General features: G+C 48.3%; 1 protein-coding gene across 1 annotated transcript; it reads left to right on the plus strand.

Moving 5' to 3' along the window:
• Nucleotides 1–13,894: 13,894 nt before the first annotated feature.
• Nucleotides 13,895–38,958, plus strand: LOC138674871 (olfactory receptor 11L1-like). Its single transcript, XM_069762692.1, has 2 exons — nucleotides 13,895–14,106; nucleotides 38,250–38,958. The coding sequence occupies exons 1-2, from the start codon at nucleotides 13,895–13,897 to the stop codon at nucleotides 38,956–38,958; spliced, it is 921 nt and encodes a 306-aa protein (XP_069618793.1).
• Nucleotides 38,959–72,089: the final 33,131 nt, after the last annotated feature.

Below are 72,089 nucleotides of genomic sequence, written 5' to 3' on the forward strand. Positions count from 1 at the left end.
AAGACCTGTTTCAGAGCGCTCAGAAACAGCGGAGCACTCTGCACCACATGATCGCCACGCTCCCACAGCGGCGTAGCCCATTCCAACGCCCTGTTCGACAATGGAGACAGAATAAATCCCACCTTAGCCCGCTCTGTGGGAAAACGTGTAGCCAGGAGCTCGAGGTGAATAGAGCACTGACTCACAAATCCCCTACAAAACTTGCTATCACCAGAAAATTTTTCTGGCAGCGGGAGGCGAGATAATGTCGGAACAGGGGTGGCAATGGACATAGTAGCTGCAGCCATGCTGGCAGCCTGTACAGCTACTGCAGTAACATCCACAGCTGAGGTCGCGCTCTCGAGAGCCGCCAACCTACACTCCAGCTGCTGGATATGCCGCAGAGATTGCTGATTGTCTGTCATCACTAGCCAGACCCTGGCGCTAGTGTAATGTTAGGACTGGCGGAACGCACCAAGAGAGATGATATAGATGCGTTCGCAGTCCGGGGTCCACCGTGCAGGTGAAACCTGCTGCTAGGAAATGACAGACAATATGGCGGTATTCAAAAGTATACACGCGTGGGTTAAACCTCACCCAGCGTGAAGAAAGCGATCCTGTTGCGTCACAGGACCGCGGTACCGCACATAGAGCGCGAGCAAGTGGTCAGCGAATTAAACCCCAACAGGGATTGTAGTCCGATTAGACCCTTGCTGGCACTACACCGCTACTGGGTGTGAAAGGAATTATATAATAAAGGCACCGAAGTGCAAACTGTGCCGTGCTGGCAGGCACCACTAAGCACCCAGACGTGGGTCAGGAAGCGCACACTGGCGCGTGGCACCGCACTGGCGGTCACAGCAGTAGACGCTGACACGTGTGTGACACGTTGAGTGATAAGTCGGGCGCTAGATAGCAGCCATACTCCATACGCGAACAATCATACAATAGGGTAGGGGTATTTAAAGAACGACTTGCACTCACAACAAACACACGTATTAAATTGTACACTAGCGCATGGCTGTGCGGTCATGCGCAGTTTACATAGTAACATAGTAACATAGTAACATAGTTAGTAAGGCCGAAAAAAGACATTTGTCCATCCAGTTCAGCCTATATTCCATCATAATAAATCCCCAGATCTACGTCCTTGTACAGAACCTAATAATTGTATGATACAATATTGTTCTGCTCCAGGAAGACATCCAGGCCTCTCTTGAACCCCTCGACTGAGTTCGCCATCACCACCTCCTCAGGCAAGCAATTCCAGATTCTCACTGCCCTAACAGTAAAGAATCCTCTTCTATGTTGGTGGAAAAACCTTCTCTCCTCCAGACGCAAAGAATGCCCCCTTGTGCCCGTCACCTTCCTTGGTATAAACAGATCCTCAGCGAGATATTTGTATTGTCCCCTTATATACTTATACATGGTTATTAGATCGCCCCTCAGTCGTCTTTTTTCTAGACTAAATAATCCTAATTTCGCTAATCTATCTGGGTATTGTAGTTCTCCCATCCCCTTTATTAATTTTGTTGCCCTCCTTTGTACTCTCTCTAGTTCCATTATATCCTTCCTGAGCACCGGTGCCCAAAACTGGACACAGTACTCCATGTGCGGTCTAACTAGGGATTTGTACAGAGGCAGTATAATGCTCTCATCATGTGTATCCAGACCTCTTTTAATGCACCCCATGATCCTGTTTGCCTTGGCAGCTGCTGCCTGGCACTGGCTGCTCCAGGTAAGTTTATCATTAACTAGGATCCCCAAGTCCTTCTCCCTGTCAGATTTACCCAGTGGTTTCCCGTTCAGTGTGTAATGGTGATATTGATTCCCTCTTCCCATGTGCATAACCTTACATTTATCATTGTTAAACCTCATCTGCCACCTTTCAGCCCAAGTTTCCAACTTATCCAGATCCATCTGTAGCAGAATACTATCTTCTCTTGTATTAACTGCTTTACATAGTTTTGTATCATCTGCAAATATCGATATTTTACTGTGTAAACCTTCTACCAGATCATTAATGAATATGTTGAAGAGAACAGGTCCCAATACTGACCCCTGCGGTACCCCACTGGTCACAGCGACCCAGTTAGAGACTATACCATTTATAACCACCCTCTGCTTTCTATCACTAAGCCAGTTACTAACCCATTTACACACATTTTCCCCCAGACCAAGCATTCTCATTTTGTGTACCAACCTCTTGTGCGGCACGGTATCAAACGCTTTGGAAAAATCGAGATATACCACGTCCAATGACTCACCGTGGTCCAGCCTATAGCTTACCTCTTCATAAAAACTGATTAGATTGGTTTGACAGGAGCGATTTCTCATAAACCCATGCTGATATGGAGTTAAACAGTTATTCTCATTGAGATAATCCAGAATAACATCCCTCAGAAACCCTTCAAATATTTTACCAACAATAGAGGTTAGACTTACTGGCCTATAATTTCCAGGTTCACTTTTAGAGCCCTTTTTGAATATTGGCACCACATTTGCTATGCGCCAGTCCTGCGGAACAGACCCTGTCGCTATAGAGTCCCTAAAAATAAGAAATAATGGTTTATCTATTACATTACTTAGTTCTCTTAGTACTCGTGGGTGTATGCCATCCGGACCCGGAGATTTATCTATTTTAATCTTATTTAGCCGGTTTCGCACCTCTTCTTGGGTTAGATTGGTGACCCTTAATATAGGGTTTTCATTGTTTCTTGGGATTTCACCTAGCATTTCATTTTCCACCGTGAATACCGTGGAGAAGAAGGTGTTTAATATGTTAGCTTTTTCCTCGTCATCTACAACCATTCTTTCCTCACTATTTTTTAAGGGGCCTACATTTTCAGTTTTTATTCTTTTACTATTGATATAGTTGAAGAACAGTTTGGGATTAGTTTTACTCTCCTTAGCAATGTGCTTCTCTGTTTCCTTTTTGGCAGCTTTAATTAGTTTTTTAGATAAAGTATTTTTCTCCCTATAGTTTTTTAGAGCTTCAATGGTGCCATCCTGCTTTAGTAGTGCAAATGCTTTCTTTTTACTGTTAATTGCCTGTCTTACTTCTTTGTTTAGCCACATTGGGTTTTTCCTATTTCTAGTCCTTTTATTCCCACAAGGTATAAACCGCTTACACTGCCTATTTAGGATGTTCTTAAACATTTCCCATTTATTATCTGTATTCTCATTTCTGAGGATATTGTCCCAGTCTACCAGATTAAGGGCATCTCTAAGCTGTTCAAACTTTGCCTTCCTAAAGTTCAGTGTTTTTGTGACTCCCTGACAAGTCCCCCTAGTGAAAGACAGGTGAAACTGCACAATATTGTGGTCGCTATTTCCTAAATGCCCAACCACCTGCAGATTTGTTATTCTGTCAGGTCTATTAGATAGTATTAGGTCTAAAAGTGCTGCTCCTCTGGTTGGATTCTGCACCAATTGTGAAAGATAATTTTTCTTGGTTATTAGCAGAAACCTGTTGCCTTTATGGGTTTCACAGGTTTCTGTTTCCCAGTTAATATCCGGGTAGTTAAAGTCCCCCATAACCAGGACCTCATTATGGGTTACAGCTTCATCTATCTGCTTTAGAAGTAGACTTTCCATGCTTTCTGTTATATTTGGGGGTTTGTAACAGACCCCAATGAGAATTTTGTTACCATTTTTCCCTCCATGAATTTCAACCCATATGGACTCGACATCCTCATTCCCTTCGCTAATATCCTCCCTTAAAGTGGACTTTAGACAAGACTTTACATAGAGACAAACCCCTCCTCCTCTCCAATTTTTACGATCCTTTCTAAACAGACTGTAACCCTGTAAGTTAACTGCCCAGTCATAGCGTTCATCTAACCATGTCTCGGTTATTCCCACTATGTCAAAGTTACCTGTAGATATTTCTGCTTCTAGTTCTTCCATCTTGTTTGTCAGGCTTCTGGCGTTTGCGAGCATGCAGTTTAGAGGATTTTGTTTTGTTCCAATCTCCTCACTGTGGATTGTTTTAGAAATGTTCTTACCTCCCTTCTGAGTATGTTTTCCTGGGTCGTCTTTGTTCGAGTCTAATGTTTTTCTTCCCGTCCCCTCTTCTTCTAGTTTAACGCCCTCCTGATGAGTGTAGCGAGTCTTCTGGCGAATGTGTGTTTCCCAGGTTTGTTGAGGTGTAGTCCGTCTCTGGCGAGGAGTCCATCATACCAGTAATTCACACCGTGGTCCAGGAATCCAAATCCTTGTTGTCTGCACCATCGTCTTAGCCAGTTGTTTGCATCAAGGATCCTGTTCCATCTCCTGGTGCCATGCCCATCTACTGGAAGGATAGAAGAAAAAACTACCTGTGCATCCAGTTCCTTTACTTTCTTCCCCAACTCTTCAAAGTCCTTGCAGATTGTCGGTAGGTCCTTCCTTGCCGTGTCATTGGTGCCAACATGTATCAGAAGAAATGGGTGGACGTCCTTGGAGCTGAAGAGCTTTGGTATCCTATCGGTCACATCCTTGATCATCGCACCTGGAAGGCAGCATACTTCTCTTGCAGTTATGTCCGGTCTGCAGATGGCTGCTTCTGTGCCTCTCAGTAGTGAGTCTCCCACCACCACCACTCTTCGTTGCTTCTTGGCTGTACTTTTTGCTGTCACTTGTTGCTGTGTGCCCTTTTCTTTTTTGCTTGCTGGTATTGCTTCATTCTTAGGTGTGCCATCTTCATCCTCTACAAAGATTTGATATCGGTTCTTCAGTTGTGTGGTTGGTGATTTCTCCATGGTCTTCTTGCTTCTTTTGGTCACATGCTTCCACTCATCTGCTTTTGGAGGTTCTCTGACACTTTTTGCACCTTCTGTGACCAGTAGAGATGCTTCTGTTCTGTCTAGAAAGTCTTCATTCTCTTTGATGAGTTTCAAAGTTGCTATTCTTTCTTCCAGACCCCGCACCTTTTCTTCTAAAAGGGCCACTAGTTTATATAGTTGCAGGACAGGAAGCGGCCACAGAAACTTTGCCCTTCCAAGACCTGCCAAGAGGACCAATAGAATGCGCTGCAGAGTCTGAGCACATGACCCTCGATCTCCAACGGGAGATCTTGCCATGGGCATGCTCAGTGTGCGCAGACAAGGACTTAGTCCCAGAGAAGTCTACTCGCTGCTGACCAGTATAGGCTTTACAGGCAGAAGCTGGAGAAGCAGCAGTAACTCTTCTCACAGAGTCAGACTGAGCGAGACGCTGGGATTGACGTCCCTGCTGAGCAGGCTCCACTGCGGCTGGAGGAGAATGGGAGACCGCAGCGGAGATGGATCGAGATTCCCCCTATGCAGCAGAGGAAACTCGACTCCTAACAGTTTACTTACCAAAGTGCAAACGTTGTTTCAAATAATATATTTACCTATCTTCGTTGCTCCAATCATAAAGAATTCAACATGTACACCCGCCACCTGAATACAGCGGCCAATTGTACGGGCCTGTTGGTCGTGACTCTGCCTGGGTTTTCTGATCACATCCAATTTTGTAAAGGCCTTTTTTTAATTGTTTTTTACTCTTCATTTTTTAAGAGAAAAAAAACTACATAATCCTGAGTTTTACTCAAGTTTATTTGTGATTCGACATTGGCAGCTAATGAGAGATGTGTGTCACTTACAGTCGACCTTTGAAGAATCAACCAAATTGGTCAATAAAATTTATCTTTGAAAGAAGCTTCATTATCAGGCAAGAGGAGAAGGAGAAAGAACATCAATTTCCATCTGTTCAGCATCACCCTGCTTTTGTTTGGGACTCTGAAAGTCCATTTCACTTGCATTGTGGTTATGATAATTAAACTATTAGGCCCATGGTGGGCATGCAACACTGTACGCTGCATCACTTTTGGATGGACAGGATGTTAGGAGTCGAGTTCCTGCCGCTGCACAGGGGGAATCTCGAGCCGCGTCTGCTGCTGTCTCCCATTCTGCATCAGCTGCAGTGGAGCCTGCTCAGCGGAGACGTCGGTCCCAGTGTCTCACTCAGCCTGATACTGTGCAAAGGGTTACTGCTGCCTTTTCAGGCTCTGCTATTGTACCCTGCACTGGTCTACGGCGAGCAGGCTTTCTGGGACTAAGTCCTGCTTAGCACACACTGAGCATGCCCAGGGTAAGATCTCTCAGTGGAGGACTAGTGTCACATGCTCAGGTACTGTAGCGACTTCCATTGGTCATCCAGGAAGGCCCTGTACCTGATCAAGTTCTGTGGCAGCCTTCCATTGGTCCTTCTTGGAAGGTCCTGTACATGCTGCAGCTATAAAAGTTTTGCATGGCCGCACGGCCATGCGCTAGTATCACCTCATGTCATGAGCTTGTTATTTGTGGTCGCGCCTGTATGTGTGTGTTCAGGGACCCGGCTGAAATAAGCCCCTAGAACACCGGCTCCTCCGGTGAGGACTGTTTGTATGCTTTTCTGGGTGCGTGACCACTGACTGCCTCCAGCTCAGCAGTTAGCTGTGTTCCCCTGTTACGCTAACAGGGCACAGCATCTTATTTCTAGCGACTCTGTGGAGTTATCAGAGTTCGCTTATACCGCCATATAGCGCCGCCATTTGCCAGCAGCAGGTTCCTCTCCTTCACGGTGGACCCCGGGTTGCGAACGCACCTATTTATACATATATATATATATACTCGGTGCATTCCGCCAACCCTAACATAATACTAGCACCAGGGTCTGGCTAGTAAATGGCGGACAAACAGCAATCCTTGCGGTACATCCAGCAGCTGGAGGGTAGGTTGGCGGCTCTCGAACTAAAGATCGCAAATTTTGACTCATCAGACCAAAGCACAGATTTCCACTGGTCTAATGTTCATTCCTTGTGTTCTTTAGCCCAAACAAGTCTCTTCTGCTTGTTTCCTGTCCTTAGCAGTGGTTTCCTAGCAGCTATTTTACCATGAAGGCCTGCTGCACTAAGTCTCCTCTTAACAGAGATGTGTCTGCTGCTAGAACTCTGTGTGGCATTGGCCTGGTCTCTAATCTGAGCTGCTGTTACCCTGCGATTTCTGAGACTGGTGACTCGGATAAACATCCTCAGAAGCAGAGGTGACTCTTGGTCTTCCTTTCCTGGGCGGTCCTCATGTGAGCCAGTTTGTTTGTAGCGCTTGATGGTTTTTGCCACTGCACTTGGGGACACTTTCAAAGTTTTCCCAATTTTTTGGACTGACTGACCTTCATTTCTTAAAGTAATGATGGCCACTGTTTTTTTTTTACTTAACTGCTTTTTTCTTGCCATAATACAAAATCTAAAAGTCTATTCAGTAGGACTATCAGCTGTGTATCCACCAGACTTCTGCACAACACAACTGATGGCCCCAACCTCATTTATAAGGCAAGAAATCCCACTTATTAAACCTGACAGGGCACCCCTGTGAAGTGAAAACCATTCCCGGTGACTACCTCTTGAAGCTTATCAAGAGAATGCCAAGAGTGTGCAAAGCAGTCATCAAAGCAAAAGGTGGCTACTTTGAAGAACCTAGAATATAAGACATAATTTCAGTTGTTTCAACTTTTTTGTTAAGTATATAATTCCACGTGTTAATTCATAGTTTTGATGCCTTCAGTGTGAATGTACAATTTTCGTCTGTACTGTACATATATACATGATAAAGTCACAATAGTGCATAATCATTACATAATAATAATACATATGTGAACAATGTGGAGAATGTGTCTTCAAAAAAGACATCCTTTTCTTTATCGGGGCAGCAAAACGATCCCATTGAGCTCCAAGTCGGCTGCAGATCAACCCATATGGATGGAATCGTGCAAATGGTATGGATTAAACATAAGTCACTGAAAAAAGACAAACAATGGTTAAAATCAAAATAAAATACAAAATGGTGGATTTATATGATTCATATATAGGAGAGGATATCTTGGCTGCCAGAGGAACATCTGATGTAGCCATGTTGAAGACCCTACCAATACATTTCTTGGCACACCACGGGTCCGATCCCAGTGTTTTGAAGGTGAGGGGTATTGATAGGATCCATGGTGGCATTAGGGGTGGGAATTTGAATCAACTACTGGGGCAATGTGAATGTAGGTGGATCGTTACACTTGATACGATAACACCTAAAGGGCTCAATGAAAAATTGAGCTTCTCCCCTTTCCTATAACCCACTTGACTCAAAGTGAACCATCCTTAGGATCTAAAATTCTAAAAATCTAATGACCCCTTTCCCCTCCCTTCTTCTTTTCCCCTCTCTTTTTCCGAATTTCTGATGTATAGCCACCACTCCTTCGTTCTCTGTGTGGAATGTATATAGATACATACATCTCTGTTCATTTTTCAAGATGTCTTACATTATTATGCGACTCCCTCTCCGTTCCTCTCCTATATATGAATCATATAAATCCACCATTTTGTATTTTATTTTGATTTTAACAATTGTTTTTCTTTTTTCAGTGACTTATGTTTAATCCATACCATTTGCACGATTCCATCCATATGGGTTGATCTGCGGCCGTTTTGGAACTCAATGTGATCGTTTTGCTGCCCCGATAAAGAAAAGGATGTCTTTTTTCAAGACACATTCTCCACATTGTTCACATATGTATTATTATTATTATGTAATAATTATGCACTATTGTCACTTTATCATGTATATATGTATATATCGTTTTTATTAAGTTTATATGTTTTTTTATGTTATACACAGCTTCAGTAATCACTTATTGATTACTGATTTAATCACATGTTGTTACATACCATTCATAATCAATCACAGGATGAGGGTAGCGATCCGGTCATTGCTTTATCTATTTGTTCTCCTACATATAATGGCCGCACTCATGGTCTCCATAAAGATGGCCACCGACAGTGCGCGCGTGCGCGTTGGGTCCCGGATTGATTCCTCCCCCTCCGCGACTATCTTCATTTGCCGTGCACGCATGTCCCTTGACATCAGACGGCGGAGTACCGCCTACATGCGAGCACAGTTCTGACGGCTGCGCGGTGGGTGGAACAGGGCCCCATTCGCGCGTGCGCCAGGAGTCGGGTGAAGTTCCGGTATGTGAGGTATTTATACCAGTGGGATCAATCAATGGCTAATACCCCCTTTTGAGAAAGCTAGGCGGAGAAACGCGTGTCAAGGGGCTGCTGAGAGCCGTACGTTTACATTATGGGTAAGCTTATGGGAATCACTGTCTGATTAATGAATTGGTAACACTGATGGAGTGTTAAAGCACTATACGTTGGCATTTGCACTTTATATTTACTTATGATTCCCATGCATTTCCCTGTGAATGTATTAGCTTCCCTGTAGGCTACTCAGCTTACCGGCATGTTTCCTTCTTGATTTCCTTCTATATTTGCTATGACAGCAGTTTACTGGATTTATGTGTTTTTTGTGTTTTCGTGGATATGACTTTTCGTAATAATAAAGTATTATTTTATTTTATTATGTTTTGTGGGACTGATTCACTCCTTTCTCTGGTTTTATATGTTTATTTGAGTTGTTCTTATAACCAGAGACATCTGGTCCTCTCGACCCCATTCTTTTGATGTGCTTATCGATTATTGTTTGGCCAGTGTCTCACTCAGCCTGATACTGTGCAAAGGTTTACTGCTGCCTTTTCAGGCTCTGCTATTGTACCCTGCACTGGTCTGCGGCGAGCAGGCTTTCTGGGACTAAGTCCTGCTTTGCACACACTGAGCATGCCCAGGGTAAGATCTCTCAGTGGAGGACTAGTGTCACATGCTCAGGTACTGCAGCGACTTCCATTGGTCCTCCAGGAAGGCCCTGTACCTGATCAAGTTCTGTGGCAGCCTTCCATTGGTCCTTTTTGGAAGGTCCTGTACATGTTGCAGCTATAAAAGGTTTGCATGGCCATGCACTAGTATCACCTCATGTCATGAGCTTGTTAATTGTGGTTGCGCCTGTATGTGTGTGTTCAGGGACCCGGCTGAAATAAGCCCCTAGAATACCGGCACCTCCGGTGAGGAGTATTGCATGAATGTATTCAGGGACCGGGCTGAAATAAGCCCCTAGAATACCGGCACCTCCGGTGAGGAGTATTGCATGAATGTATACAGGGACCCGGCTGAAATAAGCCCCTAGAATACCAGCACCTCCGGTGAGGACTGTTTGTATGCTTTTCTGGGTGCGTTACCACTGACTGCCTCCAGCTCAGCAGTTAGCTGTGTTCCCCTGTGACGCTAACAGGGCACAGTATCTTATTTCTAGCGACTCTGTGGAGGTAACAGAGTTCGCTTATACGGCCATATAGCACCATCATTTGCCAGCAGCAGGTTCCTCTTCTGCACGGTGGACCCCGGGTTGCGAACGCACCTATTTATACATATATATACTCGGTGCGTTCCGCTAACCCTTACAAAGGATGCTTTTTTAACATGCTGCTAAGCGATGACTATTGTTTAGCCAACTGTTAGACCCTTGCTAAAGCAAAATGGGAGACTTTTTCCCAGCTTCAGAAATAAAGTCTAAATTGGTTTTCTGCCAGAATAAGTTCGGTTACCTGCTCTTCAAAATGATCAGTGAGCAAATGACTGCCACCGCATGACTTACCATCAGAGCCCTCTGAGATCCACGCAGGCACACCTTTGTCAGTGTTAGGACTATGACAATTGCTCGAGGCAGCAGCAAAAAGACCTATAATATGTAACATATGATGGAGTAGATGTTTTTTTCTACCATTGTTACAACCAAGTGCTCATCAGAAAACACCGAGGCATCATTTGAACAGTCAGGTTAAATCGCATCTTTTTTATGCAGATACTCAGAGCCCTGATTCCATAGATTTATGGGTCAACAAATTGGATTAGTGGCAAGAACTGGCCTAGAATGCTTTAGGAATACTGCTTTGCCCAAGCTCCAGAGTTCTACCAGAGAGGGTATTCAGTGTGAATGGGTAGATTCGTCACACCAAAGTGGAGAAGGATACCTGCCTCATTCTGGAAAACCTAAAATTTGTCCAAAGTGCTAGACTGTACTACTGATGCTTGGAAACACACTCTCATGTTTTCGTAGCATCAGGAAACAACTCTGAATACAGGGATATTTTTTTACAGGCTTGATGACAAGCCAGAACTTCTTCACAATTAAAACATTGTTTTGTCTACAGAAAAAAGGGATAATTTTCAGATGGCTTGATAAAAAACTTTTATAATTGCTTATGTTTTTTTTTTTTATGTGGCCATCACATTCAAAACAGTACAGTACATCTTTTTTATCTCCTTATTAGAAGGATTATTTTTGGATGGTTTCGAAAAAAATATCTATTCTTCTTTAAGTTAACTACAAACTCTTTATGCCCTACGAAACAGGGAAAATTCTTGCACTCAACTGTCTGAAAATGCCCAATTTCTTCTATTTGCTCCACCAAAACAGACACAAATGCATGCACCTGCACTCTTAAAACTGATAATTTTTAGACTTTTTATACACCATTTGATGTTGCAGTGTGTTGTGAAATAAGTGGTTAGCTCTGGTTAACATTCGTTTGTCCCCAGCCTGTTAGGATGAAGTATTTTCAACATTAAAAAGGCTGCGTTCACATTACACAGTTCCAAATACTCTCAATTGACTCCAATATGAACTTACTAGTGTTCTACACATATTTTCCACACATTTAAAGACAATTTATTTTAAGTTATTGGCTCAGATATATTTGCCACAAATGTAATTTTTGGGTGTAAATTCTGCAAAGTTGTAAAATTTGAATTTCGAAACATTTGCTTACCTCTAATAACCAGTATAGCCTGCCCATTTACATGTCTCTATCTCATAAATAGTATTTCATTTTTAAAAAATAATTGTGAAATTAAACATTTATTCCTTCATCTCAAGAAGTTATAATAAGAATAATTATTTTTTGTCTTGTTTTTGCCTCTCTTGTTTCTGAGTGTAATCTCTGCCATACACAAGAGCATTAAACCTATTCCCCATGGCATTTGCTTGTAAACTATAAAGCACATTAATATTCACCCCTTCTTGTTCTTTGTTTACAGTTACTACCATGTCTGTTCATTACATAAACCTCAATTTTCAGCAGGTCAGTTTTATAACTGATTATTCTTGTTCTTATTCGTGAAGTCATTTTAGTCTTATTTTTAGATTTTGTTTGTACTGTTTTTTGCTCCTATGCATACTTTGTGTTCTCTAATCTTACAACTGTGTGTTTCTCTTCCCACTGCCTCTCTGATATTAACAGGAGGCATAGACTATTATCTTCATGTTGATTTTTCAATTTATGTGTTTTTCTTTGCTTGGTCAAGAAACACAGACTATTGTTTGTATGTTACAGCATATTGTGCTGTTATCATGGATGAAAGGGACGCAGGGTAACTGAACAATATTTTGGTAATATGTTGATTACACATTGTACTAGGTCAGATAGTTTGTTGATCTGCAAAACAGAAGAACAAAAGATGTAGATTAATTAAATACTTCAAGAATGATAGCTAAACTCATCCCACCTCTCCCTGATCGGTGAATGATGACTTGAGCCAGAGAGGGATTTCTATTGTTCTGCAAGAAAAATAGCATTGAATTGACAGAACAACAGCCAGGGCACCATAACTCCATAATAAATGAACACTCTACCAGGACAACAAGGCTCCGTCAAGAAGGATACATATTTGACATTATACAGGATGTCAGCTTAGGGGACCATGAATCCAACTGAAAGAATACAGATCTGCTCCAGTGACCATTACAGAACCCATGGATATGTTTGGTGAAGACAAGATTGCGACCCACTGGTCACCTGGCTCAATGAGACATTCGGAGAAGCCAGATTGTGACCATCCAGTCACATGACCACATGCGTCATTTGGGTATTAGCTTCCTAAGTGTGTTATAACCTCTTCTCTGTGAGTTCCCATCAAAAGTAAGGTGCTACTGGTGGGGGTAGTCGGCCCTAAAATCCCCAGAGTCGCAGCTGCTTTAATCCCGGCAAGTCAGTGGAATAGTGAGACTCTGTAATGTTGCATCATCTTGGATATTTTGCTTTGACTGTTGTATATGTTATTGTCTGTTCGGTTCAATAAAATATTGCCACACTGTTTTACCCTCACACTGTGTTGCTTGAGTAGTATTATGCCCATGGGGAAAAGGAGAGCAGTCATTTAGTGCTGCATGCGGACTCCACCAGTGGATGAGGGCAACCACTAACCACCATGTCTCCACACATGAGGAAAGTAAAATGCGTCCTTCCCGTTATGCAAAACTGAAAAAGAATGATAAAATGAAAAGAGTCATGTCAAAATTAGTTACAAATTTCCTCGTCAGTGGACCTGGCCCAGACTTCTGCCTGTGTGCCCCGATCTCTAGACAAACCCTAAATTTACCAGCCTTAGCATCAATATTACACTGATATAATTGCTTCCTGTGATAGAGCTGGGGGTCATGAACCCCATCATCCTACGACATAAGCGTCCGGGCACAGACTGCCTTGCGCTGCCTGTGTGCAGCAGAGACGAAAACTCAGTGATTTAAATTAAATGAACATAAAGTCAACTTTGCTTGCAGTTGATAGCCCAAAGGTAGTATCTTTACTTTTGTAGAGGACATGAATGTAAGAAGATTATCTAAAGCAGGAATCATTTGTTTAATGGGCCCTTGGAACATTATTTGCACATCTAGAAAATTAGAGTTCACACAATTCAGTGAACATCATCAAAAAAGGAAATGTTAGTGCCATGGATGCTAAGCTGGCAGAATTGTGTAACCATTACTTGTGCCTTTTATTTGTATCTCTTGAGCACAACTCAGCTAAAACATGTCATTGATACTTATGTCATTATTGTTTTTTTCAGATGCATCTGTAACAGTTCTTTCACATGTCCAGTCAGTCAATAAAAGTAATTACTAACCAGTTTCATGAATGTAGCCCTGCCCCCAAGGATCTATGATACTGCTACACAGATGCATCGGTCAATGAGTATCAAGTAGTTTTTCTTGCAATGGATGATAGAAACTGCACCACAGTAAATGAAATATTTCTTCTTGGCTTCCCGAATATGCACAATTTGAAGATCTTCCTCTTCATTCTGCTCCTTGTGGTTTACTGTGTGACGATATGTGGGAATCTCTTGATCATCGCCCTGGTGTCCTTGACCAGGACCCTCCACACTCCCATGTACTTCTTCCTCACACAACTGTCCATATCTGACATTTTGCTCACCACTAGTGTTGAGCATTCCGATACCGCAAGTATCGGGTATCGGCCGATATTTGCGGTATCGGAATTCCGATACTGAATTCCGATACTTCCCGCGTATCGGATACCGGAATCGGAAGTTCCCAGAATTCAAATTGAACGCAGCAGCCAATGAGGAATGAATGAAAGTGTGGGCACATCCTGTTTAGCATGGTGGGCATGTAAGTACTGGCAAGGCTGGGATTGGCTGCTGAAATGATGTCACTCTGCACTATAAAAAAGCGCTGCCGCCATTTTGCGCTCACTCTGCTGTGATTTCAGTTAGGGACAGGACGCTGTGTTCTAACTGAGGGCCAGTCGAGCTAGCTAATTGCTTTATTTTCCTTTCCAAAGGCTAATTTAGCAAAACGCTGTGTGTTCTTCACTGTTCACCTTGCTCTTGCCTTGCAGCGCTGTTTTAACAGCGTTCTGCAAGGTCTCTGTGTGTGTGTGTGTGTGCAGCTCACTCTGTAGTCTGTGTGCAGCCATATACCCGGTTGTATTCAGCTCAGGGGGGGTTCACACTGCCTCACACAGTTGTTCTTTTTTGCTCTTAGTGCAGCCTGCTGCACATTTTTTCTCAAATTTCCTATTAGTGTTTTTCCACCAGTCTCCAGCTCTATTGTGGAAAAACACTACATAGGATAACCTAGAGGGGGGTTTTTGGGCCTTGCAGCGCCGTTTACGGCTGTCTGCACGGTCTCCGTGTGAGCCCAGCTCGCCCTGTAGTCTGTGTGCAGCCATAGCCGGTTGGATTCAGCTCAGGGTTCGTTACTGGCTCATACCTTGAGAAAAATTTTCCTTTTTTTCAAATAGTGCAGCCTGTTTAAAATTTGCAAAAAAAAATTCCTATTAGTGTCTTTCCACTCGTATCCAGCTAAATAGTGGAAAAACACTATATAGGATAACCTAGAGGAGGGTTTTTTGGCCTTGCAGCGCCGTTTACGGCTGTCTGCACGGTCTCCGTGTGAGCCCAGCTCGCCCTGTAGTCTGTGTGCAGCCATAGCCGGTTGGATTCAGCTCAGGGTTCGTTACTGGCTCATGCCTTGAGAAAAATTTTCCTTTTTTTCAAATAGTGCAGCCTGTTTAAAATTTGAAAAAAAAAATTCCTATTAGTGTCTTTCCACTCGTATCCAGCTAAATAGTGGAAAAACACTATATAGGATAACCTAGAGGAGGGTTTTTTGGCCTTGCAGCGCCGTTTACGGCTGTCTGCACGGTCTCTGTGTGAGCGCAGCTCGCCCTGTAGTCTGTGTGCAGCCATAGCCGGTTGGATTCAGCTCAGGGTGCGTTACTGCCTCATACCTTGAAAAACAATTTCCTTTTTTTCAAATAGTGCAGCCAGTTTAAAATTTGAAAAAAAAAATTCCTATTAGTGTCTTTCCACTCGTATCCAGCTAAATAGTGGAAAAACACTATATAGGATAACCGAGAGGAGGGTTTCTTGGCCTTGCAGCGCCGTTTACGGCTGTCTGCACGGTCTCCGTGTGATTTAAACTAGCTCTGTAGCCCGATCTGCACCAAAAAAAAGGTTAAGTTCACCAAACACAACTTACACTTGTGTAGGCCACATTTGCAAAATAATAAAGTTTAGTCCACAATTTACAACATTAGTGTTTCTTACACCTGTTAGGAGGAGCATTACAGGAATAAGCACACTAAGGCCTTAGTACTTTTCTGCTTATCTTTATCTGTCAACCAAGATGAAGAGGGCAGGGAGTAAGGCACGTGGGCGTGGGCGCGGAGCAGGGAGAGGAGCAGGGAGAGGACGTGGTGATTCTGTGCCTGCTGCGGGCGCCGGTGACTCGTCGTCACTCAGTTTCAGCAGGGAACAGTCCTTCATGCGCAGCTTTGTCGGAGAGCGCCGTGCACCGCTGCTGCGTGAAGACCAAATTGAAGCCGTTGTCGGGTGGATGGCAGCTAACGCCTCGGCATCGACTTCAGTTAGTGCCACATCCTCTCAGGCACAGAGCACTGGAGAGCAGCCATCTGTCTCTTCACCACCTGCCAAATTGGCCAGGCAGTCAGAGAGCCCAGGACAGGAGCCGTCTCTACTTCTGTTCTCTGAATCTCTTGGCTTGGAAACAGGGGGCCAGCCAAGCAGCATTGGAGAAATGGAAGAAGAGGCAGTGTGCAGTGATGCCCAACACCTTTTTCTCTCTGACTCTGAAGAGGCAGGTGGGCCAGTGCCTCCGGTGACCACAGCGCAGTACGCATCTGATGATGAAACTCAGGTGCCGCTTTCTCGTGCGTACTGTGCTGCTGAGACTACCCAGGAGGAGCAGTTGGTGGCAGAGGGTAGTGGAGATGATGAGGTCCTTGACCCATCGTGGCGTGAGGAACAGGAAGGTGGTGGGAGCAGCTCAGAGGAAGAGCTTCCTCTTACGGGCCAAAGAGGGAGAGGGAGGGGGAAGACTGCGGAGCCTGTAGCCTCCACTTTGGCACCCGTTAGGAGCCTGTCTCTTTCCAAAGCCAAAAAGGGCGCTCCCAAGACTTGCAGTGCCTGGTCCTTTTTTGACACAGTTGCAGATGACATTTGTTTTGTCAAATGCAAGCTGTGTCATCATAAAGTAAAAAGAGGGAAAAATGTCAGCAACCTCAATACCACAAATATGTGGAAACATGTGCGGACCAGGCACGCGGTGGAGTTACAGAAACACACTGAAGATGTAGGCCAACCAACAGCGGCAGCTACCACCTCTTCAGCTCGTGTTGCCTCTTCCTCCAGCTCACGCACAGCTGGTTTGGCTTCCTCCCAGAGACCTTGTGTAATTCCACCCACAGCACCACCTTCCCAGTCATCCTCACACTCCCAGTCTACTCTACAGCCATCGGTAGTACAGGCATGGGAGAAAAGGCGGGCATTCTCGGCCAACCACCCCCGAGCACAGGCTCTGAATGCAGGCATTGCCAAACTGTTGTCCCTGGAAATGCTCTCGTTCAGGCTGGTGGAGACTGACAGCTTCCGTGACTTGATGGCATTGGCAGTCCCACAGTACAAGGTGCCCAGCCGCTTTTACTTCAGCAGGCAGGCTGTCCCTGCCCTGCACAGGCATGTTGAGGCAAACATAAAACATGCGCTACTGAACGCCGTCAGTAGCAAGGTCCACCTCACCACCGATGCGTGGACCAGTCAGCATGGACAGGGGCGATATGTTTCCCTCACTGCCCATTGGGTTAATGTTGTTGAGCCAGGTACAGATCGTGCGAGTGGCGCAGGACGTGTCCTGCCCACTCCAAGGATTGCAGGAATCCAGTCTGTACGCATCGACTCCTCCTCTTACACCAGTTCCTCTGATTCCTCTCTGCAGGATCCGTCACAGTCCACCCCCACATGGACCCGTGAACGTTTACCTATGACCGACATGAGCACAGCCGTGGCCAAACGTCAGCAGGCCGTCTTGAAACTAGTTTCATTGGGGCATCGAAGCCACACAGCGCAGGAGCTCTGGAATGCTATAAAGCAGGAGAGCGATGTGTGGTTACTGCCAGCGAATCTCCAGCCAGGCATGGTAGTGTGTGACAATGGCCGAAATCTGGTGGCAGCTTTGGCCCTTGGCAACCTCACTCACATCCCATGTCTGGCACATGTGCTCAATTTGGTTGTGCAGAGTTTTCTGAGGGACTATCCGGATCTTGATGCCCTGCTGCACAAGGTCCGCCTAGAGTGTGCTCACTTGCGGCGTTCCAGCTTGGCCAGATCCCGCATTGCTGCTCTGCAGCGCCGATTCCGCCTTCCGGAACACCGCATCATATGTGACCTACCTACCCGGTGGAATTCCACGTTACATATGTTGGAGCGGTTGTGTGAGCAGCAGCAAGCAGTTATGGAGTACCAGCTGCATCAGGCGCAAAGAAGTCGCAGTCAGCGCCGATCAGACTTCACAACCACAGAGTGGGCCACTATGAAGGACGTCTGCCAGGTTTTGCGTCCTTTTGATTATTCCACGCGGATGGCAAGTGCAGATGATGCACTAGTCAGCATGACTGTCCCCCTTATCTGCCTGCTTCAGCAAACTTTGCAAGGGTTAAGGGATGATGTGGTGGAAGAGGTGGAGGATGAGGAGTCACCTTTTCCATCAGCTTCTGGAGAGTCAGCGCCACGTGGTTCCTCACAAAGGGGTACGCAGGGGCCAATTTGTGAGGAGGATGAGGAGGAGTCAATGGAGGAGGAAGAGCTCCGTCCAGAGGAGGGAGCGACACAATTGTCCAGTGGTCAGTGTGTACAGCGAGGGTGGGGTGATGACGAGCGGGCAGAGATCATGTCTCAAGCAGGGGACAGCGTTTCTGGGCCGGTTGGCACTCTGCAGCACATGGTGGATTTCATGCTGCAGTGCCTGAGAAACGACCGCCGCATCGACCACATTCTCAACATGCCTGATTATTGGGTGTTCACCCTCCTCGATCCTCGCTACCGGGACAACGTCCAAAACCTCATCCCTGCGTTGACCCGGGAGCGTAAATTGCGGGAGTACCACGACACACTGGTGAATTCCATCATCTTCTCCTGTCCAACTGAGAGGAGTGCTGCTAGTGCTTTACAAAGCAGCTCAGTGCGTCGAGGCAGTGGGGGAGGCTCTGCCCAAAGAGGGAGCAGAAGCAGTGCCTCTGCCCAAGGCAAGCCCAGTATGGCACAACTCTGGCACACTTTTGTGTGCCCGCCCCAAATGTCTACACCATCACCGGCGGCTCCAGTCAGCAGGAGGCAACGGTTCCGTCAGATGGTGACAGACTACATGGCTTGCCCTCTTACTGTACTCCCAGACGGCTCTTCCCCGTTCAAGTTTTGGGTCTCTAAGCTGGATACATGGCCAGAGCTAAGCCAGTATGCATTGGAGGTGCTGGCTTGCCCTGCGGCTAGTGTCTTATCGGAACGTGTCTTTAGTGCCGCAGGTGGTGTACTAACAGACCGTCGCATGCGACTATCCTCCGATAACGTTGACCGGCTTACTTTCCTGAAAATGAACCAGGCCTGGATCTCGCAGGAATTTGCCACTCCTCTGCCTGATTAAGTAATTGGGTGTCATCCAGGTCTCCTGCTGTGTTCATCTTTCTACCACCTGAACTGCTATTCCTGGGCTCCAACACCGCCAGTTGCGGCTCAGAAGTGCAGGCTGCACAGTAAAAACATACGACCCAGTGTTATTGGGTTTCAGTAACGTCAGCTGATCCCCAGCTGTGTAGCCGGCAATGTGTCCTGCGACCGCCACGCTGGCACAACAACCTAAATGTAAGGGAACCTGTCCCCCCCCCCCCCCCCCCCCGTCGTTTGTTACTGAAAGAGCCATCTTGTGCAGCAGTAATGCTGCACAAGGAAAAGGTAGCTCTTTTTTTTTAGCTCTTTGCACACGCAGAACTTAACACTTATAAAATGTGTTCACTGATACCGTTATACCGTCCCGGAGCTGGGACTTTCCTTCGTAATGTGACGCAGCACAGCCGTCATTCCTACCCCCTTGGTGCCATGCGCTGCCTCCTCAGCGTTGTTTTAAGCTGTCACGGAGCCTGCGCTGTTCTGTTATCCCTTGGGCATGCCCTATTTGCGCTGCCTGTCTTCTGACATAATTTGGTGTCAGGCTGGCTGCGCCTGTGCGGCCGCGGTGCCCGAGATCCCGCCTCGCAGTGTCTTCTGATTGAGTCACACTGTGGGCCTGGGATCCATGGGCATGCGCAGTGCATATCTTCCCCTCGGGCTCTCGCTCATTTCCCTCCGCCTTCTTTAGACTGTGCGCCGTCAGCTGATCCCTAGTATGCCACGGCCGTGACACCGCACAGTCTGAAGAAGAGGGAAGGAGGGGAGTGAGAGTCGAGGTTATGCACTGTGCATGCCCATGGTTCCAAGGCCCGCAGTGGGATTACGTTAGATGAGACTGCGAGGTGGGATCTGGAGCAGCGTGGACGCACAGGCACTGACAGCCTGACACCAAATTATGTCAGAAGACAGGCAGCGCTAATTGGGCATGGCCAAGGGCTAACAGAACAGCGCAGGCTCCGTGGCAGCTTAAAACAACGCTGAGGAGGCAGCGCACGGCATCAAGGGGATAGGAATGACAGCTGTGCTGTGTCCCATTACGAAGGAAATTCGCACCTCCGGAACGGTTTAACGGTATAAAGGGACACATTTTTAGTGTTTACTTCGGTGTTTGCAAGGAGCATAATTAAAAGAGCAACCTTTTCCTTTTGCATCCTTAGTGCTGCACAACATGGCTCTTTCAGCTACAAACGTCTTGGGGGGGGGGGTTAAAGGTTTCCTTTCAACTTGCTCCAATCAGGCTTCGGCCTACACTCTGTTCCTCTGCTCCTCCTGCTGTCCCTGGGCTCTAACACCGCCAGTTGGTGCCTGGAAGTGCTGTGTGCACAGTCAACAGTCGCTCCTCTGTTATTGGGGTTCAGTAACGTCAGCTGATCCCCAGCTGTGTGTGCGGCAATACCTCCAATCTGCTCCTCCTGCTGTCCCTGGGCTCTAACACCGCCAGTTGGTGCCTGGAAGTGCTGTGTGCACAGTCAACAGTCGCTCCTCTGTTATTGGGGTTCAGTAACGTCAGCTGATCCCCAGCTGTGTGTGCGGCAATACCTCCAATCTGCTCCTCCTGCTGTCCCTGGGCTCTAACACCGCCAGTTGGTGCCTGGAAGTGCTGTGTGCACAGTCAACAGTCGCTCCTCTGTTATTGGGGTTCAGTAACGTCAGCTGATCCCCAGCTGTGTATCCGGCAACGTGTCATGCGACCGCCACGCTGGCACAACTAAAATGTAAGGGGACCTGTCCCCCCCCCCCCCCCCCCTAGGCGTTTGTTACTGAAAGAGCCACCATGTGCAGCACTAATACTGCACAAGGGAAAGGTCGCTCTTGAAATTATGCTCCTTGCAAACGCTGAACTACACACTCATGTAATGTGTCCCCTCACACCGTCCAACCGTCCTGGAGGTGGGACTTTCCTTTGTAATGTGACGCAGCACAGCCGTCATTGCTACCCCCTTGGCACCGTGCGCTGCCTCCTTAGCGTTGTTTGATTCCGTCATGGACCCTGCGCTGTTATGTTATCCCTTGGCCATGCACAGTTTGCGCTGCCCGTCCTCTGACATCATTTGTTGTCGTCCTGGCTGCGCCTGTGCGTCCACGCTGCCCGAAATCACACCTCGCAGTGTCGTCTAATGTGATCCCACAGTGGGCCTGGTATCCATGGCCATGCGCAGTGCATATACTAGCCTCTCACTCCCCTTCTTCACGCTTCTTCAGACTAGGCGGCGTCAGCTGATCCCTAATAGCATGCCACGGCCGTGACGCCGCACAGTCTGAAGAAGCAGGAAGGAGGTGAGTGAGAGGCGATGATATGCACTGCGCATGCCCATGGATCCCTGGCCCGCAGTGGGACTACATTAGATGACACTGCAAGGTTGGATCTCGGGCAGCTTGGACGCACAGGCACTGCCAGCCTGACACCTACATGATGTCAGAAGACGGGCACCGCTAACTGTGCATGGCCAAGGGATAACATTACAGTGCGGGCTCCGTGACAGAACCAAACAACGTTGAGGAGGTGGTGCCCGGCACCAAGGGGGTTGGAATGACGGCTGTGCTGTGTCACATTACAAAGGAAAGTCCCACTTCCGGGATGGTTTGACGGTGTGAGGGGACACATTATATGAGTGTGTACTTCAGCGTTTGCAAGGAGCATAATTTTCGGAGCCACCATTTTCCATGTGCAGTATTACTGCTGTACAAGATGGCTCTTTCAGCAACAAATGCCTGGGGGGGGGGGTTAAAGGTTCCCTTTCAACTTGCTCCACTGCAGGCTTCGGCCTACACTCTGCTCCTCTTTGATTCCCTGGGTTTCAACACTGTCAGTTGCCACCTGGAAGTGTTGTCTACACAGAAAAAAACACTAGGTGATGTGTCAGTGGGGTTCAGCACCGCCAGCTGTTCCCCTGCTGTGTAGTCGGCAACGTGTCCAGCACAAGCCACGCTGGCACAACAGAACAAAAGCTGCCACCAGTGCAGGCTTCGGCCTACACTCTGCTCCTCTCCTCCTCCTGCTGACCCTGGGCTCAAACACCGCTAGTTTTTGCCCGGAAGTGCTAGCTGCACAGAGAAAAACACCAGCCAATGTGTTAGTGGGGTTCAGCAACGCCAGCTGTTCCCCTGCTGTGTAGCCGGCAACGTGACCTGCAAACGCCATGCAGGCACAGGAACTGAAATTAAAAGGGAACCTGGCCCCACCCCCCCAGGTGTTTCTATGTATAACAGCCACCTAGTACAGCAGTACTGCTGCATTTGTACAAGGTGGCTGACTTTTTCTCCTTGCCCACGTGGAACTCAACACGTACAAAATGTGTCTCATTGAGACCATTCCACTGTCCCTGAGGTGTGACTTTCCTTTGTAATGATACGCAGCACCCCCCTTGGTAGCGTTTCCCGTCTTTTGTCATCATGGTTAGCTGGCTGCGCCTGTGCATCCGCCCTGCTAGAAACAACGCCCCTCGTTGTCATATTTATTTTGTCAGCGAGGGTGTGGTTTATGGGCACGAGCAGTGCATATGTTCGCCTGTCTTAACTCATCTCCTTCCGCCTTCTTCAGACTGTGCGGCCTCCTGGCCGTGGTAGGCGATAAGGGATCAGCTGAGGCCGCCCAGTCTGGAGCAGGTGTAAGGACATGTGTAAGCGGCAAACCTATTTACTGCACAAGGCCACGAATCCCAGCCACGCAGTGTGATTTTTTGAAAACACACTGTGGGTCTGGGATTCATGTCCATCGCTAACCGCAACGGCCGACATGAAATGAGGTCAGAAGACAGGAAGCGCTCACAGCGCATGGCCAAGGGATCACAATAGCGCAGACTCCTGTACAGCAAATAACAACGCTCAGGAATCTGCGCCCAGTACCTAGGTGCAAATTTTGACACCTGTGCTGCGTCTCGTTAAAAAGACAAGTCACGCCTCCACAACTGTTTGACAGTATAATGGGCTAAATAGTGTACGTGTTTTAGTCAGCGTGTGCAAGGAGCAAAACAAATAGAGCAACCTTTTACTTGTGCAGCATTAATGCTGCACAAGGTGTGGCTCTTGTACCTTGCAACACCTGAGGGGGGGGTTAAAGGTAACCTTTGAAATTGGTTCAACTAGGCTTCGGCCTACACTCTGCTCCTCTCCTCCTCCTGCTGACCCTGGGCTCAAACACCGCTAGTTTTTGCCCGGAAATGCTAGCTGCACAGAGAAAAACACCAGCCAATGTGTTAGTGGGGTTCAGCACCGCCAGCTGTTCCCCTGCTGTGTAGTCGGCAACGTGTCCAGCACAAGCCACGCTGGCACAACCGACCAAAAGCTGCCACCAGTGCAGGCTTCGGCCTACACTTTGCTCCTCTCCTCCTCCTGCTGACCCTGGGCTCAAACAACGCCAGTTTCTGCCCGGACATGCTAGCTGCACAGAGAAAAACACCAGCCAATGTGTTAGTGGGGTTCAGCACCGCCTGCTGTTCCCCCGCTGTGTAGCCGGCATCGTGTCCAGCACAAGCCACGCTGGCACAACCGACCAAAAGCTGCCACCAGTGCAGGCTTCGGCCTACACTTTGCTCCTCTCCTCCTCCTCCTGCTGACCCTGGGCTCTAACACCACTAGTTTTTGCCCGGACATGCAATCTGCACAGAGAAAAACACCAGTCAATGTGTCAGTGGGGTTCAGCAACGCCAGCTGTTCCCCTGCTGTGTAGCTTGCAACGTGACCTGCAAACGCCACGCAGGCACATGAACTGAAATTGAAGGGAGCCTGCCCCCCACCCACAGGTGTTTCTATGTATATCAGCCACCTTGTACAGCAGTACTGCTGCATTTGTACGAGGTGGCTGACTTTTTCTCCTTGCCCACGTGGAACTCAACACGTACAAAATGTGTCTCATTAGAGACCATTACAATGTCCCTGAGGTGTGACTTTCCTTTGTAATGACACGCAGCACCACCCTTGTTAGCGCTGCCCGTCTTTTGACATCATTGGTTAGCTGGCTGCGCCTGTGCATCTCCCCTGCTCGAAACAACGGCCCTCGGTGTCTTATTTTTTTGGACAGCGAGGGTGTGATTGATGGGCATGTGCAGTGCATATGTTTGCCTGTGTTCACTCATCTCCTTCCGCCTTCTTCAGACTGGGTGTCCTCATGGCCGCGGCAGGCGATAAGGGATCAGATGAGGCCGCCCAGTCTGAAGCAGGTGTAAGGACATGTGTGAGCGGCAAACATATTTAGTGCACCAGGGCACGAATCCCAGCACCGCAGTGTGATTTTTTAAAAACACACTGTGGGTCTGGGATTCATGTCCATCGCTAACCGCAACGGCCGACATGAAATGAGGTCAGAAGACAGGAAGCGCTCACAGCGCATGGCCAAGGGATCACAATAGCGCAGACTCCTGTACAGCAAATAACAACGCTCAGGAATCTGCGCCCAGTACCTAGGTGCAAATTTTGACACCTGTGCTGCGTCTCGTTAAAAAGACAAGTCACGCCTCCACAACTGTTTGACAGTATAATGGGCTAAATAGTGTACGTGTTTAATTCAGCGTGTGCAAGGAGCAAAATTAAATAGAGCAACCTTTGACTTGTGCATCATTAATGCTGTTCAAGGTGTGGCTCTTGTACCTTGCAACACCTGAGGGGGGGGTTAAAGGTAACCTTTGAAATTGGTTCAACTAGGCTTCGGCCTACACTCTGCTCCTCTACTCCTCCTGCTGACCCTGGGCTCAAACACCGCTAGTTTTTGCCCGGAAATGCTAGCTGCACAGAGAAAAACACCAGCCAATGTGTTAGTGGGGTTCAGCACCGCCAGCTGTTCCCCTGCTGTGTAGTCGGCAACGTGTCCAGCACAAGCCACGCTGGCACAACAGAACAAAAGCTGCCACCAGTGCAGGCTTCGGCCTACACTTTGCTCCTCTCCTCCTCCTGCTGACCCTGGGCTCAAACAACGCCAGTTTCTGCCCGGACATGCTAGCTGCACAGAGAAAAACACCAGCCAATGTGTTAGTGTGGTTCAGCACCGCCAGCTGTTCCCCCGCTGTGTAGCCGGCATCGTGTCCAGCACAAGCCACGCTGGCACAACCGACCAAAAGCTGCCACCAGTGCAGGCTTCGGCCTACACTTTGCTCCTCTCCTCCTCCTCCTGCTGACCCTGGGCTCTAACACCGCTAGTTTTTGCCCGGACATGCAATCTGCACAGAGAAAAACACCAGTCAATGTGTCAGTGGGGTTCAGCAACGCCAGCTGTTCCCCTGCTGTGTAGCTTGCAACGTGACCTGCAAACGCCACGCAGGCACATGAACTGAAATTGAAGGGAGCCTGCCCCCCACCCCCCCAGGTGTTTCTATGTATAACAGCCACCTTGTACAGCAGTACTGCTGCATTTGTACAAGGTGGCTGACTTTTTCTCCTTGCACACGTGGAACTCAACAAGTACAAAATGTGTCTCATTACAGACCATTACAATGTCCCTGAGGTGTGACTTTCCTTTTTAATGACACGCAGCACCCCCATTGTTAGCGCTGCCCGTCTCCTGACATCATTGGTTGGCTGGCTGTGCCTGTGCGTCCCCCCTGCCCGACACAACGCCCCCCGTTGTCTCATATATTTTGACTGCGAGGGTGTGATTGATGGGCACGAGCAGTGCATATGTTCCCCTGTTTTCACTCCCCTCCTTCCGCCTTCTTCTGACTGTGCGGCCTCATGGCCGCGGCATGCGATAAGGGATCAGCTGAGGCCGCCCAGTCTGAAGCAGGTGTAAGGACATGTGTGAGCGGCGAACATATTTACTGCACAAGGCCACGAATCCCAGCACCGCAGTGTGACTTTAGGAAAAGCCACTGTGGGTCTGGGATTTATGGCCATCGTTAACCGCACCGGCCAACATGAAATGAGGTCATGAGACGGCCTGCACTAACAGGGTATTGCCAAGGGATAACACAAGAGCGCAGTTTCCTGTACTGCAAATAACAACGGTAAGGAATCTGCGCACAGCACCTAGGTGTAAATTTGTACACCTGTGCTGCGTCTCCTTAAAAAGACTAGTAGTCACGCCTCCACTACTGTTTGACAGTATAATGGGCTAAATAGTGTACGTGTTTAATTCAGCGTGTGCAAGGAGCAAAATTAAATAGAGCAACCTTTGACTTGTGCATCAATAATGCTGTTCAAGGTGTGGCTCTTGTACCTTGCAACACCTGAGGGGGGGGTTAAAGGTAACCTTTGAAATTGGTTCAACTAGGCTTTGGCCAACACTCTGCTCCTCTACTCCTCCTGCTGACCCTGGGCTCAAACACCGCTAGTTTTTGCCCGGAAATGCTAGCTGCACAGAGAAAAACACCAGCCAATGTGTTAGTGGGGTTCAGCACCGCCAGCTGTTCCCCTGCTGTGTAGTCGGCAACGTGTCCAGCACAAGCCACGCTGGCACAACAGAACAAAAGCTGCCACCAGTGCAGGCTTCGGCCTACACTTTGCTCCTCTCCTCCTCCTGCTGACCCTGGGCTCAAACAACGCCAGTTTCTGCCCGGACATGCTAGCTGCACAGAGAAAAACACCAGCCAATGTGTTAGTGGGGTTCAGCACCGCCAGCTGTTCCCCTGCTGTGCAGCTTGCAACGTGACCTGCAAACGCCACGCAGGCACATGAACTGAAATTGAAGGGAGCCTGCCCCCCACCCACAGGTGTTTCTATGTATATCAGCCACCTTGTACAGCAGTACTGCTGCATTTGTACGAGGTGGCTGACTTTTTCTCCTTGCCCACGTGGAACTCAACACGTAAAAAATGTGTCTCATTAGAGACCATTACAATGTCCCTGAGGTGTGACTTTCCTTTGTAATGACACGCAGCACCCCCATTGTTAGCGCTGCCCGTCTCCTGACATCATTGGTTGGCTGGCTGTGCCTGTGCGTCCCCCCTGCCCGACACAACGCCCCCCGTTGTCTCATATATTTTGACTGCGAGGGTGTGATTGATGGGCACGAGCAGTGCATATGTTCCCCTGTTTTCACTCCCCTCCTTCCGCCTTCTTCTGACTGTGCGGCCTCATGGCCGCGGCATGCGATAAGGGATCAGCTGAGGCCGCCCAGTCTGAAGCAGGTGTAAGGACATGTGTGAGCGGCGAACATATTTACTGCACAAGGCCACGAATCCCAGCACCGCAGTGTGACTTTAGGAAAAGCCACTGTGGGTCTGGGATTTATGGCCATCGTTAACCGCACCGGCCAACATGAAATGAGGTCATGAGACGGCCTGCACTAACAGGGTATTGCCAAGGGATAACACAAGAGCGCAGTTTCCTGTACTGCAAATAACAACGGTAAGGAATCTGCGCACAGCACCTAGGTGTAAATTTGTACACCTGTGCTGCGTCTCCTTAAAAAGACTAGTAGTCACGCCTCCACTACTGTTTGACAGTATAATGGGCTAAATAGTGTACGTGTTTAATTCAGCGTGTGCAAGGAGCAAAATTAAATAGAGCAACCTTTGACTTGTGCATCAATAATGCTGTTCAAGGTGTGGCTCTTGTACCTTGCAACACCTGAGGGGGGGGTTAAAGGTAACCTTTGAAATTGGTTCAACTAGGCTTTGGCCAACACTCTGCTCCTCTACTCCTCCTGCTGACCCTGGGCTCAAACACCGCTAGTTTTTGCCCGGAAATGCTAGCTGCACAGAGAAAAACACCAGCCAATGTGTTAGTGGGGTTCAGCACCGCCAGCTGTTCCCCTGCTGTGTAGTCGGCAACGTGTCCAGCACAAGCCACGCTGGCACAACAGAACAAAAGCTGCCACCAGTGCAGGCTTCGGCCTACACTTTGCTCCTCTCCTCCTCCTGCTGACCCTGGGCTCAAACAACGCCAGTTTCTGCCCGGACATGCTAGCTGCACAGAGAAAAACACCAGCCAATGTGTTAGTGGGGTTCAGCACCGCCAGCTGTTCCCCTGCTGTGCAGCTTGCAACGTGACCTGCAAACGCCACGCAGGCACATGAACTGAAATTGAAGGGAGCCTGCCCCCCACCCACAGGTGTTTCTATGTATATCAGCCACCTTGTACAGCAGTACTGCTGCATTTGTACGAGGTGGCTGACTTTTTCTCCTTGCCCACGTGGAACTCAACACGTAAAAAATGTGTCTCATTAGAGACCATTACAATGTCCCTGAGGTGTGACTTTCCTTTGTAATGACACGCAGCACCCCCATTGTTAGCGCTGCCCGTCTCCTGACATCATTGGTTGGCTGGCTGTGCCTGTGCGTCCCCCCTGCCCGACACAACGCCCCCCGTTGTCTCATATATTTTGACTGCGAGGGTGTGATTGATGGGCACGAGCAGTGCATATGTTCCCCTGTTTTCACTCCCCTCCTTCCGCCTTCTTCTGACTGTGCGGCCTCATGGCCGCGGCATGCGATAAGGGATCAGCTGAGGCCGCCCAGTCTGAAGCAGGTGTAAGGACATGTGTGAGCGGCGAACATATTTACTGCACAAGGCCACGAATCCCAGCACCGCAGTGTGACTTTAGGAAAAGCCACTGTGGGTCTGGGATTTATGGCCATCGTTAACCGCACCGGCCAACATGAAATGAGGTCATGAGACGGCCTGCACTAACAGGGTATTGCCAAGGGATAACACAAGAGCGCAGACTCCTGTACAGCAAATAACAACGCTCAGGAATCTGCGCCCAGTACCTAGGTGCAAATTTTGACACCTGTGCTGCGTCTCGTTAAAAAGACAAGTCACGCCTCCACAACTGTTTGACAGTATAATGGGCTAAATAGTGTACGTGTTTAATTCAGCGTGTGCAAGGAGCAAAATTAAATAGAGCAACCTTTGACTTGTGCATCATTAATGCTGTTCAAGGTGTGGCTCTTGTACCTTGCAACACCTGAGGGGGGGGTTAAAGGTAACCTTTGAAATTGGTTCAACTAGGCTTCGGCCTACACTCTGCTCCTCTACTCCTCCTGCTGACCCTGGGCTCAAACACCGCTAGTTTTTGCCCGGAAATGCTAGCTGCACAGAGAAAAACACCAGCCAATGTGTTAGTGGGGTTCAGCACCGCCAGCTGTTCCCCTGCTGTGTAGTCGGCAACGTGTCCAGCACAAGCCACGCTGGCACAACAGAACAAAAGCTGCCACCAGTGCAGGCTTCGGCCTACACTTTGCTCCTCTCCTCCTCCTGCTGACCCTGGGCTCAAACAACGCCAGTTTCTGCCCGGACATGCTAGCTGCACAGAGAAAAACACCAGCCAATGTGTTAGTGTGGTTCAGCACCGCCAGCTGTTCCCCCGCTGTGTAGCCGGCATCGTGTCCAGCACAAGCCACGCTGGCACAACCGACCAAAAGCTGCCACCAGTGCAGGCTTCGGCCTACACTTTGCTCCTCTCCTCCTCCTCCTGCTGACCCTGGGCTCTAACACCGCTAGTTTTTGCCCGGACATGCAATCTGCACAGAGAAAAACACCAGTCAATGTGTCAGTGGGGTTCAGCAACGCCAGCTGTTCCCCTGCTGTGTAGCTTGCAACGTGACCTGCAAACGCCACGCAGGCACATGAACTGAAATTGAAGGGAGCCTGGCCACCACCCCCAGGTGTTTCTATGTATAACAGCCACCTTGTACAGCAGTACTGCTGCATTTGTACAAGGTGGCTGACGTTTTCTCCTTGCCCACGTGGAACTCAACACGTACAAAATGTGTCTCTTTGAGACCATTCCACTGTCCCTGAGGTGTGACTTTCCTTTCTAATGATACGCAGCACCCCCCTTGGTAGCGCTTCCCGTCTTCTGACATCATTGGTTGGCTACTTGCGCCTGTTCGTCCGCCCTGCCTGAATAAAATGCTCCTCGTTGTCTTAATTATTTTGACTGCGAGGGTGTGATTGATGGGCACGAGCAGTGCATATCTTCGCCTGTCTTAACTCATCTCCTTCCGCCTTCTTCAGACTGTGCAGCCTCATGGCCGCGGCATGCGAGAAGGGATCAGCAGAGGCCGCCCAGTCTGAAGCAGGTGTAAGGACGTGTGTGAGCGGCCAAAATATTTACTGCTCAAGGCCACGAATCCCAGCACCGCAGTGTGACTTTAGGAAAAGCCACTGTGGGTCTGGGATTTATGGCCATCGTTAACCGCACCGGCCAACATGAAATGAGGTCATAAGATGGGCAGCGCTAACAGGGCATTGCCAAGGGATAACACAAGAGCGCAGACTCCTGTACAGCAAATAACAACGCTCAGGAAGCTGCGCCAAGCACCAAGGCGTTATTTTGGACACCTGTGCTGCGTCTCATCAAAAAACCAAGTCACGCATCCACTACAGTTTTACTGTAGAATGGGGTAAATTGTGTATGTCTTTCATTCAGCGTGTGCAAGTAGACAAATTAATAGAGCAACCTTTCACTTGTGCAGCATTAATACTGCACAAGGTGTGTCTCTTGTACTTTGTAACACCTGAGGGGGGGGTTAAAGGTTTCCTTTGAAATTGGTTCAACTAGGCTTCGGCCTACACTCTGCTCCTCTCCTCCTCCTCCTGCTTCAACACGGGCTCTAACATCGCAAGTTTTTGCCCGCAAGTGCTAGCTGCACAGATAAAAACACACGCCATTGTGTTAGTGGGGTTCAGCAACGCCAGCTGTTCCCCCAGTGTGTAGCCGGCAAAGTGTCCTGCAAACGCAACGCAGACACAAAGCTGCCTCCAGTGCAGGCTTCGGCCTACACTCATCTCCCCCTGCTTACCCTTTGCTCCAACACCGCTAGTTGGGGCTCTAGGAAGACAATCTTTAATAGGCAAGGCAACGCATCCGGGTTCCAGCACCGCCAGCTGGTTCTCGGCAGTGTTCTTGTCACAGGTACTCCCTCGTGCCAAGCCTGGTTTCAGCACCGTCAGCTGTTTCCGGGTTGTGTCAACTTCACTGAGACGCCTATGCTTGCCCCGTCGTGGGGCGGTCGAGTTAGCCAACTCCAGGGTGCCTCCAGTTTAGGAGCTTCCTATGTGGGCTGCGTGAACTGGTAGTCAAGGCTGGTTCTGTAGTGCCAGTAGGCCCAGCTCCCCCTGTAGGACTGTTGGGGTTCGGTAACTGCGGCTGCCTCGCGGCCTAGCTGTTCTCTCCTCTCCTGTGGGCCTTGGGGTCCACCACCTGGTTCCAGCACCGTCAGCTGGTTCCGGGCCGAGCCTTTGGCTAAGGTGCCTCCTCCTGGGTATCCGAGTTCCGCCAACGCCAGGCGGTCCTTGGTAGTGCTTTTAAGCGCGGGCACCTACAGCTTAGTAACCGGGTTCCAGCACCGTCAGCTGGTCCTCGGTCGTGCCATTGGCTCTTGCACACTGGGGCAACGCATCCGGGTTCCAGCACCGCCAGCTGGTTCTCGGCAGTGTTCTTGTCACAGGTACTCCCTCGTGCCAAGCCTGGTTTCAGCACCGTCAGCTGTTTCCGGGTTGTGTCAACTTCACTGAGACGCCTATGCTTGCCCCGTCGTGGGGCGGTCGAGTTAGCCAACTCCAGGGTGCCTCCAGTTTAGGAGCTTCCTATGTGGGCTGCGTGAACTGGTAGTCAAGGCTGGTTCTGTAGTGCCAGTAGGCCCAGCTCCCCCTGTAGGACTGTTGGGGTTCGGTAACTGCGGCTGCCTCGCGGCCTAGCTGTTCTCTCCTCTCCTGTGGGCCTTCGGGTCCACCACCTGGTTCCAGCACCGTCAGCTGGTTCCGGGCCGAGCCTTTGGCTTAGGTGCCTCCTCCTGGGTATCCGAGTTCCGCCAACGCCAGGCGGTCCTTGGTAGTGCTTTTAAGCGCGGGCACCTACAGCTTAGTAACCGGGTTCCAGCACCGTCAGCTGGTCCTCGGTCGTGCCATTGGCTCTTGCACACTGGGGCAACGCATCCGGGTTCCAGCACCGCCAGCTGGTTCTCGGCAGTGTTCTTGTCACAGGTACTCCCTCGTGCCAAGCCTGGTTTCAGCACCGTCAGCTGTTTCCGGGTTGTGTCAACTTCACTGAGACGCCTATGCTTGCCCCGTCGTGGGGCGGTCGAGTTAGCCAACTCCAGGGTGCCTCCAGTTTAGGAGCTTCCTATGTGGGCTGCGTGAACTGGTAGTCAAGGCTGGTTCTGTAGTGCCAGTAGGCCCAGCTCCCCCTGTAGGACTGTTGGGGTTCGGTAACTGCGGCTGCCTCGCGGCCTAGCTGTTCTCTCCTCTCCTGTGGGCCTTCGGGTCCACCACCTGGTTCCAGCACCGTCAGCTGGTTCCGGGCCGAGCCTTTGGCTAAGGTGCCTCCTCCTGGGTATCCGAGTTCCGCCAACGCCAGGCGGTCCTTGGTAGTGCTTTTAAGCGCGGGCACCTACAGCTTAGTAACCGGGTTCCAGCACCGTCAGCTGGTCCTCGGTCGTGCCATTGGCTCTTGCACACTGGGGCAACGCATCCGGGTTCCAGCACCGCCAGCTGGTTCTCGGCAGTGTTCTTGTCACAGGTACTCCCTCGTGCCAAGCCTGGTTTCAGCACCGTCAGCTGTTTCCGGGTTGTGTCAACTTCACTGAGACGCCTATGCTTGCCCCGTCGTGGGGCGGTCGAGTTAGCCAACTCCAGGGTGCCTCCAGTTTAGGAGCTTCCTATGTGGGCTGCGTGAACTGGTAGTCAAGGCTGGTTCTGTAGTGCCAGTAGGCCCAGCTCCCCCTGTAGGACTGTTGGGGTTCGGTAACTGCGGCTGCCTCGCGGCCTAGCTGTTCTCTCCTCTCCTGTGGGCCTTCGGGTCCACCACCTGGTTCCAGCACCGTCAGCTGGTTCCGGGCCGAGCCTTTGGCTTAGGTGCCTCCTCCTGGGTATCCGAGTTCCGCCAACGCCAGGCGGTCCTTGGTAGTGCTTTTGAGCGCGGGCACCTACAGCTTAGTAACCGGGTTCCAGCACCGTCAGCTGGTCCTCGGTCGTGCCATTGGCTCTTGCACACTGGGGCAACGCATCCGGGTTCCAGCACCGCCAGCTGGTTCTCGGCAGTGTTCTTGTCACAGGTACTCCCTCGTGCCAAGCCTGGTTTCAGCACCGTCAGCTGTTTCCGGGTTGTGTCAACTTCACTGAGACGCCTATGCTTGCCCCGTCGTGGGGCGGTCGAGTTAGCCAACTCCAGGGTGCCTCCAGTTTAGGAGCTTCCTATGTGGGCTGCGTGAACTGGTAGTCAAGGCTGGTTCTGTAGTGCCAGTAGGCCCAGCTCCCCCTGTAGGACTGTTGGGGTTCGGTAACTGCGGCTGCCTCGCGGCCTAGCTGTTCTCTCCTCTCCTGTGGGCCTTGGGGTCCACCACCTGGTTCCAGCACCGTCAGCTGGTTCCGGGCCGAGCCTTTGGCTAAGGTGCCTCCTCCTGGGTATCCGAGTTCCGCCAACGCCAGGCGGTCCTTGGTAGTGCTTTTAAGCGCGGGCACCTACAGCTTAGTAACCGGGTTCCAGCACCGTCAGCTGGTCCTCGGTCGTGCCATTGGCTCTTGCACACTGGGGCAACGCATCCGGGTTCCAGCACCGCCAGCTGGTTCTCGGCAGTGTTCTTGTCACAGGTACTCCCTCGTGCCAAGCCTGGTTTCAGCACCGTCAGCTGTTTCCGGGTTGTGTCAACTTCACTGAGACGCCTATGCTTGCCCCGTCGTGGGGCGGTCGAGTTAGCCAACTCCAGGGTGCCTCCAGTTTAGGAGCTTCCTATGTGGGCTGCGTGAACTGGTAGTCAAGGCTGGTTCTGTAGTGCCAGTAGGCCCAGCTCCCCCTGTAGGACTGTTGGGGTTCGGTAACTGCGGCTGCCTCGCGGCCTAGCTGTTCTCTCCTCTCCTGTGGGCCTTGGGGTCCACCACCTGGTTCCAGCACCGTCAGCTGGTTCCGGGCCGAGCCTTTGGCTAAGGTGCCTCCTCCTGGGTATCCGAGTTCCGCCAACGCCAGGCGGTCCTTGGTAGTGCTTTTAAGCGCGGGCACCTACAGCTTAGTAACCGGGTTCCAGCACCGTCAGCTGGTCCTCGGTCGTGCCATTGGCTCTTGCACACTGGGGCAACGCATCCGGGTTCCAGCACCGCCAGCTGGTTCTCGGCAGTGTTCTTGTCACAGGTACTCCCTCGTGCCAAGCCTGGTTTCAGCACCGTCAGCTGTTTCCGGGTTGTGTCAACTTCACTGAGACGCCTATGCTTGCCCCGTCGTGGGGCGGTCGAGTTAGCCAACTCCAGGGTGCCTCCAGTTTTGGAGCTTCCTATGTGGGCTGCGTGAACTGGTAGTCAAGGCTGGTTCTGTAGTGCCAGTAGGCCCAGCTCCCCCTGTAGGACTGTTGGGGTTCGGTAACTGCGGCTGCCTCGCGGCCTAGCTGTTCTCTCCTCTCCTGTGGGCCTTGGGGTCCACCACCTGGTTCCAGCACCGTCAGCTGGTTCCGGGCCGAGCCTTTGGCTAAGGTGCCTCCTCCTGGGTATCCGAGTTCCGCCAACGCCAGGCGGTCCTTGGTAGTGCTTTTAAGCGCGGGCACCTACAGCTTAGTAACCGGGTTCCAGCACCGTCAGCTGGTCCTCGGTCGTGCCATTGGCTCTTGCACACTGGGGCAACGCATCCGGGTTCCAGCACCGCCAGCTGGTTCTCGGCAGTGTTCTTGTCACAGGTACTCCCTCGTGCCAAGCCTGGTTTCAGCACCGTCAGCTGTTTCCGGGTTGTGTCAACTTCACTGAGACGCCTATGCTTGCCCCGTCGTGGGGCGGTCGAGTTAGCCAACTCCAGGGTGCCTCCAGTTTAGGAGCTTCCTATGTGGGCTGCGTGAACTGGTAGTCAAGGCTGGTTCTGTAGTGCCAGTAGGCCCAGCTCCCCCTGTAGGACTGTTGGGGTTCGGTAACTGCGGCTGCCTCGCGGCCTAGCTGTTCTCTCCTCTCCTGTGGGCCTTCGGGTCCACCACCTGGTTCCAGCACCGTCAGCTGGTTCCGGGCCGAGCCTTTGGCTTAGGTGCCTCCTCCTGGGTATCCGAGTTCCGCCAACGCCAGGCGGTCCTTGGTAGTGCTTTTAAGCGCGGGCACCTACAGCTTAGTAACCGGGTTCCAGCACCGTCAGCTGGTCCTCGGTCGTGCCATTGGCTCTTGCACACTGGGGCAACGCATCCGGGTTCCAGCACCGCCAGCTGGTTCTCGGCAGTGTTCTTGTCACAGGTACTCCCTCGTGCCAAGCCTGGTTTCAGCACCGTCAGCTGTTTCCGGGTTGTGTCAACTTCACTGAGACGCCTATGCTTGCCCCGTCGTGGGGCGGTCGAGTTAGCCAACTCCAGGGTGCCTCCAGTTTAGGAGCTTCCTATGTGGGCTGCGTGAACTGGTAGTCAAGGCTGGTTCTGTAGTGCCAGTAGGCCCAGCTCCCCCTGTAGGACTGTTGGGGTTCGGTAACTGCGGCTGCCTCGCGGCCTAGCTGTTCTCTCCTCTCCTGTGGGCCTTGGGGTCCACCACCTGGTTCCAGCACCGTCAGCTGGTTCCGGGCCGAGCCTTTGGCTAAGGTGCCTCCTCCTGGGTATCCGAGTTCCGCCAACGCCAGGCGGTCCTTGGTAGTGCTTTTAAGCGCGGGCACCTACAGCTTAGTAACCGGGTTCCAGCACCGTCAGCTGGTCCTCGGTCGTGCCATTGGCTCTTGCACACTGGGGCAACGCATCCGGGTTCCAGCACCGCCAGCTGGTTCTCGGCAGTGTTCTTGTCACAGGTACTCCCTCGTGCCAAGCCTGGTTTCAGCACCGTCAGCTGTTTCCGGGTTGTGTCAACTTCACTGAGACGCCTATGCTTGCCCCGTCGTGGGGCGGTCGAGTTAGCCAACTCCAGGGTGCCTCCAGTTTAGGAGCTTCCTATGTGGGCTGCGTGAACTGGTAGTCAAGGCTGGTTCTGTAGTGCCAGTAGGCCCAGCTCCCCCTGTAGGACTGTTGGGGTTCGGTAACTGCGGCTGCCTCGCGGCCTAGCTGTTCTCTCCTCTCCTGTGGGCCTTCGGGTCCACCACCTGGTTCCAGCACCGTCAGCTGGTTCCGGGCCGAGCCTTTGGCTTAGGTGCCTCCTCCTGGGTATCCGAGTTCCGCCAACGCCAGGCGGTCCTTGGTAGTGCTTTTAAGCGCGGGCACCTACAGCTTAGTAACCGGGTTCCAGCACCGTCAGCTGGTCCTCGGTCGTGCCATTGGCTCTTGCACACTGGGGCAACGCATCCGGGTTCCAGCACCGCCAGCTGGTTCTCGGCAGTGTTCTTGTCACAGGTACTCCCTCGTGCCAAGCCTGGTTTCAGCACCGTCAGCTGTTTCCGGGTTGTGTCAACTTCACTGAGACGCCTATGCTTGCCCCGTCGTGGGGCGGTCGAGTTAGCCAACTCCAGGGTGCCTCCAGTTTAGGAGCTTCCTATGTGGGCTGCGTGAACTGGTAGTCAAGGCTGGTTCTGTAGTGCCAGTAGGCCCAGCTCCCCCTGTAGGACTGTTGGGGTTCGGTAACTGCGGCTGCCTCGCGGCCTAGCTGTTCTCTCCTCTCCTGTGGGCCTTCGGGTCCACCACCTGGTTCCAGCACCGTCAGCTGGTTCTCGGCAGTGTCTTTTGCTCTTGTACCTTCTGCTCCCCATCCTGGTTCCAGTACCGTCAGCTGGTTCCGGGCAGAGCCTTTGGCTTAGGTGCCTCCTTCTGGGTATCCAAGTTCCACCAATGTCAGGTGGTCCTTGGTAGTGCTTTCAGGCACGGGTACCTCCTGCTTAGTAACCGGGTTCCAGTAACGTCAGCTGGTCCTTGGTAGTTCCATTGGCTCTTGGACATTCGGCTACCCATCCGGGTTCCAGTACCGTCAGCTGGTTCTCGGCAGTGTCTTTTGCTCTTGTACCTTCTGCTCCCCATCCTGGTTCCAGTAACGTCATCTGGTTCCGGGCAGAGCCTTTGGCTTAGGTGCCTCCTTCTGGGTATCCGAGTTCCGCCAACGTCAGGCGGTCCTTGGTAGTGCTTTTTAGCACGGGTACCTCCTGCTTAGTAACCGGGTTCCAGTAACGTCAGCTGGTCCTCGGTAGTTCCATAGGCTCTTGAACCTTCGGGTAGCCATCCGAGTTCCAGTTCCATCAGCTGGTTCTTGGCATTTTCTCAGCCTTCTTGTACCTTCTGCTACATTTCCAAGTTGAAGACCCTAACGTCGACAACCCGGAAGACCACCCCGATGACGACGACCCGGAAGACCACCCCGATGACGACGACGACGACGACGGCGGAGACGACGACGGCTGAGACGACGACGGCGGAGATGACGACACTGGAGACGAAGACCCTGGAGACGACAACATGGAAGACCGAGAAGCAGAAGAACAAGAGGCTGCAGAACAAAGAGCAGAAGAACATTAAGCATAAGACTTAATATCAGAGCAAAAGATATTATCTAAATTATATGCAGAAGAAGACTAAGCAGTGTATGGGGGTGAGTCCGTTCCTCCTCGTGGTGCCCCTGGATAAAGCCTGATGCTGCAGGCCAAACTGAACGCGGACAAATGTAACTTTTGTGACTGGCAGAACGGAAGGTGTAATCTTCCAACTTTTATAGATAACAACTACGGGAATGCCTGTCACAAATGAGAATATGATGAAGAAGTAGAATAGGAAGAATAATAACAGTGGAATAAAAAGAATATGTAGAATAGGAAGAATAATAATAGTTGAAGAAAATGAATATGAAGAATGTAATAAAAAAAAAAATAGGTAGAAGATGAAGAAGAAGATGAATAAGGTGAAGAAGTTGATGTCAAGGATGCTGATGATGATGAAGATGAAAGTGTGGGAAAAGAAAAAAAAAAAAAAGAAAAAAAAGAAGGGGAAGGGCGTGGAATAGTGAAACATCAATATCTGACAAAATAAAAAAAATTTACATACTCAATATCTTTTTCAATCCGAACTTCTTTAAAAAAAAAAAAAAAACATGCTATTCTATTTGATTGGACTAATCCTCATTGCCTTTAATGTCTCCGCCACCTCCCCCATACATCCTACATTATTCTTAGTTGTTTTCCTTCAGGTAGAATGAACCTACAAGGAAAGAAAGGGTTTATTTTAATTCCGATATTTTGGTCCCATTGACTTGCATTGGGATCGGGTATCGGTATCGGCGATATCCGATATTTTTTGAATATCGGCCGATCCAAACCGATACCGATACTTTCCGATATCGGAAGGTATCGCTCAACACTACTCACCACCGATATAGTTCCTAACACTCTTGCCTGCGTACTCAATGATGGATTGATCTTGTCTTTTTCAAGTTGTATCTTCCAGTTTTACATTTTTGGATTCTCCGAGTCTATTGAGTGCCTTATACTCGCAGTAATGGCTTACGATAGGTATCTGGCTATCTGTAACCCTCTACGCTATGCCACCATCATGAATTTTGATTTGTTTTTAAAAATGGTCCTGATTTCTTGGATTTTGGGGGCTTCACTTATCCTTGTAACTACTCTATCTCTTTTTGGACTGGAATTCTGTGGACCGAATATAATCGACCACTTCTTTTGTGATTTTGCCCCATTGATAAAACTGTCTTGTTCAGAAACTTTGACAGTGGAGATGGAGGCTTTCTATTTGAGTGTTTTTCTCATAATTTTACCCTCTGTCATAACAGTAGCGTCATATGGATTCATAGTGAACACCATCCTCAGCCTCTCATCCGATCTGGAGAAGAGGAAAGTTTTCTCCACCTGTAGTTCCCATCTGACCGTCATTTCCATTTTCTATGGGACATTAATCAGTATTTATATGATTCCCACAAAAGGAGTTTCAATGACTATTAACAAGGTTGTCTCTCTGTTCTATACAGTGGTGACGCCATTGCTGAATCCAATAATATACAGTCTAAGAAATAGAGACATCAAGGAGACAATGAGGAAACTGATTGGGTGACTTGGCAAAGAAGCGTTTCTCTGGAGGAAATTATTTTATGACCTTCTTAGAACCACAGACAATCTGGTATCATCACAAGGAGCTCATACAACTATCCTCCCTGTACTATAATAAAGGGTCCCATAATAATTTGGGGATCCTAGTAAATGATAAACTTACCTGGAGCAGCCAGTGCCAGGCAGCAGCTGCCAAGGCAAACAGGATCATGGGGTGCATTAAAAGAGGTCTGGATACACATGATGAGAGCATTATACTGCCTCTGTACAAATCCCTAGTTAGACCGCACATGGAGTACTGTGTCCAGTTTTGGGCACCGGTGCTCAGGAAGGATATAATGGAACTAGAGAGAGTACAAAGGAGGGCAACAAAATTAATAAAGGGGATGGGAGAACTACAATACCCAGATAGATTAGCGAAATTAGGATTATTTAGTCTAGAAAAAAGACGACTGAGGGGCGATCTAATAACCATGTATAAGTATATAAGGGGACAATACAAATATCTCGCTGAGGATCTGTTTATACCAAGGAAGGTGACGGGCACAAGGGGGCATTCTTTGCGTCTGGAGGAGAGAAGGTTTTTCCACCAACATAGAAGAGGATTCTTTACTGTTAGGGCAGTGAGAATCTGGAATTCATTGCCTGAGGAGGTTGTGATGGCGAACTCAGTCGAGGGGTTCAAGAGAGGCCTGGATGTCTTCCTGGAGCAGAACAATATTGTATCATACAATTATTAGGTTCTGTAGAAGGACGTAGATCTGGGGATTTATTATGATGGAATATAGGCTGAACTGGATGGACAAATGTCTTTTTTCGGCCTTACTAACTATGTTAATATGTTACTATGTTACTAATAACAGAGGTTCTGAGGAACACCCGGGTCACTAAAACCCTGCTTGGGAAGCAATGTTGTATACTCTTATAATAATCATATCTAATAATATGAAGAATTAATAAAGCTTATTTGCATGAAATGAGATGTTAGAGTTTAGCTGTCATTTCAGGTCACTTTTCAGGATAAATTGTTATAGGTGGAATAATTGAATTATTTCTGGAAATTATAGGACTTATATCCAGATTTTTTTTTTACCAGCTGTCCTCACTGCGGGCTCTATCTTTAATTGTCAGTTGTCTCTGAGCCAGTTAGTGGCATCTAGATGCTATGATGTCTCCCACAGACGGCACACACGCACGCAAAGAAGTAAAGGATTTCTGTTCTCCAGATATTTAGAATCAGCAGCAGTACAATATATATAGTAGTACTGAGCAGTGTAGCTGGGAATTCAGCACAATGATGAGATAAATTACTTGCTAGAAGTTATAGCATGGATCTGTTTCTGGAGTATCCAGAAGAAGGCAGTACGCAAAAACATACGCTGGGGTTCTTCTCTTGGGGCTGACACCACATTCCTACACAGGCAGCATCTTTTGTATGTGGGTTCACTGGGTGATCTCCCACATGTGTTGAGTATTCTAACTTTCTTTTGTGGGAAGTTGGTGCCACTTTGTGGCTTACCACTATGTGAGAAATTTAAGTCAGGATGCCTGAGTTAACGCCACTGGGTCTCATGATAGCATCAGTTCCAGACTGTTGAGCGCCAAGTTCCAGACTCTCAGGAGTTCATTAGTCCGGCACTGGTAAGGTGTTGAAATGCTATGATGTTATGGTGTCACCTTAGCTGTTCGTTAATAAACTAAAAAAAAGAAAAAAAACACGTGGGGATCCCCCGCTAATTTTTATAAGCAGCAGAGGGAAAGCTGACGTCTGAGGGCTGATGTTAATATACCAGCCCCCAGCTGTCTGTTTTCCCTCGGCTGGTTTTCACTAAACATGGCTATTATGCTGCCGGAAGTGCCCACAACCTTAAATCTTGCTTATTGATTGTGCTGCAGCCTTTTAACAAGCTTCATTTAACTTCTGGACTCAAAAAGGAAACTGGACATACTGTAAGAGGTCCGTGTTCTATGTCCGATACCGGACACTAGAAGTCCTGTACAGTATAAACACCAAACTTTCCAGTTCAGGTTTGCTCATTCCTAATGTTAACCAGAAGGAACCGACAGCATATTTCACAACGCAATGCAGCATCAGGCTTTGTAGGCTGCCTACATTTTATAAACATTCTAAAAATGATCCCCTGGGGGTACATGCATGCAGTGCTGTCATTTCTGGTCCATTAAATTGTGGCACTGCTTTGAATGTGAAGAGGTTCTAGCTTGTTGTCATCAAGCCATTTTAAAATATTAGTTGTAATTTCAGAGCTGTTTCCTGTGGGTACAAAAACATGCACATGAGTTTCCCAGAATCAATAGTACAGTCAAGAACTAAGAAGCAGCCAGAGGAGTGACGGTGTAAAGGAGGCAGCAGGAGAACCACCTTAGAGCGTTAAGAAGAGGCATGTAAGGAAATGCGTGACAATATAGTGCCAGCCAGCACTGGCAGCTAGGGTTGGGCGAAACGGATCGGACAAATTAAAAAATCGCCAACTTTCGGCAAAGTCGGGTTTCGTGAAACCCGACCCGATCCTAGTGTGGGATCAGCCATGAGGTCGGCGATCAGCGCGCCAAAGTCGCATTTCGTATGATACTTTCAGCGCCATTTCTCATCCAATGAAGGTGGATGCAGAGTGTGGGCAGCGTGATGACATAGGTCCTGGTCCCCACCATCTTAGAGAAGGCCATGGCAGTGATTGGCTTGCTTTCTGCAGCGTCACAGGGGTTATAAAGGGGCGTTCCCGCCGACCGCCATCTTACTGCTGCTGATCAGAGCATAGGGAGAGGTTGCTGCAGCTTCATCAGAAGAAGGGATATAGTTAGGGAGGAAAGATTAACTCCAAAACTGCTTGTGCTGTAGCGATTTCCACTGTCCAACACCACCTTTTCTTTGCAGGGACAGTGGAGTTTATATTTTTGTGCATCAGCTCTGTAGCTTATTAGGCTGCCTTATAAGGCTCCCTGATATCTGCATTGCTGTTTGTACGCCGCTGTGCAAACCAACTGCTTTTTTAAAAGCAAAAATCCTGTTGCTCCTTTCTGCACAGCTATCTTGTTTATTTGTCCACACTTTCGTGTGCAGCAGTCCTTTTTATTGCTGCCATACTTGTCTTGAGATAATTGTAGGGAGATTAAAATTGTACTACAGCCCTTGTAATTTTTGATATATCTGCCAGCCACGTTCTGCCACTTACATTGTGTATTGTAATACACTGGGCCTGAGTATAGTTGCAGTCTCCCCCAAAAAAGGAGATTTAAATTCTCCACAAGTTTATATACACCTTCTACCTTGTTTCACAGTACCATATAACGGTTGTTATTTTGGTTAGATTTTCCAAAAATGAGGAAGTCTGGTGGAAGAGGCCATGGGCGGGCGTTGCCAGCTGGTACTGATGGTGGTGGTGCTGGAGCATCTGGTGGTAGTGGGAAAAACAAAATAGCACCAAAGGCTGGAGGTATTGAGCCTGCGTCATCATCTGGCTTCACAAGGCCTCGAAGGCTCCCTTATCTGGGAGTAGGAAAACAGGTTTTAAAGCCGGAGCAGCAAGAAAAAGTTTTGGCTTTCCTTGCTGACTCAGCCTCTAGCTCTTTCGCCTCCTCTTCAGAAGGTTCTAAATCTAAAACCAGCGAGTCGACAGTGGATGCTCCCGGTCAGGAACAAGTCGCTTCCTTGTGTCCTTCACCCAAACCAAAAGTTAAGGATGCGTCAGGCGACACTACAGTTTACTCCATGGAGCTCTTTACACATACCGTGCCTGAGTTAGAAAGGGAAATTGTTAACTGCCCATTACAAGATGAATCGGACATGGAGTGCACTGATGCACAGCCACAGCTAGATTATTATGCTGTTCCATTGACTCAGATCACTACATTGCCCTCGCAGTGTACTGAGCCAGAATCTGTCCCTGATGAGACTATGGTGCCCCGTCCAAAACGCTATAGCACCTTACACGGTGACACAGAGTAAGGTGCACATGACATTGAAGAGGAGGTGATAGATGACCCAGTTGTTGACCCAGATTGGCAGCCATTGGGGGAAGAGGGTGCTGCTGCCAGTGGCTCAGAAGCAGAGGAGGATGATCCGCAGCAGCCATCTACATCGCAACAGCTTTCATCTGGCAGGCCCGTATCTGGTCAAAAATGTTTGTCAAATACAAAAACAGTTTTAGGACACCGTGGCCATCCGGTGAAAGTAGCACAGCGTACAATGCCTGAAAAGGTATTCCATAGTAGGAAGAGTGCAGTGTGGGAATTTTTTAACCAAGATCCGAATGATCGGTGCAAAGTTATCTGTAGGAAATGCTCAAAGACCTTTAGCAGAGGGAAGAATTTCCTAAATTTAATTACAACGTGCATGCATAGACATTTAACCAGCATGCACTTGCAAGCCTGGACTAACTACCAAATGTCCAGTACCGTTGGTGCACCTGCTCAAAATGAAGATAGTCAGCAACGCTACATTGCTTCCCTCACAGTAAGCCCACCGGTTAGGACACCACCAGCAGCAAATGTGGAGGTATCGTCGCAAGGCCAAAGCAGTCAGGGAATCACAAGGTTCTTTGTGGGAAACACTGTATGTAGGCCAACATCAAGAATACCATCACCAACCCTCTCTCAATCTGCCATGTCCACCACCAACCCCGCTAGTTCCACCATATGCAGCTCTCCAGTCCAGCTCTCAATACAAGAGACTCTCGTTAGGAAAAGAAAGTACTCATCCTGTTATCTGCGTACACAGGGTTTGAATGCCCACATTGCTAGAAAAATCTTGTTAGAGATGATGCCCTACCGGTTGGTTGAAAGTGAAGCTTTCAAAGCCCTGATGGCCTACGCAGTACCATGCTATGACCTACCCAGTCGACACTTCTTTGCGAGAAAAGCCATCCCAGCCCTCCACTAGCATGTGAAAGACCGCATTGTCCATGCACTGAGGCAATCAGTCAGTAGAAAGATGCACCTCACAACAGATGCATGGACCAGTAGGCATGGCCAGGGAGGCTACGTGTCCATCACGGCACACAGGGTTAATATGGATGCAGGGTCCACAGGGGACAGCCATAGTGGGACAGTTCTGCCTAGTCCACGTTCTAGGAAACAGTTGGCTGTAGACGTTCGCCACCCCTCCTCCTCCTCCTCCTCCTTCAGAAGTGAAAGCTTGTCCACAGAGCGCAGCCGCATGACCACTCAATCTGCAGCTGCCAGTGTTGCACACGAGGTGTGCCATTATGGAACAGCTAGTGGTAAGCTTCAGCTGGCTGTGCTACAAATGAAGTGTTTGGGCAATAACAGACACACCGCGGAAGTACTAGCTGAGTACTTGCAGCAAGAAACTCAGACATGACTGGGCAGTGCACATCTTGAGGCAGGGAAGGTAGTCAGTGATAACGGAATGAATTTTATGGCTGTCATAGCCATTTCTGAACTGAAACACATTCCTTGCCTGGCTCACACCTTGAACCTGGTGGTGCAGTGCTTCCTGAAAAATTATCCAGAGTTACCGGCCCTGCTCCTGAAGGTGCGAAGACTGCTCGCACAACCGCCAGTCGCCCATACACTCCAGCCGTATGCAGAACCATCAGCGATTGCTGAATCTTCCCCAGCACCGCCTAATTATCGACGTTGCAACAAGGTGGAACTCCACACTGCACATGCTTCAGAGGCTGTGCGAACAGAGGCGTGCTGTAATTTATTTGTGGGAGGATACACATATACGGGCAGGCAGTTGGATGGCAGACATGGAGTTGTCTGGTGTGCAGTGGTCGAAGCTCCAAGAACTCTGTCAAGTCCTTCAGTGTTTTGAGGAATGCACACAGCTGGTTAGTGCAGACGACGCCATCATAAGCATGAGCATCCCACTAATGCGTCTGCTGATGCAAAGTTTGACGCACATCAAGGAGCAGGCATATGCAGCCGAGGAGGAGGGAAACCTTGATGACAGTCAGCCGATGTCTGGTCAGGGAACTCTCCTGCACGAGGTGGCGGATGAAGAGGAGGAGGATGATGAGGATGAATATTTATGGGAGGAGGATGCTTCTCAGGGGGCAATAGAAACTGGTGGCGTTGCAAGGTCAGGTACAGGGTTTTTGCTGTCCACAAGTGATGTTGATTTGCAAGAAAGTGCTCCTCAACCCAGCACAAGCAGTGAATTGACACCTGGAACATTGGCCCACATGGCTGAGTATGCCTTGCGTATCCTAAAAAAGGACCCCTGCATTATCAAAATGATAAGCGATAACGATTACTGGTTGGCCTGCCTCCTGGAGCCACGATATAAAGGAAAATTACAAAATATCATGCCACATGAGAGCCTGGAGCAAATATTGGCTACTAGGGTTGAGCGAAACGGGTCGTTCATTTTCAAAAGTCGCCGACTTTTGGCAAAGTCGGGTTTCATGAAACCCGATCCGACCCCTGTGCGGGGTCGGCCATGCGGTACGCGACTTTCGCGCCAAAGTCGCGTTTCAATGACGCAAAAAGCGCCATTTCTCAGCCAATGAAGGTAAACGCAGAGTGTGGGCAGCGTGATGACATAGGTCCTGGTCCCCACCATCTTAGAGAAGGGCATTGCAGTGATTGGCTTGCTGTCCGCGGCGTCACAGGGGCTATAAAGGGGCGTTCCCGCCGACCGCCATGTTACTGCTGCTGATCTGAGCTTAGGGAGAGGTTGCTGCCGCTTCGTCAGAAGCAGGGATAGCGTTAGGCAGGGTCCATTAACCACCAAACCGCTTGTGCTGTAGCGATTTCCACTGCCCAACACCACCTTCGGTGTGCAGGGACAGTGGAAGCTACATTTTTTTTTTTTTCCTCAGCGCTGTAGCTCATTGGGCTGCCCTAGAAGGCTCCCTGATAGCTGCATTGCTGTGTGTACGCCGCTGTGCAAACCAACTGCTTTTTTCAAAGCACAAATCCTCTTGTTCCTTCCTTTCTGCACAGCTATCTTGTTTGTTTGTCCACACTTTTTATTTAATTTGTGCATCAGTCCACTCCTTATTGCTGCCTGCCATACCTGGCTGAGATTACTGCAGGGAGATAGTAATTGAAGGACAGTTCCTTTTTTTTTTTTTTTTTTTTTTTTTTTGTGGGAGATTAAGATTGGCATTTCTGCTAGAGTGCCATCCCTGTCTGTGTCATCACTCACTCAGTGGGCCATAGAAAGCCTATTTATTTTTTTGCTTGATTTGGGTTCTAAAATCTACCTGAAAAAATCACTACATCAATCAGTGGGAGAAAAATATTGGCCTCAGGGCTTGTGGGCCACTCCTGACTCCTGTGTGTGCCATCTCTCACTCAGTGGGCCATAGAAAGCCTATTTATTTTTTTGCTTGATTTGGGTTCTAAATTCTACCTGAAAAAATCAATAAATCAATCAGTGGGAGATTAATATTGGCCTTTGGGCTTGTGTGCCAGTCCTAAGCGTGCCATCTCTCTCTCTCAGATAGTGGGCCATAGAAAGCCTATTTATTATTTTTTTTATTGGGTTTATAAATTTTCCCTGGAAAAAAAAAAAAAAGTGGGAGATTAATATTGGCCTCTGGGCTTGTGTGCCAGTCCTGAGCGTGCCATCTCTCTCACAAATAGTGGGCCATAGAAAGCCTATTTATTTTTTGGGTTGATTTGGGTTCTAAATTCTACCTGAAAAAATCAATAAATCAATCAGTGGGAGATAAATATTGGCCTCTGGGCTTGTGTGCCACTCCTGACTCCTGTGTGCGTCATCTCTCACTCAGTGGGCCCTAGAAAGCCTATTTTTTGTTTTATTTGTTTTCTAAATTCTCCCTGAAAAAATCATTTTATTTTATTTGGTTTCTAAATTATTCCTGAAAAAATCATTTTTTTTGTATTTTTTTTTTCTAAAGTCTCCCTGAAAAAAAAAAAAAAATCAAATCAGTGGGAGATTAATATTGCCCTTTCTGCTTGTGTGCCAGTCTTGACTCCTGGGTGTGCCATCTCTCTCTCTCCAATTGTGGGCCATAGAAAGCCTATTAATTTTTTTGCTTGATTTGGGTTCCAAAATCTACCTGAAAAAATCACTAAATCAATCAGTGGGAGATAAATATTGGCCTCTGGGCTTGTGTGCCACTCCTGATTCCTGTGTGCGTCATCTCTCACTCAGTGGGCCCTAGAAAGCCTATTTTTTGTTTTATTTGTTTTCTAAATTCTCCCTGAAAAAATCATTTTATTTTATTTGGTTTCTAAATTATTCCTGAAAAAATCATTTTTTTTGTATTTTTTTTTTCTAAAGTCTCCCTGAAAAAAAAAAAAAAATCAAATCAGTGGGAGATTAATATTGCCCTTTCTGCTTGTGTGCCAGTCTTGACTCCTGGGTGTGCCATCTCTCTCTCTCCAATTGTGGGCCATAGAAAGCCTATTAATTTTTTTGCTTGATTTGGGTTCCAAAATCTACCTGAAAAAATCACTAAATCAATCAGTGGGAGATTAATATTGGCCTCTGGGCTTGTGTGCCACTCCTGACTCCTGTGTGCGTCCTCTCTCACTCAGTGGGCCCCACAAAGCCTAATTTTTTTTTATTTGTTTTCTAAATTCTCCCTGAAACAATCATTTTATTTTATTTGGTTTATAAATTCTTCCTGAAAAATTCATTTTTTTGTATTTTTTTTTTCTAAAGTCTCCCTGAAAAAAAAAAATAATCAAATCAGTGGGAGATTAATATTGCCCTTTCTGCTTGTGTGCCAGTCTTGACTCCTGGGTGTGCCATCTCTCTCTCTCTCTCCAATTGTGGGCCATAGAAAGCCTATTTATTTTTTTGCTTGATTTGGGTTCCAAAATCTACCTGAAAAAATCACTAAATCAATCAGTGGGAGATAAATATTGGCCTCTGGGCTTGTGTGCCACTCCTGACTCCTGTGTGCGTCATCTCTCACTCAGTGGGCCCTAGAAAGCCTATTTTTTGTTTTATTTGTTTTCTAAATTCTCCCTGAAAAAATCATTTTATTTTATTTGGTTTATAAATTCTTCCTTAAAAAATCATTTTTTTTTATTATTTTTTTTCTTTCTAAAGTCTCCCTGTTAAAAAAAAAAAAAACAAATCAGTGGGAGACTAATATTTACATTTGCGCTTCAGTGACAGTCCTGCGTGTGTGGCATCTCTCTCATTTGTTGCCACCAACAACAGAGTGTGTAACATTGTGCCTGATTTTCGTTGTGGTCTCACCCACCTGTAAAGGGGTAGCTAAATCATACTGAAGTTATAGCTCACCGTGTAAGTTGTGTGACAGCAACAAATACCGTTAGTTTGGTAACGTTTTTAAAACAATGCGGAAGTCTGGTGGAAGAGGTCGTGGCCGGGGGCGTTCATTGTCAGCTGGTAATGAGGGTAGTGGTAGTGGTGGAGCATCAGGTGGTCGTGGGAAAAAAAATATTGCACCTAAGTCTGGAGCTGTGGAGCCAGGTTCGTCGTCTGGCTACACAAGGCCTCGAACGCTCCCTTTTCTGGGAGTAGGAAAACCGCTTTTAAAGCCGGAGCAGCAAGAGCAAGTTTTGGCTTATCTTGCTGACTCAGCCTCTAGCTCTTTTGCCTCCTCTCGTGAAACTGGTAAAAGTAAAAGCAGCGCGTCGTTAGTGGATGTTCACGGTCAGGGACAAGTCGCTTCCTTGTCCTCTTCAGCAAAAACAACAACAGAGAAGAATGCAGCAGGCGACACAACGGGTTACTCCATGGAGCTCTTTACACATACCGTCCCTGGCTTAGAAAGTGAAGCAGTTAACAGTCCATGCCCATTACAAGTTGAATCTGACATGGAGTGCACTGATGCACAGCCACAGCCAGACTACTATGCTGGTCCTTTGACTCAGACCACAACATTGCCCTCGCAGGGTGCTGATCAAGAATCAGACCCTGATGAGACTATGTTGCCCCGTCACGAACGCTATACCACCGACCGACACGATGACACAGACGAAGTTGCACACGAGCTACAAGAAGAGGTAATAGATGACCCAGTTCTTGACCCCGATTGGCAGCCATTGGGGTACAGGGTGCAGGCGGCAGCAGTTCTGAAGCGGAGGAGGAGGGGCCGCAGCAGGCATCAACATCGCAACAGGTTCCATCTGCCGGGCCCGTATCTTGCCCAAAACGCGTGGCAAAGTCAAAACCTGTTGGAGGACAGCGTGGCCATCCGGTTAAAGCTCAGTCTGCAATGCCTGAAAAGGTATCCGATGCTAGAAAGAGTGCAGTCTGGCATTTTTTTAAACAACATCCAATTGATCAGCACAAAGTCATCTGTCAAAAATGTTCAACTACCTTAAGCAGAGGGCAGAATCTGAAAAGTCTCAATACAAGTTGCATGCATAGACATTTAACCACCATGCATTTGCAAGCTTGGACTAACTACCAAACGTCCCTTAAGGTTGTAGCACCCTCGGCCAATGAAGCTAGTCATCAACGCAACATCCCTTCCGGCAGTGTAGGGCCACCATTTTCTGCACCACCTGCAGTATCTGTGCAGGTTTCTTTGCCAGGCCAAAGCAGTCAGGGTCAGGGAATCACCAGTTTCGTAGTAGGAAACACTGCATCTAGGGCACCGGCGGCAACAATACCATCTCCCACCGTCTCTCAGTCTGCCATGTCCACCGGCACCCCCGCTAGTTCCACGATCTCCAGCTCTCCAGTCCAGCTCACCCTACATGAGACTATGGTTAGAAAAAGGAAGTACTTAGCCTCGCATCCGCGTACACAGGGTTTGAACGCCCACATAGCTAGACTAATCTCGTTAGAGATGATGCCCTACCGGTTAGTTGAAAGCGAAGCTTTCAAAGACCTGATGGACTACGCTGTACCACGCTACGAGCTACCCAGTCGACACTTTTTTTCCAGAAAAGCCATCCCAGCCCTCCACCAGCATGTTAAAGAGCGCATCGTCCATGCACTCAGGCAATCTGTGAGCACAAAGGTGCACCTGACAACAGATGCATGGACCAGTAGGCATGGCCAGGGACGTTACGTGTCCATCACGGCACACTGGGTAAATGTGGTGGATGCAGGGTCCACAGGGGACAGCAAGTTTGGGACAGTTCTGCCTAGCCCACGGTCTAGGAAACAGTTGGCTGTAGCCGTTCGCACCCCCTCCTCCTCCTCCTCGTCCTCCTGCAGAAGCGAGACCTCGTCCACAGACTGCAGTCGCACAACCACTCCATCCGCAGCTGCCACTGTTGCACACCAGGTGTCCCATTATGGGGCAGCTACTGGCAAACGTCAGCAGGCTGTATTGGTTATGAAGTGTTTGGGCGACAACAGACACACCGCGGAAGTTCTGTCCGAGTTCTTGCAGAAAGAAACGCAGTCGTGGCTGGGCACTGTAGATCTTGAGGCAGGCAAGGTAGTGAGTGATAACGGAAGGAATTTCATGGCTGCCATCTCCCTTTCCCAACTGAAACACATTCCTTGCCTGGCTCACACCTTAAACCTGGTGGTGCAGTGCTTCCTGAAAAGTTATCCGGGGTTATCCGACCTGCTCCTCAAAGTGCGTGGACTTTGCTCACATATCCGCCGTTCGCCCGTACACTCCAGCCGTATGCAGACCTATCAGCGTTCTTTGAACCTTCCCCAGCATCGCCTAATCATAGACGTTGCAACAAGGTGGAACTCAACACTGCACATGCTTCAGAGACTGTGCGAACAGAGGCGGGCTGTTATGTTTTTGTGGGAGGATACACATACACGGGCAGGCAGTAGGATGGCAGACATGGAGTTGTCAGGTGTGCAGTGGTCGAAGATTCAAGACATGTGTCAAGTCCTTCAGTGTTTTGAGGAATGCACACGGCTGGTTAGTGCAGACAACGCCATAATAAGCATGAGCATCCCCCTAATGCGTCTGCTGATGCAAAGTTTGACGCACATAAAGGATCAGGCGTCTGCAGCTGAGGAAGAGGAATGCCTTGATGACAGTCAGCCATTGTCTGGCCAGGGCAGTGTACAGGACGAGGTAGCGGGCGAACAGGCGGAGGAGGACGAGGAGGATGATGGGGATGATTATATTTTTAATGAGGAAGCTTTTCCGGGGCCAGTGGAAATTGTTGGCGCGGCAAGGCCGGGTTCTGGTTTTTGGAGGGACACAAGTGACGTGGATTTGCCTGAAACTGCCCCTCAACCAAGCACAACCACAGATTTGAGAACTGGAACTTGGGGCCACATGGCGGATTATGCCTTACGTATCCTCAAAAGGGACACACGCATAACAAAAATGATGAACGATGACGATTACTGGTTGGCCTGCCTCCTTGATCCTCGCTATAAAGGCAAATTGCAAAATATAATGCCACATGAGAACTTGGAACTAATATTAGCAACCAAACAATCAACTCTTATTGACCGTTTGCTTCTGGCATTCCCTGCACACAGCGCCCGTGATCGTTCTCACACGAGCTGCAGGGGCCAGCAGACCAGAGGTGTTAGAGGGGCAGAAATCAGAAGTGGCATTGGCCAGAGGGGTTTTCTGACCAGGTTGTGGAGTGATTTTGCTATGACCGCAGACAGGACAGGTACTGCAGCATCAATTCAAAGTGACAGGAGACAACATTTGTCCAGTATGGTTACTAACTATTTTTCATCCCTTATCGACGTTCTCCCTCAACCGTCATTCCCATTTGATTACTGGGCATCAAAATTAGACACCTGGCCAGAATTGGCAGAATATGCATTGCAGGAGCTTGCTTGCCCGGCAGCTAGTGTCCTATCAGAAAGAGTATTCAGTGCTGCAGGTTCAATACTAACAGAAAAAAGGACTCGTCTGGCTACCCAAAATGTAGATGATCTAACCTTCATTAAAATGAACCACAACTGGATTTCGAAATCTTTTGCCCCACCTTGCCCGGCTGACACCTAGCTTTCCTATGTAAAGGTCTTGCCTGTGGACTATTCTGAACGACTTTTCCAATCTCGTAATTTGCAGCACCTGATTGTCCAGCATCCGACATGTTAACACCTCCCTAAATGGCCAAAGTCCCCACACGGGGCCGTGGTATCGCCACTTGGCGCCAGCACCCGTGAGAGTACTGTTTGTCTGAAGAGGTGGGTGTGCCCGCTTTTGGTCGACGGCACTGCCACTAGGTCCCTCATAGTACAATAAAGTGTCTGGCGGTGGTGGTGCGCGCCCAACGTCAGACACACCGTTGTAATATGAGGGGCCCTGGGCCTGTACCGCCGGCCACAAGACAGTCCCCCCCCAGGTCAAACAGTGCTCTACCACTTGCAAAATTTTCTCTCACAGCTCCACCAATGTTTAGTCTATGCGCTGACATCCTTCAATGCCTGGCACTGTCAATACCATTGTATTGACATTTTTCTTATGTTAGGCCTTCGAAGCCTGTCTGCGGTCACTCCTTCCACTAGGCCTCCACTGACCTGTCTACTGCTGCCCGTGTTCCCCTGGAACCAATTGTAAATTGCCTACATCCCAATTTTTGTTATGTTAGGCCTTCGAAGCCTGTCTGCGGCCCATTCTTTCCACTACTACTACACTGACCAGGCCACTGCTGCCCGTGTTCCCCTGGAACCAATTTTAAATTGCCTACAGCCAGCCCAATTTATTATGTTAGGGCTTCGAAGCCTGTCTGCGGTCCCTCCTTCCACTAGGCCTCCACTGACCTGTCTACTGCCGCTCGTGTTCCCCTGGAACCAATTTTAAATTGCCTACAGCCAGCCCAATTTATTATGTTAGGGCTTCGAAGCCTGTCTGCGGTCCCTCCTTCCACTAGGCCTCCACTGACCTGTCTACTGCTGTCCGTGTTCCCCTGGAACCAATTGTAAATTGCCTACATCCCAATTTTTGTTATGTTAGGCCTTCGAAGCCTGTCTGCGGCCCGTTCTTTCCACTACTACTACACTGACCAGGCCACTGCTGCCCGTGTTCCCCTGGAACCAATTTTAAATTGCCTACAGCCAGCCCAATTTATTATGTTAGGCCTTCAAAGCCTGTCTGCGGTCCCTCCTTCCACTAGGCCTCCACTGACCACACCACTGCTGCCCGTGTACCCCTTGAACCAACATCAGAAAATATAAAAATAAGTATTTTGCTTATAAAAAAGAAAATACTGGAGAGATATCAAATGCAGACATTTTAACATTAAATACAAACACATACACCAAAAATCTGGTACGGTACTAAAAATGGCCACCAGCTACAATAACTTTCTCCTGCAAGTAGTTAACTGAAAGTTTTTTTCAATTTAAAACACAGATATGGCATCCACCGAGTGTTGTCCTGTCGCGTCTTCTTTATATTATTGCCAAGAAGATGCACAACAATGAAAATAATAAAATCATTATTTACCAAAAAAATAGAGTAAGTCAAAACCACATTGCAAATAAACATTCATTACAAATAAAGAAGCAGGGCGCGTCCGAGGGTGAGTATATACCTAAGAATATAATCACCCTCGGACGCGCCCTGCTTCTTTCCGACAGCCTTCCTTCCTAAGAATCAGCCCTTCCGTGGTGTAGAGAGAGGGTATGTTACACTCCAAGGTGTTCCCCAGGTTGCCTTTCCTGAGCTTCGATCTTCATGCTCTCGTTTAGCAGTTGTCGGAAAGTAGGCTGCATTAGGCCTACAAATTGGGTATGGGGTGGAGAGAGATGGTGTGTTACACTCCAAGGTGTTCCCCAGGTTTCCTTGCCATTGCTTCGGTCTTCCGACTCTCGTTTAGTAGTTGTACAAAACTACACTGCATTAGGCCTACAAAATGGGTATCGGGTGGAGAGAGATGGTGTGTTACACTCCAAGGTGTTCCCCAGGTTTCCTTGCCATTGCTTCGGTCTTCCGACTATCGTTTAGTAGTTGTAGAAAACTACACTGCATTAGGCCTACAAAATGGGTATCGGGTGGAGAGAGATGGTGTGGTACACTCCAAGGTGTTCCCCAGGTTTCCTTGCCATTGCTTCGGTCTTCCGACTCTCGTTTAGTAGTTGTAGAAAACTACACTGCATTAGGCCTACAAAATGGGTATCGGGTGGAGAGAGATGGTGTGTTACACTCCAAGGTGTTCTCCAGGTTGCCTTTCCAGAGCTTCGATCTTAATGATCTCGTTTAGTAGTTGTTGGAAACTACACTGCATTAGGCCTCCAAATTGGCTATGGGGTGGAGAGAGATGGTGTGTTACACTCCAAGGTGTTCTCCTGGTTTCCTCGCCATTGCTTCGATCTTCCGACTCTCGTTTAGTAGTTGTAGAAAACTACACTGCATTAGGCCTACAAAATGGGTATGGGGTGGAGAGAGATGGTGTGTTACACTCCAAGGTGTTCCCCAGGTTTCCTTGCCATTGCTTCGGTCTTCCGACTCTCGTTTAGTAGTTGTAGAAAACTACACTGCATTAGGCCTACAAAATGGGTATGGGGTGGAGAGAGATGGTGTGTTCCACTACAAGGTGTTCTCCAGGTTGCCTTTCCTGAGCTTCTATCTTCAGGCTCTCGTTAAATTGTGGTTAAATGGAACAACTGCATTTGGCCTACTAGTTGGTTTGGGGCCTACTAACAGTGTCTGCCGCTCCTTGCTGTTCTCCTGGTTTCCTGTGCTGAAATTCCGTTTTCAGGCGCTCGTTAAGTAGTTGTTAATGTTAGACTGCATTTGGCCTACTAGTTGGGTTGGGGCCTACTATCGGTGTCTGCCACTCCTTGCTGTTCTCCTCCACTGAACAAAGCTGTGCCGCCTGTTTACTACGGTTGCCAATTTTGAACTGTATTTCGACTACTTACTGATTTGGGCCTACTCTCTGTGTCAGCCTCTCATTCCAGTTGTCCTCCACTGCAATGCCCCCTGGTTATTCCTGTGTTACCAATTTTGAACTGCATTTAGCCAACTTTATTCTTTGGGCCTATATCTGTGTTTCCTCCTCATCCTGCCCATTGCCCAGCCAGTGATAGATGAGTCTTCTGGTACATTGACCCATAACGCAACATTCCCCGTGCACGCTACACAACAACATTGTGACCCTGCTGAAAGTCAGGTTGCTCTTCCCGCATACCATACCACATTACACGGGGACAAAGAGGAAGGTGCAGATGAAAGTGCAGGTTCCTTCATCAGGTGGGGGGAGGAATACTAGTTGGCGACGTCACTGGCACAGGGCCTCTCATAGTACGCAAAAGTGTTGCTGCCGGTGGGAGGCGCCCCCGCCGTGCAAACACACCGCTGTACTTTGAGGGGCCCTGTGCCAGTGCCAATGCCAACAAGTGGGCCCCCCCTGCTTGCTCAGGTTCACAGCACTTGCAAAGTTGAAATGCTTACCTCTCCCTGCTCCACTGCCGTGACGTGGTCCAGATTTCCTGGGCCCACTAATTACTTGAACCAGCCCTACCCACCACAACTTTAGCCAAATGACCCCCAATTTCAAATGCCTTCCAATTATTATAAGGTAAATTACGCTTGACAAGCTTCATTAAGAAGAATGGATGGTTTTGACATTAAAATGGGCACTCTAGGTGTTTTCCTGGCCCCCACTCACTGCCGACTATGCTGCCCCATTGACTTGCATTGGGTTTCGTGTTTCGGTCGATCCCGACTTTACGTCATAATCGGCCGATTTCACTCGACCCGACTTTTGAGATAGTCGGGTTTCGCGAAACCCGGCTCGACTCTAAAAAGGTCAAGGTCGCTCAACTCTATTGGCTACCAAACAAGCAACTCTTGAAGACCGTTTGGTTCAGGCATTCCCAGCACACAGAGGCGGTGATAGTTCTCACACGAGTTGTAGGGGCCAACATGGCAGAGGTGTTAGAGATGCACAAATCAGAAGTGGCGTTGGACAGAGGGGTTTTATGACCAGGTTGTGGAGTGATTTTGCAATGACCGCAGACACGACAGGTACTGCTGCATCGATTCAAAGTGACAGGAGACAGCTTTTGTCCAGTATGGTTACTAACTATTTTTCCTCCCTTATCGATGTTCTCCCTCACAGGTCATTCCCCTTTGATTACTGGGCATGTAAAATAGACACCTGGCCTGAATTGACAGAATATGCATTACAGGAGCTCGCTTGCCCTGCTTCTAGTGTGCTATCAGAAAGAGTCTTCAGTGCTGCTGGTTCAATACTGACCGAAAAAAGGACTTGTCTGGCTACCCAGAATGTTGATGATCTAACCTTCATTAAAATGAACCAATCATGGATTTCAAATTATTTTGCCCCACCTTCCCCTGCTGACACATATCTTGCCTTAAAATTGTCTTGCTTTTGGCCTCCTCTTACTGACTGCTCCAATTCCTCCATTTGCAGCTGCTGAATGTCCACTATAGGCCATTTTATACCGCCCTAAATGGGCTGACTCCCCTCACAGGGCCGTGGTCACCACTTGGCACAAGCACCCGTGCGAGTGCCGTTTGCCTGGACAAGTGGATGTGCCCACTCTCGGGCGACGGCACTGGCACAGGGTCCCTCATAGTACAATGAAGTGTCTCTGATGGTGGTAGTGCACAACCAACGTCAGACACACCGTCGTAATATGAGGGGCCCTGTGCCAGTACCGCCGCCCACGAGAGTGTTCCCCCCAGCTTTAACAGTGCTCTACCACTTGCAATACTTACCTCTCCCTGCTCCACCACTGTGTAGTCTGTGCTGTTAAATCCTTCAATGGCACTGCCAATACAAATTTATTGAAATGATAGATGATAGTAAAAATATACAGGGGCCCTGGCCTCCATTTAGACCAGTTAATACTTTGCATCAACTTCCACTGTCTACTACAACAGAGGAGCCCACCCCTGTACCTCGCTATGCCACCAGTTTTGAACTGCATTTAGCCTACATTTTATTTTAGGCCTACTAAGTCTGTGTGAGCCTCTCATAACAGTTGTCCTCCTCCGCTGAAAAAAAGCTATGCCGCCTGTGTAGTCCTCTTACCAATTTTGAACTGCATTTAGCCTACTTTTTTATTTTAGGCCTACTCAGTCTGTCTGAGCCACTTATTACAGTTGTCCTTCGCTGAACAAAGCAATGCCTCCAGTTTAGTCCTGTTAGCAATTTTGAACTGCATTTAGCCTTCTTACTTACCTGGGCCTAGTAACTGTGTGAGCCTCTCATTACAGTTGTCTTTCTCTGCTGGACAAAGCTATGCCGCCTGTGTACTCCTCTTACCAATTTTGAACTATATTTAGCCTACTTTTTTATTTTGGGCCTAGTAACTGTGTCTGCGCCACTCATTACAGTTGTCCTCCACTGAACAAAGCTATGCCGCCTGTTTAGTCCTGTTACCAGTTTTGAACTGCATTTAGCCTACTTTATTATTTGGGCCTATATCTGTGTTTCCTCCTCATCCTGCCCATTGCCCAGCCAGTGATAGATGACTCTGCTGGTACATTGACCCAGACCACTACATTCCCCTTGCACTCTACACAGCCAGAATCTGACCCTGCTGAAAGTCAGGTTCCCCTTCCCGCATACTATACCACCTTACATGGGGACAAAGAGGAAGGTGCAGATGAAAGTGCAGGTTCCTTCATCAGGTGGGGGGGCAAGAAAGGGGAGAAGCCAGCGCTGCCTATGGTCAGAACGCAATACATAAAGTGCAAATGCACATATTGATTTCTAACTGTATTTCAAAATGAGACATTTAGCAAACAATTGATCAATTTTTTGAGCTACCCCGCCACATCACGGCAATCTCATAATGGGGCAGTCCTACACTACGTTTTTTATATTCTCTGTGCCATAAAGGCCTCCTAAATAAATTAAAACCAAGACCACATTAAATGCAAACTGTACCTAGAGCATTTCTGAATCACTCCCATAGCGTCAGAGGGGCAGGTAAGGATAAAGGTTGACCAGGTCCAAACAGACATTTCGGGACCAACTTCCACACTGCCCAGTCAGCGCCACAGATGAAGAGTGAGACAGGCTGAGACACAGGTGCACAATTAAACAGAGCCTAAGGCAGGGCAGGGCTGCTATGTGTGGGCAGTGTGGAAGTTGGACCTGAAATGTCTGTGTGTGGACCTGGTCAACCTTTATCCTTACCTGGCCCTCTGACGCCATGGGAGTAATTCAGAAATGCTTCAGGTATAGGTTGCATTTAGTGTGGTCTTGCTTTTAATTTATTTAGGAGGCCTCTATGGCACAGCGAATATAAAAAACGTAGTGTAGGACTGCCCCATTATGAGATTGCCGTGAAGTGGCGGGGTAGCTCAAAGAATTGATCAATTGTTTGCTAAATGTCTCATTTTAAATACAGTTAGAAATCAATATGTGCATTTGCACTTTATGTATTGCGTTCTGACCGTAGGCAGCGCTGGCTTCTCCCCTTTTTTTGCAGGTGGGGGGCATACTCGTTGGCACTGGCACAGGGCCCCTCATAGTAAGCAAAAGTGTCTCTGCCAGTGGGAGGCGCCGCCCGCCGTCAATCACACCGCCGTATTATGAGGGGCCCTGTGCCAGTGCCAACTAGTGGGCCCCCCCTGCTTGCTCAGGATCACAGCACTTGCCAAGTTGAAATACTTAACTCTCCCTGCTCCACCGCCATGACGTATTCCGCGTATCCTGGGCCCACGGAAATCTTGAGCCAGCCCTACCTCCCCACAACTTTAGCCAAATGCCCCCCAGTTTTCAATGCCTAACTATTATTATAAAGTAAATTAAGATTGACAAGCTTCAGTAACAAGAATTGATGTTTAGGGCATTAAAATGGGCAGTGTAGGTGTTTTCCTGTCCTCCACTCACTGCCGACTTTGATTCCCCATTGACTTGCAGTGGGTTTCGTGTTTCGGACGATCCCCGACTTTTCGCAATAATCGGCCGATTTCACCCGACCCGACTCTTGAGAAAGTCGGGTTTCTTGAAACAAGACTCGATCCAAAAAAAGTAAAAGTCGCTCAACTCTACTGGCAGCCTTTGCAGCAGTTTTCCACGTTTGTGGCAAATAACCTTGTTTACAAATCCACCACCAGCCATACTGAACACCCAATGTTACATGACACTGGAGTCATTACAAAGAAAACTGGGGTAGTTCTTGTCACTGGCACAAATTGATGACTCGGAAATCCATTAAATCATTGCTCATAGTATCTAAGATAGCTAGTCCATCATGTCAAATATACTGCAGGTATTGCTGCTGTCTTGGCAATTTACTGTAGTCATAAAACTTGGGCACAGGTAAGGGAACAATGTGTCTCTGTAAATTGCAGAAGGGCGTGATGGTCTTTTGTGTGTGCGACAGGCATTTGCTCAGTGAAAACTTTGCAAATATGGTAAAAGAGTTTATCCTGGAAGTAAGCAAATTGAGTCTTTCTTTCAGAAACTGGGAATTAATTGCCTAATTTTGCTTTCATTGTGAGAGTCTAAATGGGTGGCCATCCAATAGTCATCACTTTGCTTCATGTTAACAATGCACCTGTCCTCCTACAAGCATTGCAGCACACAGCTTGTCATGTCCAGCAGCCAGGCTAAAGGTACCGTCACACTGAACGATATCGCTAGTGATCCGTGACGTTGCAGCGTCCTGGCTAGCGATATCGTTGTGTTTGACACACAGCAGCGATCTGGATCCTGCTGTGATATCGTTGGTCGGCGCAGAAAGTCCAGGTCTTCATTTCGTCGCTGGACTCCCGCAGACATCGCTGAATCGGCGTGTGTGACGCTGATTCAGCGATGTCTTCACTGGTAACCAGGGTAAACATCGGGTTACTAAGCGCAGGGCCGCGCTTAGTAACCCGATATTTACCGTGGTTACTAGTGTAAATGTAAAAAAAACCAAACACTACATACTTACATTCCGGTGTCTGTCCCCGGCGCTGTGCTTCTCTGCACTGACTGAATGCCGGCCGGAAAGCACAGCGGAGACGTCACCGCTGTGCTTTCCGGCAGCGCTTACACAGTGCAGAGAAGCACAGCGCCGGGGACAGACACCGGAATGTAAGTATGTAGTGTTTGGTTTTTTTTACATTTACACTAGTAACCACGGTAAATATCGGGTTACTAAGCGCGGCCCTGCGCTTAGTAACCCGATGTTTACCCTGGTTACCAGGGGACTTCGCATAGTTGGTTGCTGGAGAGCGGTCTGTGTGACAGCTCTCCAGTGACCAAACAGCGACGCTGCAGCGATCGGGATCGTTGTCCAGATTGCTGCAGCGTCACTAAATGTGACGGTACCTTTAGAGTCCCGTAGTTTCATTTCCATAACCCCACTACGACAGTTGGATGCCATGGCCTGCGTCGTAGTCATTGTCATTTTTTTTCTCTGACTGTCTGCCACCTCCCTCTTCTATACCGGCTTGACCACTTTGTCCTCCAAATACTGCAGCATGTGACATGGACCTTCAGGTTCAAATTGGTGTTCTTCCTCCATCACCTTTTTCATGCCAGTGCTTTTGCCAGGATAAATATTCCCGGGACTGTATCACTAATTCCACTACTGACATATTTGGTCTCAACTTCAAAAAGCCTCAATAGGAAAAATGCATCGCTTATTAGCTGCAAATTCCAAATCTCTAAGGCTACGTTCACATTTGCGTTGTGCGGGGTTGCGTTGGCGACGCACCGCACAACGCAAACAAAAAACGCAACAAAACGCACGCTAAAACGCTGCGTTTTGCGACGCATGCGTCCTTTTTTGCTGAAATTGGGACGCAAAAAAAAAAAAATGCAACTTGCTGCGTTTTCTGCGCCCCACGCTTGCGGCCAAAAAAACGCATGCATTGCAAAACGCAGCACAACGCATGTCCATGCGCCCCCCGACGCAACCGCGCAAAACGCTAATATGAACGTAGCCTTAGTAAGCCTCTTTCCAGTATGTAAAACAAGTGCGCAGGTCCCCGCAGCTCCAGCCGGATACCCCACAACAGGGGAAAAAGACTTGCAACAGGAACAGAATAGCCGGTCTCAGGAGCGCAGAAGGAGACCACAGACACCAGTTAGGGTACAACCACAACGCGTTTCAACGGTGTGTCTTCTTCAGGTAAATATTTACTAATGATATGCAAGGAAGCAGTATTTAACCTTACAAGGACAAATCATAGAACAGTGGCAATTACATATGCAAATGTAACATGCAAAAAGTGGGCATGTTTCATTTATTCCAACATTTTAGCAGCAAAGAAGCAAATATAACATACAGATGGTGGGCATGTATCATTTGTCACAAATTGCCTAATAAAAACCAATTAGAAGAAAAATAAGAATAAAAAATAAAAAATAATCACCAAAGTAATAATAATAAAAATCAGCATAAAAAATTATCATAAAAAATATGTTGCAAGCTTTTCCAATATGACATTGCTTTACTCTGTTCGTACAAATTCTGCAACATATACAAAGGTGAATTCTAGCGAGATGCTTTGATGTAAACCAGGTGGTGCCCTGGAAGCCCTTCCTTTTTGTAAAGCTAGGAAGGCTTGCTTTATTAAATTAGATAAAGAAGCAGTAGATTGATCTGAAACCATCCAAGAACTCATCACCAGGGTAAAATGTAACACCTTCTGACTGCAGGGATATCGAGGAGCTCAATCAAATAAGTAATGGCGTTCCAAATTCCAGGGATTGAAAATATGGTACGCACCACGTCATAAAAATACTTTTATTCAAACTTTAGGACTAGTTGAAGTGTAGTCTGAAGTGAAATGGCCGCCGTCCACCACACTGCCCGAATCCTCTTGTATCAATGTTTTTTATTGAAGCTTGAATAAAAATGTTTTCATGGGATGGTGAGTGACACATTTTCAAACACTGGATTTCGAAATTTTATGCCATTTTGAAATGGCATAACACTATTCTGGCCACAGTCATCACCGTTTTCAATCATAAATAATTACAAAAGAAATCTAGCATTATTAAAAGCCGCCGGTGGGGAAGAGAGTGCCGGCACAAAATTAAGAGCATGAGAAAGATACAAACATCAGAGGCAGGCAGAGGGGCCAGAACAAAGCTGAAGACCCCGCTCAGAGTCCCGACCCTATGCACCGAAAATGTATCAATCACAAGCTTCAAATGCTGATTAAAAAACAACCAGGATGCTGACTTCATCACTAAAGTTATCTATTCCAGGGGCGGCACGGTGGTGCAGTGGTTAGCACCGCAGCCTTGCACTCTGGGGTCCTGGGTTCTAATCCCACCCAGGACAACATCTGCGAAGAGTTTGTATGTTCTCTCTGTGTTTACGTGGGTTTCCTCCGGGGTCTCCGGTTTCCTACCACATTCCAAAGACATACTGATAGGGATTCTAGATTGTGAGCCCCATCGGGGACAGTAATGATAATGTGTGCAAACTCTAGAGCGCTGCGGAATATGTTAGCGCTATATAAAAATTTATTTATTTCAGCTGTATAAATGCCATGCCTTTATTTTAACATGCATGATCACGTGGCAAGTTATATTAAAGTTAAAGTAAAGGCATGGCATTTATACAGCTATTCAAACACAAAAGTCTCTTTTAATGTGTTTCTTCACAGCATTAAAGTCCACTTCACATAAATGCATATAACTTCAGTGACCAGTTTACACCAGTTCAAAGTAATGCATATCACATGGCTTTAGATTTGCGGTCCCTAAACAGGCCAGACTTCCCCTGTCCAGTTTCCCTGGGCGACCGCACACCATCTCACAGTTTCTATACATCTCCATACACACAGCCTCATATGTTGCAGACACTACACACGCCAGCCCTCCTCTGACTAGTTCTCGTGGGTGTCCTGCATCGCTGTATCACAGTCTCTTTACAGACCCTTTACTCACACAGTCGTACACAGTTCAGGATATCCTCCGGATAGCAGCCGGGCACCATATACACGTGTTTGCAATCATTGCACATGCTAGTACTCTTTCGGGTACAGGACATCCACCTCCGGGCACAGGACTATCCACATCCGACTCCTACGGGCACAGGATATCAACCTCCGGGCACAGGACTGTCCACATCCGAGACCAGTACCATGGACGACTTTCATCTCTGTGTACGCTGCGGGTGCCAGGCTATTCAGCTGCCCTGGGTGCTGGCTCTGCAGGTCTCCATGCACTCTGCAGACCAGCACACACCAGACTGACACTGATGTGCACCTCGCACACCTGGCCTGACCTGGCCAGACACCTGACACACCCATACCCCTTACTGCAGGGCTTCTAAACACACACAAACCTGTGGCCTTCAGCCACCTGGAAAACCCGGACCAGAAATCCGTAACTCTCATGCACACCTATGTACTTCATCCATCTGCATGCACATTCTGGGGATAACAAACAGCGCCCCCTAGCTGTATCAGAGGACACAGCCTCACACCGTTTTAGGTGGTATAGTATGCGGGAAGGGGAACCTGACTTTCAGCAGGGTCAGATTCTGGCTGTGTAGAGTGCAAGGGGAATGTAGTGGTCTGGGTCAATGTACCAGCAGACTCATCTAGCACTGGCTGGGCAATGGGCAGGATGAGGAGGAAACACAGATATAGGCCCAAATAATAAAGTAGGCTAAATGCAGTTCAAAATTGGTAACAGGACTAAACAGGTGGCATAGCTAGGTACAGGGTTGGGCTCCTCTGCTGAGTAGCAGACAGTGGTAGTAGGCGCAAAGTATTAACTGGTCTAAATGAAGGCCAGGGCCCCTGTATATTTTAACTATCATCTATCATTTCAACAAATTTGTATTGGCAGTGCCATTGAAGGATTTAACAGCACAGACTACACAGTGGTGGAGCAGGGAGAGGTAATTTTGCAAGTGGTAGAGCACTGTTCGAGCTGGGGGGAACACTCTCGTGGGAGGCGGTACTGGCACAGGGCCCCTCATATTACGACGGTGTGTCTGACGTTGGTTGTGCACTACCACCATCAGAGACACTTCATTGTACTATGAGGGACCCTGTGCCAGTGCCGTCGCCCGAGAGTGGGCGCACCCACCTGTCCAGGCAAACGGCACTCGCACCGGTGCTTGCACCAGGTGGTGACCACGGCCCTGTGGGGGGAGTCAGCCCATTTAGGGAGGTATAAAAATGGCCTATGGTGGACATTCATCAGCTGCAAATGGAGGAATTGGAGAAGTCAGTAAGAGGAGGCCAAAAGCAAGACATTTTTCCGACAAGCTACGTGTCAGCAGGGGAAGGTTGGGCAAAATAATTTGACCTCCAGCCTTAGGTGCTATTGTGCTTTTGCCACTACCACCAGATGCTCCACCACCACCATCATCAGTACCAGCTGGCAACCACCGCCCACGTGCTCTTCCACCAGACTTCCTCATTTTTTGGAAAATCTAACCAAAATAACAATTGTTATATGGTATTGTAAAACAAGGTAGAAGGTGTATATAAACTTGTCGAGAATTTAAATCTCCCTTTTTTTGGGGGGAGACCGAACCAAAACTCAGGCCCAGTGTATATAACAACACAATGTAAGTGGCCGAAAGTGGCTGGAAGATATATGAAGAAATACAAGGGCTGTAGTACAATTTCAATCTCCTTACAATGATCTCAGGACAAGTATGGCAGCAATAAAAAGGACTGCTGTACACAAAAGTGTGGACAAATAAACAAGAGAACTGTGCAGAACGGAGCAACAGGATTTTTGCTTTTAAAAAAGCAGTTGGTTTGCACAGCGGCGTACAAACAGCAATGCAGCTATCAGGGAGCCTTATAAGGCAGCCTAATAAGCTACAGAGCTGATGCACAAAAATATAAACTCCACTGTCCCTGCAAAAAAATGGTGGTGTTGGACAGTGGAAATCGCTACAGCACAAGCAGTTTTGGGGTTAATCTTCACTCCCTAACTAAATCCCTTCTTCTGTGGCAACCTCTCCCTAGGCTACGATCGGCAGCAGTAAGATGGTGGTCGGCGTGCACGCCCTTTTATAGCCCCTGTGATGTCGCAGAAAGCAAGCCAATCACTGCAATGCCCTTCTCTAAGATGGTTGGGACCGAGACCTATGTCATCACGCTGCCCACACTCTGCGTGCACTTTCATTGGCTGAAAAATGGCGCTGAACATGTCATAAGAAACGCGACTTTGGCGCGAAGATCGCCGACCTCATGGCCGATCCCACACTAGGATAGGGTCGGGTTTCATGAAACCCAACTTTGCCGAAAGTCGGCGATTTTTTAAATTGTCTGATCCGTTTCGCTCAACCCTAGCGGTCACGTGATCCATCGCGTCATGAAGGTCCTGCGCACCATCCGCACTCACCGCTTATACTACAGTACATGCGGCGTCGGCTCTGCTGGATCCCACTCCTACCCGAAGGTTAGTTAGTGGTGGCTGCTGCCGGCCGGGGCAGCCACCCTCTTGGATTAAAGCCTCTCCTGTTTGGATTCATCCCGCAATCAAAACGGCACCACTGCAGTCTTCAACTCCCCAAGAGACTTATTAGTGGAGGTAAGAAGACCTGCATGCACTTGGGGGAACCTCTCTTGGGTTTTTAAGCCTTGCATTTAGTTGAGTTTATCGGGGGTCTGTACCTATAATTGTATCATATAGGGAGACAGTTTGTTTTCTGGTGTTCTCCACACAGGTCCTTTTTACTGGCTATATCCAGTGCGCACCTGTATATACCAAGGTATATACTTTCTTATGCAAGACTATAATACCCACATGCTGTTCCTCACTCTCTGAACAACGAGGGCGGAGCCTGAAATATAGTTTACAGGCCTCCTTAAAAACCAAAAATGTATCTCTCCCTCCAGAAAACCTGTCAGGGAGAGAAATCTTGGGTTCTGGTTGAGCCTGCACTTGAGCCGAGAGCCAGATCCCCGACACCTGCTGGAGCTGTCGCACCACCTGACACCGCAGCTCCTAAACCTCATCTGTGAGGGTCTTGATCATCTAAGCAAAAGCCTGAGCTTGTGCCATTGGTTCACCGGAAAAAAAGTAGGGATGGTGATAATGTCACAGAATATATAAAGACCCCACAGGATGTAGGTCAGTGGACGGCACGAGACACAAAATTGGATGGTATAGGGGAAAAGAAGGCTCTACCTGTAGGGAATGAGGGATTGTCACCACCTGAACTCAAACCTGAGTCTCTCCCTGCACTACCAAAATGCCCTAAGTGTGTCCTTCCCCCCACTGCCGTCAGGAACCTCATCCCTCACTGTCACCTAGCACTGCCCTGGCTTGTCCACTGGCTGGCAAGGGGTGCTAGCCTCACCACTGCAGATAGTACAACACAGGGGACAGTGACAAACATGAAAGGGACAAGGAATAAACACAACATTTAGTTTCCTGGCACCGCTGCCAAGCTCCACATGGCAGATGACACAGAAACAGGACTCCAAACACCAGAAGTAGCAGACACTGCAACTATCTGACAAGCGGTGGATGCCGTGTCAGAGAGCACTGCAGCTCCAGGAATCTTCCTACTTGCAGGTTTGCCTACAACAACCACGCTGAACTAATTTTGATATATGATTGTGCAGCGATTATAATTCCCGTTACCGGCTTTTATTTAACAACCTTCTGTAACTGATGAAGGTCACAGTTGACCAAAACGTTTTCCTGTATTTACCACAATAATTTTTTCCTGCTGCATCTTACCTAAAGTTGAGTGCTAGGTCTCTTACTATTAATCTATATGGTTTTGGAACCTGTCCTTAGCAACCCTTCTCTAGTAGAGCTCACGGTTAAATCTCCCAGTAATATAGACTGCATGTAAGCTCTGTGTGTCTCTCCCAGTAATATAGGCTGGATGTGAGGTCTGTGTGTCTCTCCCAGTAATATAGGCTGGATGTGAGGTCTGTGTGTCTCTCCCAGTAATATAGGCTGGATGTGAGGTCTGTGTGTCTCTCCCAGTAATATAGGCTGGATGTGAGCTCTGTGTGTCTCTCCCAGTAATATAGGCTGGATGTGAGCTCTGTGTGTCTCTCCCAGTAATATAGGCTGGATGTGAGTTCTGTGTGTTTCTCCCAGTAATATAGGCTGGATGTGAGGTCTGTGTGTCTCTCCCAGTAATATAGGCTGGATGTGAGATCTGTGTGTCTCTCCCAGTAATATAGGCTGGATGTGAGGTCTGTGTGTCCCTCCCAGTACCATAGGCTGGATGTGAGTTCTGTGTGTTTCTCCCAGTAATATAGGCTGGATGTGAGGTCTGTGTGTCTCTCCCAGTAATATAGGCTGGATGTGAGATCTGTGTGTCTCTCCCAGTAATTTAGGCTGGATGTGAGGTCTGTGTGTCTCTTCCAGTAATATAGGCTGGATGTGAGCTCTGTGTGTCTCCCAGTAATATAGGCTGGATGTGAGGTCTGTGTGTCTCTCCCAGTAATATAGGCTGGATGTGAGGTCTGTGTGTCTCTCCCAGTAATATAGGCTGGATGTGAGCTCTGTGTGTCTCTCCCAGTAATATAGGCTGGATGTGAGATCTGTGTGTCTCTCCCAGTAATATAGGCTGGATGTGAGGTCTGTGTGTCCCTCCCAGTACCATAGGCTGGATGTGAGTTCTGTGTGTTTCTCCCAGTAATATAGGCTGGATGTGAGCTCTATGTGTCTCTCCCAGTAATATAGGCTGGATGTGAGCTCTGTGTGTCTCTCCCAGTAATATAGGCTGGATGTGAGCTCTGTGTGTCTCTCCCAGTAATATAGGCTGGATGTAAGATCTGTGTGTGTCTCCCAGTAATATAGGCTGGATGTGAGGTCTGTGTGTCTCTCCCAGTAATATAGGCTGGATGTGAGATCTGTGTGTCTCTCCCAGTAATTTAGGCTGGATGTGAGGTCTGTGTGTCTCTTCCAGTAATATAGGCTGGATGTGAGCTCTGTGTGTCTCCCAGTAATATAGGCTGGATGTGAGCTCTGTGTGTCTCTCCCAGTAATATAGGCTGAATGTGAGGTCTGTGTGTCTCTTCCAGTAATATAGGCTGGATGTGAGCTCTGTGTGTCTCTCACAGTAATATAGGCTGGATGTGAGGTCTGTGTGTCTCTTCCAGTAATATAGGCTGGATGTGAGCTCTGTGTGTCTCTCCCAGTAACATTTTTTTTAAGTTTGGATGTGCCGGTCAGGTTTTTGAAGTGTATTCTTTAGCCTTCTGATCGTGCACTCCGCCTCCTAGCTTCAGGTGTTTTAATTACAGCAGGTCCAATACCCCTCCACAGAGAGAAAGAATTTTAGTCTAAGAAGAGGTTTCACATGTACCCATTCAGATGGAGACGTTTATTCTCAGCGAGGTAAGGCAAGTTTAGGACCTGGTATAAGAGAGATGCCATAAAGGGGCTACCAGGTACACATAAAATTGGCCATTTTTATGCGCTAAAAGCTCTCATTTTTCATATTTCTAGTGCAGTAATGCAGTTCAAATTTCGTGTTTTCAAGTTTGCATGTTTTAGCGCTGCAGTGTGCTGCCTTATTTACTCTCCCAGTAACATAGGCTGGATGTGAGCTCAGTGTGTTTCTCCCAGTAATATAGGCTGGATGTGAGGTCTGTGTGTCTCTCCCAGTAATATAGGCTGGATGTGAGCTCTGTGTGTCTCTCCCAGTAATATAGGCTGGATGTGAGCTCTGTGTGTCTCTACCAGTAATACAGACTGGATGTGAGCTCTGTGTGTCTCTCCCAGTAATATAGGCTGGATGTGAGCTCTGTGTCTCTCCCAGTAACATAGGCTGGATGTGAGCTCAGTGTGTTTCTCCCAGTAACATAGGCTGGATGTGAGTTCTGTGTGTATCTCCCAGTAACATAGGCTGGATGTGAGCTCAGTGTGTTTCTCCCAGTAACATAGGCTGGATGTGAGTTCTGTGTGTATCTCCCAGTAACATAGGCTGGATGTGAGGTCTTTGTGTCTCTCCCAGTAATACAGACTGGATGTGAGCTCTGTGTGTCTCTCCCAGTAATATAGGCTGGATGTGAGCTCTGTGTGTCTCTACCAGTAATACAGACTGGATGTGAGCGCTGTGTGTCTCTCCCAGTAATATAGACTGGTTATGATAAATACATCCAAACAGAGAACAAGAGAAAGCTATAGCCTTAAAATGATATACATACTTTATTTCAATCAATTAAGAATAAGCAAAAGAAAACAACGTAATAGCGGTAAAAAGACTATGTGGAAACTGAGTGCAACTAATGCAACCGTTCCAAACTGGAAACAGGCAGTGTCATGGGTCATCAGGTAAGGGTATATATAAAGTGCAAAATGCAGCCAAAAGCGTATAAATGCCAATATTAGTTATTAAAAGTGCTAAAGTGCTTTAGTGCAAAATATCTATGTGGCAGAGGGAGGCTGTAGGAAAGGGACTACAGGGCTTCACATAAATGGAGGTTATCTGAGTAGGATATATGGCCTAAGTAGGCTCCAAGAACGAGAGCGAGTCCTAATGCAACAGCCAAGAGTGATGACCCTGAAACAGTAGTGCACAGTGGCAAAGACATGTTTACCTGCTAGCAGTGGAGCGGCTCCCCGACGCGCGTTTCGCGTGTAGCTTTTACGAGGGGTAAGGTGTAAAGAGGACATGTTTGCAGCTTTTATCATAAATGAACATGATTGGCAATGGCTGAGACGGCGCTCCTGCCGGGGGAATCCACAGACGTCACTGGGCCTCGGCGTCACGCGGCAGCGGCGCTCCTCCCCGCTCGACGCGTCAGAGCGGGGAGGTGGTACCGTGCCACAGCAGACGCGTTGCCCCAGCAACGCCAGAGCAGGAAGCCCAGCAGGAGCGCTCACCGCTGCAAGAGCGGATTACAAGTGTAAGGGTATGTGCATCGGGCAGCGTATATGGGGCTGGCGAAGAGGAGAACGGCTTGATGTCTAAAGGGAATAGATATACCAGGGGAAGCCCGATGGCATGGACATAATACTAAAATATCCAAGGGTGAGCCCACGATGGGGTTAATGTGCGATAGGGGAAAATGCAGGAACTAATGTGCCGTGGGGAATGCATGGTTAATACAAGGGCAGTTATCTGCCAACTCTAAGGGAATGTGAACAATATAACGAAGGTGCGAAGGGAAGAAGAGGCCATCTAACATTCTATAAGGAAACTATTCATATATATTAATACCAATACATGTAAAGACAAATAGAGACAAAATAAAACGTGTTTGGAGAGACATATATACAAATATAGAAGACATCAAAAAGATGACGTAACCGTTTCCAAAATTCCGCGGTTGAAAAATATAGTCCCCATAAAAAGTAGATCGGATCACTGAAACTCGATGCAATCTTCTGGTGCCAGCAGCGGGTGTCCAATATGTCCGCAATGTTCAACAGTGAGAAGGAAAACGTAGACAGGATATAGGTGATGAGGTATAGATCTATTATGGAAGGAATGGTACAAGAGTTAAAATCATGATAAAACAGCTAAAAAGAATGATAAAATATGTTAGAGAAATGGGGCAAAACTGAGAATTTCGTTTAGCCCGGAGGGCTGAACCGAGCCTATCCTGTGAATCCACCGGGCTTCTAGTTGGGCAAGGGATTTCCTCCAATGACCGCCTCTAGCGTCTATATGAATTTTATCTATGCCCATTGCTTTTAAAAGGGATGCATCACAGCCATGTGCTACTTTAAAGTGCTTTGGTACTGGTTTTAGGAGGGTCAGATCTTCAATTTCCCTGGCATTTAAAATATCCCGATAGTGTTCCCTAATCCTTGTTTTTAGGGGTCTTGATGTTAGGCCCACATATATTTTCGGGCGCGGGCAGGAGATGTAGTAGACTACATCAAAGGTGTCACATGTGATGTGCTGTGTGATGGAGAACGTGGTTTTTCCATCCCATGATTTGAAGGTGGTGGACCGTAGCATATTAGGGCAAGCGATGCAATTGCCACAGGGGTAGAAACCCCATTTGGGTCCTTTCAACGAAAATGCCTTGTCCGGGGTAGAACCAGAGTAATAACTCCGGACCAATTGGTCTTTGAGGTTCGGGGATTTTTTGTATGTGACAGAGGGCTTGTCCGGAAGATGCCTGGCAAGGGTGCGATCAACTTTTAATAGTGGTCAGTATTTCGTAAGAGCTGCTTTCATATCCTTCCAATTGTGATTATATGTCGTAATGAAATGGATTTGTGTGCCAGATGCAGATTTGTTACGAGGTTTGAGTAAGTCCATACGATTGGCCCTTTCAGCTCTTTTGAGGCCCCTCTTTATGCTCCTATTTGAGTAACCCCTATCCTGAAACCGGGTGGTTAGGGCAGCTGCCTGTTCATTAAAAAGCTTATCATCTGAGCATATGCGCTTTGCCCTGAGAAATTGCCCTATGGGTATGCTGGAGATAAGGGGCAGAGGGTGGGAGGAGGTGGCATACAGAAGTGAATTTACCGCCGTGTCTTTGCGGTATATGCTGGTTTCTAGGCATCCACCCGGAGAGCCTAGTATTTGAATGTCAAGAAAGTCAATGGCAGTTTGGCTATATTTGTGTGTGTGCCTGATGTTATAGCTATTGTCATTTAATATCCCTATAAACTCAAGGAGATCCCGCTCTGGGCCCTGCCACACCATGAGGATGTCATCAATGTAGCGGGCCCAGAACAGGACCCGCTCAATATGTGCTACAGGTCTGGAGAAAAAGATGTCCCTCTCCCACATTCCCATAAAAAGATTCGCATAGGATGATGCGAAAGCCGCACCCATCGCGGTCCCCTGCTGTTGTTGGTAAATGCTTTGTTTGAAGATAAAGAAATTATGTTCAAGAGCAAACCTGAGGAGGGTGAGGAGAAAGTTAACAAAGTCGGGCGGATGTTCAGACATTTCAAGGAAGGTTTGCGTAGCCCTAATACCGTGCTGATGTTGGATAGAGGTATACAGGGATTCTACATCCATAGTTACCAGCCACATATCGGAGTCTAAAGGAATGCCCTCTATCTTCCTAAGGACGGCACTGGTGTCTTTGACGTATGAAGGGAGATCTGCGACCAGAGGTTTAAGATTGTGATCCAAGTACTTACAGATGGTTTCCGTCTAACTGCCTTTACCCGAAACTATAGGGCATCCAGGGGGGTTGTGGGCGTTTTTATGAATTTTGGGTATAAAGTATATACACGCCATTCTAGGATAGAGAGGTATTAAGTGATTTTTTAGGTCCACAGTTATAATGCCCTGATCAAACGCTCTGTCCAAGATGTCCTGCATCTCCCCTTTAAATTTGACCGAGGGGTTGAAAGTTAGTTTTTTGTAACAGGAGGTGTCCCTTAACTGTCGAAAGGCCTCTCTCTCGTACATTTGTACGGGCCAGACCACCACGTTGCCCCCCTTATCTGCCTGTTTGATCACGACCCCCTTAAGTCTTTTGAGTTCAGAAAGGGCTGTCC

Source organism: Ranitomeya imitator, chromosome 4, assembly GCF_032444005.1.
Source record: "Ranitomeya imitator isolate aRanImi1 chromosome 4, aRanImi1.pri, whole genome shotgun sequence".
In the NCBI taxonomy this organism is placed as follows: domain Eukaryota; kingdom Metazoa; phylum Chordata; class Amphibia; order Anura; family Dendrobatidae; genus Ranitomeya; species Ranitomeya imitator.

Excerpts from the sequence above, each read along its gene's own strand:
- LOC138674871 (XM_069762692.1), top strand. The coding sequence starts at position 13,895 with ATGGATGATAGAAACTGCACCACAGTAAATGAAATATTTCTTCTTGGC. Across the intron at positions 14,107-38,249 it reads CAACTGTCCATATCTGACAT|ACTACTCACCACCGATATAG; the intron begins TTTGCTCACCAC and ends GTATCGCTCAAC.